This window comes from Boleophthalmus pectinirostris, unplaced genomic scaffold (genome assembly GCF_026225935.1).
Source record: "Boleophthalmus pectinirostris isolate CB_2022bp ecotype Guang Dong unplaced genomic scaffold, ASM2622593v1 HiC_scaffold_9, whole genome shotgun sequence".
NCBI lineage: Eukaryota > Metazoa > Chordata > Actinopteri > Gobiiformes > Gobiidae > Boleophthalmus > Boleophthalmus pectinirostris.
This window is the reverse complement of record NW_026571541.1, coordinates 22,560,806-22,632,894: the sequence shown is the minus strand read 5'-3', so window position 1 is coordinate 22,632,894 and position 72,089 is coordinate 22,560,806. Positions and strand designations below refer to the sequence as shown.

The 72,089-nt window shown below is 38.4% G+C and overlaps 4 protein-coding genes and 1 long non-coding RNA gene across 5 annotated transcripts; 3 read left to right on the top strand and 2 right to left on the bottom strand.

Annotated features, from left to right (window-relative positions):
* The first annotated feature begins 1,329 nt into the window (after positions 1-1,329).
* On the top strand, positions 1,330-14,900 carry si:ch211-136a13.1 (HHIP-like protein 1). The gene is made up of 14 exons (XM_055147941.1): positions 1,330-2,053; positions 6,196-6,460; positions 6,964-7,243; positions 7,330-7,455; positions 7,849-7,992; positions 8,290-8,402; positions 8,940-9,080; positions 9,637-9,711; positions 10,258-10,384; positions 10,483-10,628; positions 11,747-11,828; positions 11,913-11,995; positions 12,501-12,860; positions 13,885-14,900. Exons 1-14 carry the CDS (start codon positions 1,784-1,786, stop codon positions 14,478-14,480), a joined length of 2,808 nt encoding a protein of 935 aa, XP_055003916.1. The 5' UTR covers positions 1,330-1,783; the 3' UTR covers positions 14,481-14,900.
* Positions 14,901-37,411: 22,511 nt separating this feature from the next.
* On the bottom strand, positions 37,412-39,922 carry bloc1s3 (biogenesis of lysosomal organelles complex-1, subunit 3). The gene is made up of 5 exons (XM_020940492.2): positions 39,856-39,922; positions 39,647-39,759; positions 39,374-39,560; positions 39,019-39,119; positions 37,412-38,951 (listed from the first exon to the last, which is right to left on the bottom strand). Exons 2-5 carry the CDS (start codon positions 39,755-39,757, stop codon positions 38,766-38,768), a joined length of 585 nt encoding a protein of 194 aa, XP_020796151.1. The 5' UTR covers positions 39,758-39,759; positions 39,856-39,922; the 3' UTR covers positions 37,412-38,765.
* Positions 39,923-39,959: 37 nt separating this feature from the next.
* trappc6bl (trafficking protein particle complex subunit 6B, like) lies at positions 39,960-41,967 on the top strand. The gene is made up of 7 exons (XM_020940477.2): positions 39,960-40,041; positions 40,294-40,391; positions 40,536-40,603; positions 40,696-40,813; positions 40,893-40,976; positions 41,071-41,164; positions 41,245-41,967. Exons 2-7 carry the CDS (start codon positions 40,296-40,298, stop codon positions 41,274-41,276), a joined length of 492 nt encoding a protein of 163 aa, XP_020796136.1. The 5' UTR covers positions 39,960-40,041; positions 40,294-40,295; the 3' UTR covers positions 41,277-41,967.
* Positions 41,968-47,108: 5,141 nt separating this feature from the next.
* Positions 47,109-50,328, bottom strand: zgc:114130 (uncharacterized protein LOC570332 homolog). The gene is made up of 2 exons (XM_020940438.2): positions 50,161-50,328; positions 47,109-49,387 (listed from the first exon to the last, which is right to left on the bottom strand). The coding sequence occupies exons 1-2, from the start codon at positions 50,212-50,214 to the stop codon at positions 48,218-48,220; spliced, it is 1,224 nt and encodes a 407-aa protein (XP_020796097.2). The 5' UTR covers positions 50,215-50,328; the 3' UTR covers positions 47,109-48,217.
* A 67-nt stretch (positions 50,329-50,395) lies between these two features.
* LOC129407284 (uncharacterized) lies at positions 50,396-65,295 on the top strand. The gene is made up of 6 exons (XR_008631478.1): positions 50,396-50,490; positions 51,856-51,957; positions 52,578-52,640; positions 55,968-56,019; positions 61,943-62,033; positions 65,170-65,295. It is a non-coding gene; the product is annotated as an uncharacterized LOC129407284 (long non-coding RNA).
* The last annotated feature ends 6,794 nt before the right edge of the window (positions 65,296-72,089 follow it).

Genomic DNA, 72,089 nt, shown 5'->3' with positions numbered 1-72,089 from the left:
GCACTGAAATGGAGCAAAGGATCATGGTCTATGTAGTTTCTTCTGTCTTTTTTTTTTTAGCTATTGCTGCATCATAATAAATTTAAGCAAAATGACTTGTACTGTGATATATTGTGATGGTCTACGATATTATTGTGAGAACTTTGACGATACAATATCACAATATTTTGGTTATTGTTACACTCCTAATAATATTGCATAATTTTAAGTGATGAGAAAAATACTTAAGTCAAAAAATACTACATAATCATTTTAAATTATATAGTATTTTGTAACATATTATGATACATGATGCAATCTGTATTCTGAATATTTTATAGCCTAATTACAGAGTAAAAACATATGATTAAAAGCAGCTTTATGCCTATATGTGTTTCACTGTTTGTTTGTTTGTTTCATTGGAGAAGGAAAAAATCCCACATGCACACACCGCAAGAGCAGTGTTGTCTATTTTTCTCACTAATTCTATGTACTTTGAAGCCTAAATTGCAAATTGCAAATACCACAAAGTATTCCTCTGGTTTTATAAAAGTAACTGCACTCTGAATACCACCAAATGTAACTGTACTGGAATACAATTACTCAAAATTAATATTGTATGTATGTATTTTCATACATGCATTGGTGGTATTGGAAGCCCGATTTTCCTATTAATTACATTGTCCTCTGAAATGTCCAAAAGGTAATGTCACAAATATGGTACTTAACCATTTCTATTAGTAACTTGGCCCTAGTACTGATTATATACAACATTTTATTTTTAGCAGCCCCTTGTCTGTATAAAATAATATAGGCCTATAAAATGTTGTGATATCATCTGAAACCCTGCAATTCAGTTACTTCCAAACACTGACCATTTAACATTCTAACATACAGTATTTGGTATATTTTGGAGGACTTTCAGCTTCATAGCATCCCACCATAAACATCAGCCATTAGCACTGTTTACCATGCAATGTTGTGCCTGGAGAATCCATTGGTGTCTGCCTCCAGCACACGTCTCGATCCATCTGACCACACAGCTCCTCACATAAAGAGAGAGAGCAAGAGAGTGTCTGGGAGCTCTGCAGACATGAGGAGGAGGAGGTCTGAGAATGCTACGGGGGAGAGCGAGACGGAGCACACTGAGAGAGAGGCTAGCTGGAAACTTGCTACTTCAGGGTAATGTAGACCGCATGCTATGGAAAGGAATGCCTGTGTCTTTGTAGGCACATGGAAGAGTAAATGAGGAAGAGGAGGAGGAGAAGGCGGTGGTAGGAGGGATCTAAAGCAGCTTGCAGCGTGGCTCTGTCTCAATGAAAGCTCTCTACTCTTCTGCCTTGGCTACTGCAGTAAGTGAGCACATGTTCCACTCAAGCTAGGAGTAAACATTGGATTTTTGAATTCAGTTGAAGATTTTGAGCTCTAGGGAGTCTTCGAAGACCTTGGGGCGATATATTTTGGCTCTGAACTGAAGCTGGCCAACATTATCCTCACTGGACTGCTATCACATGACTTTTGTTGACACATAGTTCTACTGTGATGTGAGGAGGTTTTTGGAGTCGCGGGCAGGTGTGATGCTGGGTCACTCCTCTTGAAAGACAAACAGTTAAGAGCCTTAAAAACTAGAAAACACACCAAATGGGGTCATCAACTTCTCATCAGGGCTAGCTTCCTGTGTCACACCTGTACTTCAAAACACTGTGTAAAATGTGAATGCTTTCTTTCACTGACGTTACTTCTCGAACTTTTCTTGGCAAGGTGGATTTTTCACTGATCTGTGAGAACTTTTCCTCCTCCAGTCATGAGCTTTGAGGTTTACAATGTGCTCCTGACTGTCCAGCTCTTGCTCCTCCACACCTGGCATGGGAGCTGTCATCCTCAGTGTTTAGACTACAAGCCTCCATTTGGGCCCCGGCAGCCCCTGGTCTTCTGTAAGGAGTACTCCAAGTTTGGATGCTGTGACCTGGAGAAAGATGAAGCCATATCGCTCAAGTTCCAGAATATCATGGCAAGCTTTGACCATTCAGGCTTTGTCACCTGTGGCAAGTACATACGCAGCATCCTCTGTCAGGTATGATATGCCAATTGTATGTGGATGTCCTCCCCATAAGAATGTACAGTAATAATGAAGATTTTCAACAGGGCTAAAACAATAGCTGTAGCTTTAAAGACAATTTAACAGATGCAAATTTTTCAAATGATTTTTGTAAAGGTGTATGAAGTTTAAAAACACAGTGGAGCACTTCCTGTATTATCACTTAATGACATCAGAAGGTGGAACAGAGTGTTTTCAGTTTGAGAGAAGAATAGCTAAATATGCAGGATGTGTGTGTTAAACATGTGTGAATGAAACAAAACACAACTTGAGGTATGCTTTTGATGAGAAAACAATATTATAAAAACTACATAATATAGGCCCTTTAAAGTACACATGACACATACTACTCAAAGTTACTAGTTACTACCTAATGTTCCTAGTTACACAATTGTAGCATTTTAGGTAATTCTTTTACACAAAACACTTTAAAGCTGAATTAAGTGTTATTTAAGCCTACAACTTCTTGAGTAATGTTTGAGTCACTCATGCCTTAGTAGATGCTGACTTGGCACAGCTTATGTGCAGACTGCCAATGAAAGGACGCAGTAGGGGTTTGGTTCTGAGAATGAAATAACCCATGCTAAAATCTCTGAAAACTTCACCCAAAACTCCCTGAAAGGTTGCGTCATGCTCCATAAAAAGGTGCTGACAAATCCTTTGACCTTAAAGTGTAGGTTTCTCTCATTATAATTACAGAGCTGAAAATCTTTTCTCTTTTCTGAATGCTGGAAAGAGCATGCTGCAGTGCACGTAGGACTGGGCACACTTTGTGTTTTGGTGTAAAAAGTAGCAGAAAGCATCAATTATAGTAAAATAATCTTTTAAATTATGCATCTATACTCATAAAACTTTGGATCAGTTGGAGCGCTGCTTTTGATGCTTATTTCCTTTATTATTAGATGCATAATGTAGCAGTCTCATTTTATCATAAATACAATATGCTTTGGGAGAACTCAAAATGTGCTCATTTCCCAAAAAAAGTTGAGCACTCCAGCTGTAAGAATGATTCAGTCTTTGTAATACCCTATCCCTAACTCCTAACCCTTTCATTAAATAAGCACTAAGCTTGAATCATTCTTAAATCTAAGTTCTAAGTCGTAATGTGTATTTATTACAAAATAATGAATACTATATTTCTTGGTAAAATAATGTGCGCAGTCTAGTACAGTAGATTATATAAGTCAGTTCAAAGCTATTCAGTTGGAGCCTTACTCATGCTGCTCACAGTGGTATAGAGGTTAAAGAGGCCCAGGAGGTGGTCAGGTTTCCCCGCTGCCAGGGCACTTATCAAGGGTAAACTCTTCAGACTGAGCCCCTCTGTACTCAGAGCCCCGCTGGAGCTTCCTGGCCCACTCTACTATCACTGAAACAGCAGAGACGGACAGAGAGAGAGGAGAAAAGATGGAGAGAGCAAAGAGAGGAGAGAGGGTTTTCTTCATCCCAGAGCTTAACTGAGCAAACAAACAACCATTTCCTCCATGGACTGGAGACAGGATATATTCAGTTCCTACCACTGAGAGACACTCACACACTTCACTTATTATATAAGAATCAAATCTGTGTCAGGTGGTCAGGTGCATTTAGTAATTAAAGAATGCTAATTTGTATTACTTTACACATATATCCAAATAAAACATATTGTGTTACTTTGGTTGGGTTTGGTTAAACAACACTGATACTGAGGTCTGCAGTATTTACTGTACAGTGTTTTGGCTTATTTGTAGAAGGTTGTGCAGGTAGTTTAACAAAGAAGTAATGTTGTTAAAAATATATTTCTGTTATATGTGGCAGAATTTACAGGCTTATCCAGGTGAGCATCAATTGGTGATAATAGTGCACCACTAAAATGAATGGTACACTATGTAACTTTTCTGGTACAGGGTCCATCACCTGCATGACTGTGGGAATGTTATTGCTTTGTCTAGAATATTCCACAGCATGGCATCAAACATATCTATCAAGGACCAAATTACAGGTCAGAAGTGGCGAGGCAAGTCCACTCACAATTTTTTGCAATAATGCACTGAATGCGAGATGGGTTTAGTGTCAAACATTCATCAAAGCAATAACATCTTTACATATTGTACATTTAAGTCAAATTGAACTTAAATTTAACTGTATATGTCACACAATTTTCATTTTCAGTTTTTCATTTTCAGTTTTTCTGACCTTACATAATAGTTTTATGTGAAGGCATCATTCACAAGTAGATAATGTTTCCACTTCCAACACTTGATGATTAATTTCTTAAGTGGCAAATAAGAGCCATGCACTATTTTGGAAAAACGAGTTAAATCTATTTTCTTTTAAGGCCAGATCCAGGTACAGAAGAACATCCATCATGTGTTTAACATGAGTCCACTCTAAACTAAATCAGATCCACATGAACAGTGAGAACAAACTTAGTAATTTTGCTGAATGTAGCTTTGGTCTCTGTTAAACTGCTGAGTAAGTCATAACAGCATTGTTCACAACAGCTGTTAATAGTTACATTTTCTCATTGGACATGTTTAGATAATTTCCATTTCCCAAATTTAAGACAGAAATCCAAATGTACAGAGTCATCTACTCTATGTATCAGGCATCCATCTGGGGCTGGAAATGTGCTGGCCAAAGCTGGAGCAGAACAGACCATTGTTTGCCCTGTAAAGCTAAAGCTGTTTCGCAGACCCCTGATGTCTGTCCAATAGACTTTCATGTTGGTTAATTAACAAAGCCTGCTCATGTTCAGTCTAATGCGGTAATGCTGAAGAAATTTTGTAATGACAGTCTGGATTTGTAAAAAGTATTTGTCTTCAAGGTCGTAGAGCTATAATAGGCTAAAATAACTTTGCTGTTTATTTCAGCAAAATATTTAAATGTGTTTAAGACTGTCCCCCTCTGCAGAACTGAAACTGTCCATTTCCACTAGTTTACATCAGAGACCATTTATTCACTATGACGTATCTTCTTAGCAACTTTAAAGCTAGCTGCTATTATTCTGAGTCTCTAACTGTGTGACATCAGAAGGCTCTGGGAGTCAATGCGACCACTGCTGGCAACAGTGGGAATAAATTTAAATGATGACTGGTATTGTTCCATGGATAAATATTCAAAGACTTTTTCGTGTTCTAATTGACACATACATATAATCTACCGCATAATATAAAATTATATGTATAAAAAAACAAAAAAACAATATCCTGTCAAATTCAACCCAAGTTTACTTTGCAGTTTTCCACTACATAAAGTCTGACTGGAGGCTTTGTAGACCTTTTTTTCTAAGCTAGTAGTTATGGTTCAGTCTAGTTCACCCAAAGTTACCTCAGTTCTAACTCACCTCCTACGTAAAGACAAGGCTGTGGTCAGTGAGACAGTTCAAAGCTTGGTCCACATGATGAACTGTCCTGGATACTCTGTGGGCTGCTCTGGGTGTGGACAGTGTGGTCAAGCCTTAATAACTGACTTACTTTCCAAGTATCCCTTTATATAAGGGACACTAAATGTATACGCGACTGACAGTTGTAAGGGGAGTAGAGCTTCTATGAGAAATACATATCATAGAAAGGAATATACTTTCTTTATTCACAAGAAGAAGAAGTCATGTCCTGACAGGGGTCACTAACCACATTTCCACATGCTCCTCCCTCTACCAAATGTAGCCTCTCTTATGTAACAAGCAGTTTTGTTGAGCAATCATCCATTTTGTCTGTGATTTGTTAGAGGTGTTTGTTTACCGGCACAACAGCCACAAGCACATTTAGCTGCAGTATACTGTATTTATAGCAATAGGCGATAGTGACACTTAAAGGCCCAGTAACGTTTTAGCCAAAAAATAGACTAAAATAAATGCTTTCTTTATTACACGAAAAAAATTGCAAAAACATCCTTCCTACTGTGAGCAGACTTGCATTTCCACAATTATGGCCTTTGGCTAAAATATTCCACAGTGTGGCTTATCTCTTCAGAATGTTTTGAAGTATGGTTTTAATTTTTTATGTCTACGGAATCATGCAAGTGACGTGCTGCCTCCAGAAAGTTACACATTGTTAAAAAAAAAAATAAAATCTGTCATACAATCTTCAAAGTGTCTGTGTCTGTCAAGTCATTAAAAAGTACTTTGTATGTGATTGCAGGAGTGCTCTCCCTATGCAGCCCACCTGTTTGATGCAGAAGATGCCAACACACCCATGCGTCTGCTGCCTGGCCTGTGTAAGGACTATTGCCTGAACTATTGGAACCAGTGCCGTTACACCCTAAGCCTGCTGCTGGAGGACCAGGGCAGCCCATATCTGCACTACAACATGACGTCTATGTTAGAGGAGGACAGCAAACTCTTCTGTGACTTCCTGGTGCTCAAAGACCGCCAGTACTGCTACCCCAATGTCCTGAGCAATGAAGGTATGAGCAGGAAAGCACCATATGAAATCCTATTTCTGCTGTTTATTTGATTGTAACCCTAAGTAGTAGTAGACTAAGCACGTTTTGTTTTTTGCTTAATAAAAAAGGAAGTAAAGATTTGCCAGAAAATTGCTGCAATCCTGAATCAAGTGCAGTGCCAAACAGAGGCTGGCTTCCATTTTTCAAACATATGAGCAATGGACTATTTCTGATTGCTTAAGTGAACACTAAAAGTTACATAATGTGTGACGCTGATGGGTTTCAGATGATATACCGGCATTTCATAAGCCAATAATATTAATACAGATGCTATGTTAACATGCAGACTTTTAATATAGAAAGTTCTAATTAAAATGATCAGGTTCAACATTTGTAAATTTACCTTTTAGATATTTCTGATTAAATTACCATGTAATCAATATGGAAAACTGCCTCTTGCGTCCGATCTTTGAGTATTACATCACATTCTAGCTTCTGAAAATCACTATGCTTATTTCCCCCAGAGCTGAATGCTAACCTGGGGTCTGTGCGAGAGGACCCTAAAGGCTGTCTGGAGCTGTGTTTGGAGGAGGTTGCTAACGGACTGCGTAACCCTGTAGCTATGATCCACGCTGATGACGGCTCTCATCGCTTCTTTGTGGCCGAACAGCTGGGGTACGTATGGGTCTACCTGCACAACGGCTCCAGGATTGACAGACCTTTCCTCAACCTCACCCAGGCTGTGCTCACCTCACCCTGGACTGGAGATGAGAGGGGGTTCCTCTGCATCGCCCTGCACCCACGGTTTGTGATATTATCAGATATGGTCCAATAACATTTACTATGTTCTCTTTTTGTTATCATTTGCTTGTTGTTATTGTGCGCTTCAGGTTTAGCACGGTGAAGAAAGCCTATGTTTACTACTCTGTGTCAGTGAAGAAGAAGGAGAAAATAAGAATCAGCGAGTTCACACTTTCAGCGCATGATGACAACCAGCTCGACCACTCCTCTGAAAGGTGAGACATTCTCAAACAGGGCAGTGGACAGGGGGAACAAAGGGGTCTGCTGTCTCAGGGCACAGGGTTTAGGGGCCCAAAATTTGACCCTCTTCCTATTACTTAATATTAGAAGGAGGTCCATGTGAGACTTTGTGTCCCAAGCTCCCAAAATTCTATCCTGGAATACGAAACTACATACAAAATACAACACTTTAAACACAATATTTCGTCTTATTAGGATTTGTAGAGGTGTATTATCTAAAACACATAACTCAACTGCTCAATGTGTCAAAATGATCATGTTTGTAAGTGCCATTTGGAGTACTTTTCAACATGCAAAAGATAGATTGTTTAGAATTGTTAATTGCTATGGCATATAATAATAATAATCCTCAATCTGTTTTTGTTTAGGACCATCCTTGAGGTAGATGAGCCAGCGTCCAATCACAATGGCGGCCAGCTTCTGTTTGGTCATGATGGTTATCTGTACATCTTCATTGGTGATGGGGGGCGTGCTGGTGACCCTTTTGGAAAGTTTGGCAATTCACAAAACAAGTAAGAATCAATTTTCAACACTATAAATAATTCTAGTTCACTTAATGCAATCATATACAATTTGTCAGAATCAGTTGCAAGTAGTTCCTTGAAAGATCTGATTTAGTTGTCCCCAGACACTGTCACTTGTATATGGCGGGTGTTGACATGGTGCATTAGTCATTCTGGGAAAGTTGGGGGATACACCCAGCCAAGTCTAATATTGACTCTACACATTGCGGGCAGCCACACACTGCTACAGGCTGCACTGGGGAAAACGTGCTGAAGGTAAAAATTATCTGTCTGTCTGTGCTTAAGGTCCACTCTTCTGGGCAAAGCGTTGAGGATCGATGTGGACAATAACGATGATCGAGAGCCTTACAGCATCCCATCTGACAACCCTTTTGTGGGGGAGAAGGAATCTAAACCAGGTATGTTTATGGTGGTCCAGATTTCTTACAAAAATATGCATAATCACATATTAAGTGTATGGTGTATAATGTATATATAAAGACATCTCATGCATAAAATGTAATAAAACAGCAAAATGACACTGAAAATGTTTAACTTGAATCACAATTTACTCCATATATGACCCAGTACATATAGGACACGACATTGCCTGATCTTGTCTGGGTCTGGTTAGCATTTTGGAGTCCACTGGAAAAATCAGGTGCCACAGAGGAGCATCAATTGTCTAGTCTGAATGTGGTTGTCTGAGGGACAAGGTTGGCAATGTTTGCAGTCTATGCCAGGGCAGCTGTGACTACAATAGTTTTTTGTCACCATCGATTATGGAATGAAAAAATAATACATACAACTATAAAGCAACTTTGAGAGTCTGGAAATGACTGGAAAATACTGAACTCAAATAATAGGACTGTTACTGATAATAATATTGCTCAAGTCAAATGGTATATGTTATATAGTTTCTTCGGCTGATGGTTAATAATCTGCTGTGTTCATAGAAATATATGCCTATGGAGTCCGTAACATGTGGCGCTGCTCCATTGACCGTGGTGACCCAGTGACGGGCAGCGGCAGAGGCAGGATGTTCTGTGGAGACGTGGGACAGAACAAATTTGAGGAAGTGGACATCATAGAGAAAGGTATGAAACAATCTCTGTTAATTATTGTAATTATAGTAGATTTGGATGATTTCAGTCCTGGAATTGCTGGCCTCTACTGAACAAAAGGTAAAAGGTAGCTATGGATGCACTGATATTGATACTGGTATCGAATATTGGCGCTGATCCAGGAATATTTGCTGGATCGAGTAATGGCTCCATGATATCCTTTCAGTTGATATCCTGGTTGTGCCTTTAAGTGGATGTAATAAGACTATTATACTGACTGATGTCAGCCCAGAAAGTCTCATAATGTTTGAACTTTTATTCATACAAAGCTGTTCAGTAGTTACTTGAAGGATAAATAATAGGATAACAGTTAGATAACACAATTGGATAAATCCCTATACTGGTATTGGTTAATATTGGATATCGACAAATACATAAAGCCACAGTATCAGTATTGGTATCAGAACTGCAAAAGCTGGATCACTGATTCTAACATGGCTTAAAGCTCTTAAGAATCTAGTTTATGTAATATGGGACATTTGAATAATTTGTATTTACTGTGCATTAAAGTGGCTCATATGTTTGACAGGAGGGAACTATGGCTGGAGAGCAAAAGAGGGCTTCAGCTGCTATGACCGGAAACTCTGTCAGAACTCGTCTCTGGGTGAGTCCAGCACTGGGGCCCTTTCACTGATGTTCACTTTAAAGTCAGATTTATCACTGCTCTTAAAGAGAGCTGAGTACAGATGTGCACTTGAGCCTTTAACATATGCTCTGAGAAGTAGGGGATGGATGCAGTCTGTAGCCAGTACTGATCTTTACTCTTTTTAGTCAGAAAAAAATCTGACACTTCTGTGTTAAGTTTTAAGGGAGGGCCCAATACGGATTTCTTTTTTCAGCCAAAAACAATATCCCATATTGGTCTTTATGTTGCACCTAATATTTACTGATATTAATGTTTTTAAATCTACGTATCTAGTTATAAGGCCCACAAACTTTAGCAAAGTAAATTTCAGAAATACAAATTAATGATTTATTTTTCCCTATTTACATTTTTATTCTCTAGTTTATTTAAAAAGACACCTCTGATGCTAATAAGGACAAAGATTCTGCTAACTACCTCCCATAACAAAATATTGAAATAACGGCTTGATTTCAAAATAAGAAGGCTAATTTTGTGTCTTTCTTGCATTATCTTTTTTTTCTGCAGATGACATACTACCTATCTTTGCGTACCCTCACAAACTGGGCAAATCCGTGACGGGGGGGTACATCTACCGGGGCTGTCAGATGCCAAACCTCAATGGGCTCTACATTTTTGGAGACTTTATGAGCGGGTATGTGTTTCAATTTTTAACATTTATCTTTCAACATGGCAAGTACTTAACATTATGTAATTACTAGAATACATAATAACATGTCATTTTGTTTGTAGACGTCTGATGTCTCTGAAGGAAAATGCCCTGACAGGTGAATGGCAGTATAATGAGATCTGTATGGGGCGAGACCAAACCTGCCGCTTCCCCAAACTCATCAACAGCTACTATAAGTATATCATCTCCTTCGCTGAGGATGAGGCAGGTAAGGACCGCAAGTGGATGGAATTATCCTCATTATAGCTATGATCACTTGTTTTTCATTATGTTGTCAAATTTTGAACCCTACAAGAATCCTGAGTGTTCCAATTTGAAAACACATTTTTTTTAAAAATAGTCTTAAGTCTGAAAATAAGCCACAAATCAGCTATACGTTTTCAGAATGGTGATATGACTGTTCAGTAGCTTTAAATCTTCCTTTCATTACCTTCATTAGATACAGTTGTATTAGGCCTACAGAGTGGTTTGATTCTACAATTTTCTATAGGACAATAATATTTAATGGAGTTAGGAGAGAGGTGAAATTGATAATGTTACTGTAATATCCTTTTGCTTAAAGTGGGACTAAACACCTGAACTCTTCCCACACCCACATTTTAAATAGAGCTGCTAACTTGGGCAGTCCCTGGAGGACTAAAAGGTGATTGGTCAGATCTATACTTTAAAATTCGCCCCTCCAGCCAGGTGTTTGTGATTAGGATCACCTGACTGCAATCTGGACAATCCTGCGTGATGTCACATAGTACTTGAAACTGCACTGTCCATTGGAAGCAGCACACACTGCCACTTTATACTGTTTTTGAACAAAAAGCTGCAGCTTTATCTTGTCTACACTAAAATAGCCAAAAAGTGACATGGAACAGACAATGATAACATCATATTCTGTAAGTTCATTTGCAAAAAAAGTGTATTTAGTGTTTAGTTTGACTTTAAAAATACTGTAGTGAGTTCATGCATGCATCCGGGAGTATGACATTGTCACAATACAACAAATATATAATGCAAAGACCACTCTGGCATAAGGCATCATTAAAGAAGTTAGACTTATAATTGTGTGAAATGAAGCTAAATTGTAAGTGGACAAGAGCAGGTTATGAGAGACAAAAACACTTCTTTCTTGCATAAAACCCCCCCAAAACTTTAGTCTTCCCATTTTCAAAGCAACAAACAGTAGTAATTTTAGCTTCCCAGTCTCTTCCAATTGAAGAAGACAGCACTAATTACTGGGCACTTTGTCTGTTTCAAACACATGATTTGACTTAATGAGCATCCTTTCTTTGTTCAAACTTTCCCTTACAAATGTTTTTTAAAATCTGTTTTCAGGGGAATTGTACTTCTTGGCTACAGGCTCTCCCAGCGCTACAGCCAGAGCAGGAGTCATATATAAAATAGTGGACCCATCTAGGTAACTAGTCAGTTGTGTGTGTACTATGATGGGATCATCTAATGATAAGAGATGCCTGTATTCATTCATTTGTTTTCTTTCTAGGCGTGCACCTCCAGGAAAGTGCAGTGTAAAGCCTTCCCCTGTCAAGATAAAAGGAAAACTCATTCATTTTCATCCTAAGGAAGGTAAGAATATACCAGTGTTTAGATTTGACTTTTTTCTGCTACTGTAAGCACTACATTTAGCCAACCCCCAAAGGGTTACCTGCATAATACATTGTGATACAGACCTAAAATACATGTTCCAAAGTTTATTAAAGCTCTGGAATTTTTGTGTTAAATATATCCATGTGAATGACTTACTGTGGCCCTTGTCTGCAAACATTTGCAGCAATCTGTGGATATGTTTGGACAAAAACATACAAAAATCCTGCTATACAAAAGAGCAGATTTGGTTCGCTGTTAGGGCAAGGGAGAGATGCTGCACTGACTTTGTTTTTAGAGAAAACATTGCCATCTACTGGACTCACAAATTTACTACAGATTTTTATTTTTAGACTCACATCTTGAGGTTTATCTGTGTAGCTGTAGACGGACTATAGGCTAAAAATATGAAAAATATAAGTTTGCGCTACATAATAAACTCAAATGTATCTCTCATTCATAGATTTTTTATCTCTTCTACTTTCAGAGTTTGTAATTGACAAGAAGCCCACCACAACTCCTGTCCCCACCACAACGAAAAGCACAACAACCACCACAAGAAGACCCCCACCCCCCTTGAAACCCCCCGTCTTTAAACCCACACCCCCGCGCCGGAAGCCCAAAACAACAACTGTCCCAACTACGACCAGGGCTCCGACCAAGAGTCCAACCCAAAAACCTACCACCATCACCACCACCACATTACCTCCGACCACTGAGACCAAAGCTGCCCCCAGCACAGCCACTGGTAGACCCCACTCTCCCCTTGATCTCCCCGCTCCCCCCACTCTCAAGTCCACCGTTCATGCCTCAGACAGGGCAGGCCCCACCATGACACGGGGCGGAGGTGAGAGCCTTAAGCCAGAGAGAATCCTGCTCCTCTCTGCAATCATTTGTGTTTTTATTTACAGATTTTAGAACAAAGGTTTCTTACTCTGTAATCAAAGTGTAAGTAGAACCAGGTAGTGGCTAGTCAATTTTGCAAGGCAGCTGAATTTGTAGATATACTGTAGATTTAAAGGGAGGCATTTTTGTTTTCCCATTATTTAATTGCAATTGTTAATTGTTAATTAATTTGTGACCATTTTAATACTTTATCTCTTTCGTTTTCATTGTTCTTTGTAAAACCCCCTAATTCGTCAAACAAACAATGTTATATGACTACCTACACATAGACTTTGTAACAGGAGGTTAGAGAAAGCAAAGAAGGCAGGAAGTGGGTGTGGCAGCTTATTGACAGCAGAACTTGAAAGACAACAGCACTTTTTCTGTTTTAGGATCACTAGTGGAGAGAAGATGAGTACTTACAGTACTGAACACATTTTGATCAGGCACTTTTAACAAATACAGCTTATCAGCAGAATCCACTGAAAGGGCTGGAGGTGGTAAGCACTTATTACACATTCATGAATAGGTTTTCTCTGTGGTACTAATTACTTTAAGATTTACAATTATTTTATTATTACTGCACTTAAAAGTCTAAAAAAACCAAGACAGTTTTGAAATGCAAGACAATATTGTAAAACTCAGGTACAGTGGAATTACCATCTGTCAGTGATCCTTAACTGTTTACTCGATGGCTGGCCCACAGAAAAATAATTAATGTGCTTTTTATGTAAGTTGATTGCACTACATTATTTAAATTAGGTATCAAATTTATTTAAATATTAAATAAATCTTTCTACTTCAGTTTTTGCTTGGACATTGTTTTTTGTGTCTGTGTCTAAATTTTTTAATATAGGGGATGATGATTTATTTGTAAATATTAAGAAAAAATACCTTGGCAAAAGATATATAACAGATAATATCAGATATATAACATTTGAACATGCAGTTCATTCAAGTTAAGAGTGGTTCTGTGTGTCCCTCAGGTGTGCTGACCACAGCTTCACCTAGGACTAGCCCCCGCACCTCTACACCACCTGTGTCTGGGACAACCCCCCGGCCGCCATATTGGAACCCAAAACCTACATCAGCTTTGCACAAAACTACCAGAACTTCACCTGACAGCACCCAAATATCAACCAAAGAGGACAAGGTACGACTTGGAGAGAAGCTGGCTGATACTCGCGAGGGCAATCAGATCTACAAAAAGCCCCGGCGCAGAGGACACAGGAGGGGTAAGAAGCTGCGGGCGGGCTCTGTACGCCTCATCAGTGCAGATGGTCTACCGGACAGGGGCAGAGTGGAGATCTACATCCGCGGAGAGTGGGGGTCAGTGTGTGATGACCTCTTCACTAGAGCGGCTGGTACTGTGGTGTGCAGACAGCTGGGGTACAGCAGTGCTAGAGCAGTCATGAAAAGAGCCATTCTGGGAGCAGCTGAGGACGATGTTAAAATACAACTGGACAATGTTGAGTGTATGGGAACTGAGGGTTCACTACTGGAGTGCAAGAGGTCCAAAGTAGGAGTACATAACTGCTCACACAAGGAGGACGTGGGGGTCATCTGTGGCTATGAGGCTTAGTTCAAATTGGTTCTATAATGTTTAGTTGGCCTTGTTAGACTTAGAGCACGTGCATCAAATTGTTGCCCTTAGTTTAAATCATGTGCCCTATAAATATAAAGTTAAAATGGCCATTGTAAGCAGCATAACTGTAGCTGGGTTACCAGTGGCTTCAAGGGGCATGATAATTAAGACAATAGTAATTGCTGAAACAAAATTAACCTGTTTTTGCATTATCGATAAATCTGGCTTGCAAAAATTGCACATTTTTTCATATTTGGGGTTTTATATGAAATGTAAATGTTTTACTATGGAAATATTTTTATGAATGTATTTTTAAAAGAAAAACACATAAATGCTGAGCATTGTGCACAATGAATGTAAAAGTTTAGCAGACACCAATTTGTAGTAAAATGAATAAAGCAGACTCAATGACTGAATATATCCTCCTTTTAATTATTCATGAGTGAAGTGTCTCAAAACAGTCCTTACGTTTGTCCATTAAACAAATATGTGAGGACAGTCCACTAGAGTAATTGAAATACATGTTCAAAACTACATAAAAGTCTGTTAGTGTCTTTAGTGCCCAAGCGATGATCCAACAAGCATCATACTTTATGAAACATAATGGAGCCCAGTTTTGGAGACGTGGTCAAATCCAAGAATGTAAAAGTGAAGTAGAATGTGTTTTGAGGTGAGGATGTCCAGCTGTGGACCTGATTGACAGGACTGTGAGCTCTCACACATATTGTGAACAGACTAAGAGACTTAAGTTGCATGAATCAAAGAGACATACAGCGGCCAGATGCACACTGCAGAATTAAGCCAGCAATGAAGAGTGTGCTGAGCTTAAACAGTCATCATACAAAAGACTGCTCTCGGCCTGGAATGATTTAAAGGAGGGAGAAGATGTTGCATTATTGAATCTTAACGTTGCACAACAATGGACAAAAATGACAAAAATGCTGCTTGACACTACTAAATGTAGTTTTTGACTGTATTCTGTGCTTCCCAAAACATTTCCCCCCGCTCAGCATATAGGTTATAAAAACTGTAATGCAAAATAAAAACACAAGGTGGAGCCATAATCCTGGGCTGGGTTGAGTTGTTAATGGTCTGTTTTAAAGGGTAGCTAGTCATCATCAGTGTTAATGACTAGTGTGATTGAAAGAAATTTATTTGGATATTATAATAACAATATATTATTATTATAACTTAATGTAGTATTCAAATGTGTATATTATGTCCATTTTGAATAATAAATATGCCACATATGCAAAGGATAATTTGTACAAGATTTTACCCATACACTATGTTATATTATTCCATTGCAACAACAGCATATTTTAAAGAGAAAATGCTGAGAAATTGCTATAGCCCTGGATTTGATGGGATTCAGGAAAGAGACTCCCACAAGAATAAGGAGCTGCATGCATGAATTAGCACGTACGCTAGCTCACACAAACACAGACACATTCCTCCAGTGCCCCGGCCTTTATTCCTTATTTAGCTCCTGCCTCGTCCCATCTCTGCCCTGTCACACATGGACTATAGCTTTGACTACAACGTGAGGGAAAGAAAGGTCAACTATAAGCACAACTCAGTATGTTTCTGAAATGAATGTTATCTTAACTTTAAAAGCATTATGGTTTAGTTTTACTTGATTGCATTAACCTTCTAAAGAACAGCAGATTTAGTCTGAGCTCCTCCCCGACTAGTCCATATCACTATCCGCTCTTTATTGTATTGTCCACTGGGCACAGGATACTAATTTAAATCACTTAAATACAAGAGAGTATTGGCTTATGACTATGTACCATGCAATGTTATCTTAGGATTCAAACCCACAACCTCCTGACTATAATGGTGACCAGTTGACCAAATATTACTTTTCTTATGTGTAACGCAGGAGATTTTTTTAAAATACATGCCTAGATTGGCCACTGCATTTAAGTTCTCCTGGAAACAACAACAGTGCCAGGGGTCATCGATTCTGCTCTGTTTCCTAATGGAATCTTTTATGGGTCAGTTTGGTGCCAGCTTTGGAATAAGATTGCTTTCTTTGTGTATTTACTGCAAAGACTGAAGATGCATGCAGTTTGAAATATGCTGTGCCATAAAAAAAGCTATTCAATTGACTCCTGGTGGATAAGACCTAAAGTTAAATCAGAAAAACAATTATGATCAATGTGTGCAGTGTTTTTTCTTTTTTTTTGTGTGTGGAGGAATTCAATATAGTCACTAGAAAATGTGTGTTATGAGGCAGAGAATAGAGACGCCTGCATTGCATCGCAGCTAAATGTAGAGTTGTTTTTTTCTTTCTCCCTGTGGCCTGCATTGTCAAGCTAATGATAAATAAACCAGTGCCGTTTCCCAAAGTCTTACCATACTATTTTATAAACCAGATGTACAATAGGCTTTTAGTCAGTACTGGTAGATGTATACACCTATCAACAACAGTTAAAGGTGCACTGTGAACTTTCTTAATGGGGTATGATCTGTAACTTGGGTGTCATCTGTTTGTCTCCATGGAGATAGATGGGGCCTATGTTTTACTATCCCAGGGAAAGCAACAACATCTCCATGGAGACAATCATGAAGGATTTAAGTGGCAGTAGTATGAAACTAGCCAGGCTGGTGCCACCTAGTGCCTTTGCTTAATTTCATTTCTCTCCAGCGACTAGGTCAGGAATTGGAACACACTAGACGGTTTGCAAGTTGTAGACTGCGCACCGGCCAATCAGTAAAGAGCTGTGAAGCCGTGTCTGGGTCCATTTTGTGGTACAGCACAACAGTAAACAAATCAGTCGAGATGGATGGAGATGAAGCCATACATTCTGTGTTGTGTCCTGAGATTAAGGATTTAAAGCTGGAACAAAGAGAATGTTTGGTGAATTTTATCAAGGGAAAAGACGTTATTGCCCTTCTTCCTACAGGATTTGGCATATTATGTATGTCACGACCAAATAGCAGAGATTGATTAAATAAAAAAAGTACCCGCCTACCATCAAGCGAATAAAGTGAAACCGGCTGCTGAATCAGGCTTGCATGAAACTTGATATTAGTATAAGTTTAATTTATGCAGAATCTTCAGTGATAAATACGGAATATCCCTCTCGACATCTGTTTCCATGTTGATCCTTTATGGTTTCCCACTACTCCTGGTAGGTTTCTGCATTAACTTTGAAGGATCAAAGCCAAAACACATGGGGACTAGTCTGTTAAGTCAATACAGTCCTAAAACCCACAAGATCTATCCTCAGCATTCATTCACTTCTGTTATGTAAAAACCTCATGCAAATATAATAGCATTTAGAATCATATTTCTTACATATTTTGTGATTTCAATGTGTTGAATCCCATTACTCAGAACTCTACCTAACGATGTTCTATACTGTAACACTCTCATTATACATACGCTTGAGTATGCAGTGGAGGCAAAGTGCTTTCTTAACAGCAGTAAATGCGTCCATCATAGGATTACGTTGAACTGGCTTGATGTTGACTGAATGTGGCGAGTGACCATAGAGTGTGATGCAAGGCGCGCACATGCAGGCTATAGAGACCAATACGGTGGTACACCACGGCGCTCCTCTAACCACACAGCATGTTTGATTAAGATCACTGAATATGGCCCACTTCCCATCTATGACTTCTCTTCCATCTTGGTCCGAGTCATATGGTGAGCCACGCCGAGTGATGAGAACGCTAGTGACAAGCGTGCACAAAGACATGAACTTTTCCCCCGGTACAGTATATAAGAAATGTATCAGCCCACTCATCCGGCCTACTGTACAGAAGGCACATAGTGTAAATATTGAATTCACTATCAATTTACTGTTGTCTAAACTGCAGAATGGCCACGGAATGCATATTTTATACACTGATGTGAAAGGACAAACTGGATGTAAATGTCGTGGTATGTCCATTATTCTCACTTACTGAATATTTCAACAAAGTCAAGATGAAAGTGTATTCGTTTGTGTGTACTTTGAGCATATATTCACAGTAGGGTCATTCCTAAGCACACTAGAAGCATTTGAGAGTGGTTAAATACACCAAGGGATAGACCTAAGATACAGTAGTTCAAGGCTCAGACTCAAACTGGGCATGCTTATATCTCTAACCTCTCTAACAGTAAAATCAGTAAAAAGCATACATTAGGGTTCACATTTTTGACCTGTCAGGAGCAGGAGGTATTGTTGTAGGTAGAATCTCTGACAGATCATTTGGTAGGCTGTGAGGTAAACCAGAGCGCCCAGAGGAAACCCACCCAGACTAAGAAAGATCTTACAAGTCACAGACAGGTGCCATAATCTACAATAAACCCTGGACAATAAGTCAGCTAGTAAACAATTATGCAACTACTATCAGATTTTACTAAAAATATAGATCTAAATCATCCTATATTACACAAAATGTACTCTTGTGAGGTGTGTGAAGTTGAAAAACACAGTGGAGCACGTCCTGTATTGCCACATGACATCACAAGGTGGAACAAAGTGTTTTCTGTTTGAGAAAAAAAAACTCATATGCAGGGTTTATGTGTTACATGTATGAATGAAACAAAACACACTCTGTGTAATATGGGCAACAAAATTCCTCTGGGTTTACATTGACATTTCATGACAATTTGATAACAGGTTTCAGCAATTACTTTGATGGATGATGTTTTTACTCAATATATTGTTGTAAATAAATGTCATGAAAGGCAGTTACCAAATTGAATTAGAAAGCAGCTGATGCAATTCTAACTTTTTCTGGTGTAGGCTTTGTCATCTGTAAGGATTTTATTGCTTTGTCTACATGCTCCACAGTATGACTTTTTTTTTTTTTTTTTTTAACAAATCTGCAGAAGGGTCTGCCACCTATTGCTTTGCCTTGAATGTTCCACATTATGACATTAAACTAATCTAATTTTTTTGCTAGAATAAAAAAAAACCCTGCTTGGTTCCACAGAGATAGATCCATGTCATAATCCAAAAACATTAATTTTGTGTTCTTTTATACATTAACTTATATTATTTTTTAACAACAATACATTAGGGCATGTATTTAACTTGTTGACATGTTTCGGCTGCTAGATATATCTTCAGGATTGTCACTGGTGTTTGGTGATGGCGCGACGTATATCAGCTGTTGTTACTTCATGTAGTCATGGTCGCCTGATGGACCTGGCAGGTCGCTCAGACAGAGCACGCCCACCTGATCCAGCTTTGAACTACAGCGTATGGATTGTGACGGGGCACGGGTCATTGGATCAGAGAACAAGTTCAAACAACCTGCCAGGTCCATCAGGCGACCATGACTACAGGAAGTAACAACAGATGATGTATGACCTGTTGTAGTTTCAGCTAACTGAGCTCTTTCTGGTCAAATTGTGTTAAAATAAAGCACAGATTAAAGTTTAATGAAGCTTTAGACAAAGCAGAGCTTAGTTAGCATCACATCCCCAGGGAATGTCAATGACAGCAGCCTCTAAGTATCAATTGTACATTTTTCAGAATATTTAATTACAAAATTGAATATCAAAGAAAATAATTACAGCAAACTATCAAAATGTATCAATAGTTGCTTCATTAATTATCCTATCTTTAAATGTGTAAATGTTCAGGATACAGAAATGTAAAAAGTCGGTTTTGCATATAAATCTATTTATGTCCATTGAAAGCGGTCTGTTAAATATGTGAACAAAAGAAGACAAAATGAACATTTTTGGTAATTAAATCCATCTCCATGGAAACAAGCAGATATTTTTTCTAGCAATAAAAAACACATGCAGTCGAAGAATGTGGAACATTCAAGGCAAAGCAATAGCAGGTTCCAGACCCTTCAGCAGATTTGTTACACAGTGCCTCTTTAATCATTTTGACTACAACAAGTCCCTTCACTCACTCTTCCCATATGGCTGACTGCACAGATGACAGCAATGGGAGATGCTAGGGGCCAAAAGGACAATTCCAACACTTCAGTTTGGCCCTCTTCACACATCTATAATGGTTCTGATGTTTCATTTATACGGTCAATGATTTACGTTACCATTTGTCAAGCCGGATTGCCATTTTTGTCCCTTAGCAGCATCTCTTCATTTCCAGTACCACAAGCGTTCATATATGGTGCACTATAGTGTTCAATGTTTCATTGATTTTTGCTGCTCGCCTCTCACTCCTCCTTCATTATCGATGCTTTGTGTGTGTGTGCGTTGTGATTTAGTCCCAGCATTACTCAGGTAACCAGTGCTCCTGCGTATGTATCTGACACACACACACACACGTTACTATGTCTTTATGCCCGGTACATACCACTACTGCATTATTCATGTAATGTCTGGGTTACCAATGGTGTTAACATACCCTCCGAGCATTCCCTTTTGCTTGCTACAGGCTGTCCACTGCCCGTGTTCTAGAAGCTTCTTTTAGCAAATGCAGGATGGAAGAAAAAACAAAAATGAGGAGAGAGGGGAAGAAAGCATCGGGAAAGGAGGAGGGAGAGGCCTAATATGGAGAGAATAAGGCAATAAACTGACTGTGTTTCAAGGGCGGGTGGGGGCTGCAGTTTGGTGATTGCAAAAGGCAGCTAGTGAGAGAGACATAGGGAGGCAGAGAACTGATGACAGAGGTAAAATTTGAACTGAAGGCAAAGCAATGGAATTTGAACACCCTATTACAAGAATGCTTTAGTATAAATAGGTTACATACCTGTCATCAACACTACTGAGAGGACATGTCAGAAGCATTACAAGTTCAAAGCTGTGCAACAATGGATAGGTCCAGTCTGGAGTACCATCTGGAGTAGCAGGAATATCTCATGTTTAGGTTCAGTTTTGTGACAATTTGCTTTCTCTCTGGATTCAAATTTAATGCTGCTCACTGTCCTGTGAAAAACCCTATCGGCCTAAAATATGAAAAAGAAAAGGGACAAATGTACCCCTTGGTTAAGTTTTAATAATAATAATACCTTGCACTTGTAACTCACTTTACTACAGGCAGGCCAAAGCCTCTCAAAGGAGCTGCAACAATTTCCACCACCACTCACTCACACATGCAGACTAAGGTGAGCAAAGTGTCTTGCCAAAGGACACCATGATAGAACTTGTTAGAGCAGGAATTGAAGCTGCAGATTGTTATTTGTATTGTATGTATTTTACTTTTTTTTTTAAAGTTTGATCCAAAGTCTGACCTTTTTTTTTGAGAACCAAGCCTCAAAAGCAGAGGCCACATGGGAATCCTATGGGAAATACAGTCACTCTAACATGCATGAATCAATCAGTCAATCAAAATACAACTCTGGGTTAAGAATGATGAAGGAAACACTGTTATAACATGGCTTAAAGCTCATGAAAGTTATTTTACATAGTATGTCTCCTTTAATCACAAGTTAAATGAGAAATGTTATTGTGAGAAGTCTAGCAATGAGCCTGGTTGGAGTGTCCTCTGCATGTAAACAAACTGAATGAGTTTTCTTTCACTACACTGACTTGTCACACCATTCATCCATAAATCAACATCACACATCCATCCATCCATCTTCTTCCGTGATGTCCTCCACCCCTCCTCCCCACCACATCCAACAATCTCTCCATTCCACCCACCCACACACACTCTTCCCTCCCCATCCTCACGGCTGTCACTTCAACACAACCTGGGGGCATCATTTCTTTTCCGTCTCCTCAGCTATTTTTCTCCACTTATGTACTTATGTTATCTTTGGGGTAATATCTTGAACAGAGTCTGGAGTGGCTGAAGACGCTCTCTCGAAGACACCTGGAATGAAAAGACAATCGCCAAGAAAAGGACACCAACAGACATTCCTCCAACAGTCGCACCACGATGTACCCGTTTGGAGAGATCGGTGAGACAAAGAGGAGACAATAGGATCCCGTCAACATTTGCCAGCTTCTGGGGAGGGAGCAGAAGGGAGGAGAGAGTATGAGTCAGAGCGCTGCAACAAGGATACAGTGCATTCTGCAGACAAGAGCGGGGGTATGGGGGAGAGGATAGACAGGGCAGGAGTCAGCGTAGAGATGAGGGCACAAGACAATGCTGCGCTGAGTGTGATATGGGCCAAGTGAATCAGCACGGACTTACTGTTGCTTAAGGGTGCATACAAGTGAAGGACAGAAGGGCAAGCCATAATGAAAGAGCTAACGAAAGAGAATAGTCTGACTGTAGGACTGTAGAGGAGGATCAAAGTGGGGGTGTAGGAGAGGGGTCAGGGGAAGAGAGCAGCGAATCGGGTGAGAGGGCAAAGTAAGCAAGGATAGGAAGAAGCAAGAAGCAGAAAGGGTGCATTGTCTGACGCTGGAGACTTGGACTGTGACAGCAACACAGCAAGAAGGTTCCTGTTAAATATTGATGCTGACAGGCCACTCTGGGAAGCTGCTTGCACCACGCAGGAGAGAAAAGAGGAGGGGGCACAGCTCACACACACTTTGGATTTTTTCAATTCAAGAGTTTCAAAGGGCGATGAAGACAAACAATTCAGCAGGTCTCGTCTAAACAGAAGTGCTGGAGCAGTGTATCAACAGTAAGGATGATTACTTTAACTTAGATGAGAGCGATGCCATTTTTGCTGATTCATGTCTTGGACCAACCAACCTGTTTTAGCATCACTGACCAACATAACATCTGTCATCACCAAGTGCTCCTTCTATCTCTGGACTAAAAAGTAGCTCTGAAATGGCCTCATTAGAGCAACTTGGTCGCTGAAGGACTGCCATGGCTTGAGGAAATAAAAGTGACGATGTGCATCAGCGGATCCTTTAGCAGGAGGCGTGCATAATTCATTTTGGTCTCGATGACTTAATAAGTCACGATGGGTGATTCTTTAACGCAGACGCTCCCAATGACACCATAGAGACGTTCCTTTGCAGTAGCAGCAGAAAAGACAACGCCACAGTCTCCAGCCCAGACCAGCTGTGCTTGTGTGCGGTGCTGTGCGGCACTGTGCGGGGGTGCAGGCTCTCTCGAGGAGTGCAGCTGCATTTGCAGGATCTGAAGACGGCTGTGTGTCAAAGTGACAACCGTCAAAGCATCGCCAGGAGCAGTGTGCACGTGCTGCGTGCTACATGTGTGCGTACATCGCCTGGATTCCCCCCATCAGTGACAGAGCTGGACCTGGACCGCAGCACTGAGAGGGGGGACAGGGAGGGGGAGAAGGTGAAGAACGGCAGCGAGACAGAGGCAAGGAGGAACAGCCAGCCAGAAACATGCTCCAATAAAGCCAAGAAGAAGAGTCTCTGGCTGCCCCCCTGGTGCAATGCGTGGTGAGTATTTACACGTGTGGCATGCATCCGTGTGGAGTCTGAGAGTGGACGTGCTGTGAGCAGATGAAGCGTTTCTCTAGCTGGACATCACATCCCCACAGGAGTTGACTCAAGGTTAGGGGTTAAGGGTCAATTAGAGGACGCTCTCATCTGGGGGATACTACACTTTGGGTTATTGGATGTGCACTGTCAGCTCACATGATGTATGGATCCACTGGGGGCTGTTATGTTCCACAAATTTAATACAGGTCACATGACACACATGCCCATTTGGTCACATGACAGTCAAGACCAGGTCATGTGAGTACAAGATTTTTTTATTGGCCACTTAAAATATATTGATCTCTTTCTGTAGAAATAGAATTTTAAAAAACATAGGCATAAACAAATTAGCCTACATATAGTACATGGCAAATGCTTTCAGTTAGAATGTTGCCAGGCAAATGCTTTCAATTAGAATAAAAAATTCTGATTGAATTTGATGTTAATTCTTGACTAATTGTTCAAACAGGACTGCCACACTATATAAACTTGCTCAGTCAAATAAAACACTTAATGCCATACTTCCTACTGTTTTTTGTTTATATTACTCAAGGGTGACACAAACCAAATGCATAATTAAAACTAGTTCAATTGAACATACATGATTTAGCCTCATTCATAAACCATTGCTTCCATATTTAGAAGATTCCCCCACCCTCTTAAATTTTAAATTCTATTACAAATTCAATACATTTCATTCTGTCTTTCGCTTTTTTCCTACAGCACTCTTCCTTTCCCGCATAATGCAAGCTTGAATGTATGCGCCATCAGTGTTCCCAAAAGTGTAATTCCCATTCATCCCCCTCGCACATGCACACGCACACAGACACATGGGGCTGAGGAGATGTGACAGCGGCTTCATGGCTGCTGGCTTCGTTTTCCAGCAGCTCTGTCCAGCCGCACTCGTAATGAGGCTGTGGAACGTTCTAGTGTCACAGCGACCGCGCCATTGCTCTCTGCTCCAGCTCACCTCCTAATGGTGTGGATATATGCACACAGCCATACAATGTCATGCCTTCCACTACATACTTGTGCTTCCTCTACAGCGTGTGTTGGTCTCGAGGGTGAATAATAGAATGCTATCATTTTCATAATGTGATGCAAATACACAGTGCATGTGTGCTGTAAACATTATTGTGTTTTCTGTATTCCCAAACAAACCACTGTTCCCTTACAAGCAGTTACAATAACATATTAAAATGCCTAATATGCAAACCAAAATGTCTAACATAAAAACAAAAACAACTACCCAAATCTGTTTTCAAGCATGGTGCTCTCTGCTTTGGCTTCAGAGCTGTTTTCTGGCACAGGCCGAGTGTGCAAATGCACTGAGCACAGCCACTAGGGGGCCCCCAAAAGTTGAATACCTACTGCTTTGCCCTAAATTTTTACAGTACATTAGCATAATGTGAAAATGAATGTGCTCCTTAACTTTCCTTAATCTTTTTTCTTTTTAATTTGTATGCATTTTTATACTGATTAATGCTGAACCAACACAAGAAGCATTACAGGAGCAGAGTAAGCAACACGTCCACCTTCAGTTTGAACCACTTTAAACAAATCATAGCCTTGGTTATTTCTCTCTACTCTTTGAAATGAATGGATCCAAAAGACTCACATCCTATAAAAGAGCTGAAAGTACCATCACTAGTGCCAGTGCTTTGTTTTATCTTGGTGATAGATACATTATGATGCTATGCAAACTCTAGGCATATATATTACCAATAAAATGCATAATGTCTTGATAATGGCTTTTCACATCCACTTGTTGTAAGCTACATAAAGTAGAGGTCTTATTAAGTTATGTTTGTTTTAAAATACAATAATACAAAAATACTACAATATTTAATTGTATCGTAGATACTGGTGAAACAGAATAGCATGGATATGGGTGCAATAAGCAAACTTGCTAGGGCCCTCTAGAAGCCTCTTGACAGGGCCCCCATGAGGCTAGTAACGGCACTGTTTGGCTTTACAAATGGCTCCTTATTCCCCTTTCTACTGCATTGAGAATCACACTTCTAAAAATTGTATCACTAACAATCAAATGTATGCATTAAAAGCAATAGAAACTGGGGTTCTTAGACTGAGTAGCCTCATACATACAACACATCTTAAGAAGACACTTTGATGTAATCAAGTGAAAGTTGTAAATTCTTTTGTCTTTAGCTGCTTTTAACGTGTGCCATTGATCTTGTTGCAAATGCGACACAAAATGCCTGTAGTGTGGCAAGCACGCAAGCTGTACGGGCATTGATTGAGACATTGTGTGGAGTCGATAACACTGCCAGTCAATGAACCTGGTCAATACCTGCAATTTCTCTCCCTGATCACTATTGAGTACAGGGCTATACCGGGCGGACATGCTACCGCGCACAGCAAGCCCACTCAATTTGTTATATTGTATTTGACATCATTTGCATTTAACAGTCTCAAGGCGCTCAGGTGAAAAGATAGAGACCAGAGTAAAAAGTTTGTTCACAAGATTAGCATTAATCATGACATTATAAAAAACATGCAAGCTAATTGGTATCTTATTTCTCCTTGATTTCAACACATTAGCAACTGGTTAAAACACAGTATAAATTTCCAACCTTATTATGGAATTTCTTTAATATTCTTGATAAATGTCAGCAAGCAACACTGGTGCATACAACTGCATCAGTTAGTTTACCGTAATTTGTTGCATGTATGAGCCTAATAGAAACGACTGTTGTCATTTAATTAAACTGCAGCACATAGCTTGAAGCACGGCCACACTTAGGGACCTATAGCTTGCACATTCAAGAAGCAATGTGTAATTTTATTTACGACTGGGACCTCCGACTGCAATCGTTTCATGGTTTGCATGTAGCAATACACCACTCGTAATCAAAGTGCAGAAGATAATATGAGAGATACAAAAGCAAATAAACAATCCTCCTTTGCGGCCCAAAATAGCAGTGTTAGCAGACCTACATTTCTAAATATCAGATGAATCACACCCTGAACCGACTGCACAGCGTGTAGTTTAAATCACACATCCTAGCCACTGTTTTATGTTAACTCAACCCTTTTGGAACTTCTGCTACAAAACTGATCTAAAGATTTCTAACATTATGATCTCATAAGTATTGCAGAAATGTAAATAACCTTCATCATACAGCTAAATAAAATGGGTAGTAGCCTATGTTTACATTGCTTTTATCATGCGTAATTGAATTCTTGAGTTCTGTGTAAGAGATAACATTTTAAGCAGAGTAAATTGAAACCTACACATGGGCCTATAAACTGATAAATTACACAGTAGCCAATAATGTATTTTTATCCCCCATAAGATTACTGTGAGCGCGTGTAGAAACCCCATTATGATACATGGTGTGCCACAAATGGACCACCCATGGGGATTTGATATCACACATGTAAATTAATTTCACAGGGAAACAGTTAGAATAGCTACTTTCATGCTCAGTTACAATAAATATAATGTATGAGACACTTTCACGCTTTGAATCAGAAAAGAAACCAATGGAAAATTCCTAGTGCTGTTGATGTCAATGCACAATACATTTCAATACAAAACTATACTGGCCATCTGTGTATTAACTGGTGAATGTTTATTATTATCGTACTGATAAAACATTTATCCTATGGCAACAAGCATTTAAAAGTTAAAAGGTTCAGCCCCTGACGCAACTTGTTTGCATAATATTAGTAATTTAACAAGATTAAGGCTTGAAGTATGTTTTGGTGTCACATTAAAGCAATTGGGCCATATAATACTGCTATAAATGCAAGTATTTCATTGCCATTGCTAATAAGGTGTGCTGTTATTATAGTAGTAATATTTGCCCCCTTGTCACTGTGTAGTAAGCTTGCATTTCTCTTTTATCAGCAGTTGTGACCTGACCAGCCTATGGAACATAAAATCCAAGATGATGAAATTAAATATGTGCATTGATTTAACATAAAATATTTTGAGTGTATAAGGGCACAAGCCAACACTGAAATTGACATTGATTTAAAATATGAATTGCCATAAAGTTTACTGTGACAGTCCAAGGATGTGCTCAGTTTTACCCCATAATGAGATAAGGTCTAGACTGGACTGGACACTAAATCCAATAAATCAAGTTAATCAGATATTCTGCGGGACAATTCCGTGCTCGAAATGGAATTAATTCACAACTCAGCGCACTCATAGCTTTCCACTGATAAGAATATGATTAATTATTATTCATTGTAGTTCTTGCATTATGAAACATAGAGAGCGGATATTGGGCATGTATTTCAATTGCACATTTACACCGACATTGTATTAACCTCTAGTTTAACCTTTTCACTCCACAAGCAGACCTCAGCTGGTTCTTTGGTGTGATAAATGACCATATGTGTATGAATTGTGTGAATGTTTGACTATCGGAGGATGGTAGGGCAGGCTGTAAGGCAGAGCACTGACTCACCCCATGTTGGACTGAAACAGAATGAACGTAATCATCCATAACTCTGCACACATAATGATAACGCCTGGATGGAGCCACCAGGAAAAGCAGCAGGTGAAACTAGTGGAAATAATGCATTACGATCTATAATGCCTCCTATCATTAGTTTACACAAAGGGTCAAGGCTAAACTGTAGCAACCATATAAGATCATGAAACAAATTACATACTGTTTTGGCTGTGTTTATGTACCAGTTATGCTATACCCAATTATTATATGAGAGGAATCCTATTTTCTCCGATGTTAAAGGTGCGCTGGGCAACTTTTCTGCTGGAGAGTTCATCACCTGCTTGTCTCCATGGAGATATCTAGCATGTATCCATTATGGGTGTTTCTATAGCTCATAATAATGCAATTATTCTCTCTGTGAATATGCTTGCCTCTTCACAGATCTGACCTACAATGTAGCCTACAGTTATGTCCTTTGAGATAGATTTAATATCTACTGTGGAACATTCTAGACAAAGCAATAACATCTACATGGAGACAAGCAAGTGACTGACCCTCCACTAGAAAAGTTGCTCAATGCACCTTTAAACTTCCATATTTTACGTAAGATAGCAACATTACTATGCATGTTTTAATAATTTCCGTTGTGCACTTTTGAGGTGTGCCATGGACTCTTTCTTAATTGGGTTGGAAATAATCATATTACACTGTCGAATGCCTAAGCTGCATCAAAAGACAGTGCCATGTTCTTACTTGCATACACAGAGTTAAACACACACCATCACACACAGCCACACAGCGGCCTCCCACAGCTGCTGGACCCAGGACACCAACACAATGACAAATGACAACAAGTGGAGAGAAAGCAGAGAGGAGATATTCAAAACATAAAGCAGATTTGGAGGTCTAAGATTTATATACTGCCTTAGCATGTTGATTACACATAATAACTAAAAATACTGTTAACTTTTACTGACAGTGTGGAAAAAAACGTCAGTAGCACAAAGTCATTTGTCAAAATCCCCTTTCTACATTAGTACTTTTGAAAATTGCTGTGGAGGTATCTTTTTTTTTTGTATTTTATATTTTGTTATGACCACTACTCCCATAAAAGTTTAATGAAATCAACTTCTTTTGTTGGAATGAAGTCAGCAGATGAATTAAACAAACCTTCAGCAACAAGTTTGTGAGAACAAACCTCATTAACATGTAGTGTGTTTCTCTCTCTCCTTTGTGTAGGCGTCACGCCCTGTGGGGGGTGGGGTTCTGTGATGGTAACCATGGTACCCGGCAGTCGCTATGTCTGCAGCACTCATGCCCAGGAGGACGAGTCCAATGACCGCGAGGAGAGGATTTTAGCTGTGCTGGGAATCATCGGAACTGTGCTCAACCTGCTAGTGGTCATCTTTGTCTACATCTACACCTCTGTCACTTAAGAATAGGGAGCTAAGACACAAAGGGCACTTGCACCTGTGGACTTCCTCTTTAACAATTCATTCACCTTGAGTGGTCGACACTGTCACATCTGAGTATTAGCCATAATATTTATGCCTGACTCTAGGTGAAACACAGGGCTATTTGTAGGTGAAAGTAAACCTAGACTTGGAGACTTTGCACCCAGTGCACACTGTAAACTCAACTGCCAGGAACATCACAACACTGAAATGATCATGGGAGACATGAAGTGAGTGTCTAACGTTCACTAACACCTATTCTGATATAAATTGAAAACATTTCTTCCCCTTTGAAGCTTTACAAAAACCGTTTACATGGAACTAACGTGTTCATACCTGAGCACCCCGGAGGAGCGCTTCCTGGCTGTGCTGGGGGTGATTGGGATAGTGCTGAACCTCCTTCTGTTACTGTTTGTGTATGTGTACACCTCCATCTGACACATGTAGCAGAACAAGCCTTAGCCATTGTGGTTCTTACCACACTTGCCACTCTAGTCTTTGATAATTGTGACTATAGAAAAGTTTGCGGATTCAAAATGAGGATGAAAACTGGACTGAAAACATAGATTGCGACATATTTGCTAACATTTAACATGGAGCAAGATGCTATAGATATGCCTCTTGTAACAGCTCGGCACAACAGCTCCAGGCTCTCTGTGGAATGTTCCTGTGCCAGAATTGTTATTTGTGTTTTAGTGTCGCTTTTGGGTGAGCCGTGCAAGCCAAAGTGGGACCATTGTGCAAAACCGAGACAATGCTTAGTGAAGAGACACAGCATCCAATCTGTTTCACTGGGACATCAAAACTGGGAGAGTTCCACTCTAAACATGAGGCTGAATGCCAAACATGCTCTACAAGGAGGCACTGCCAGGCCCAAAAGCAACATCAAACCAGACGTCTCCCTGGGATTGAGTTACGCTGATTTGATGGAAGAGACATGTCGCTGTAGATGCGATGTGAAGTCTAAGCTGTACCGTTCAGACAATGGAGCTACAGTAATATACTCTGACATGAAAACATCAGGAGCCCGTCCAAACCTTCATTTTTTCATGGCAATCCTCCTCTCCACCAACAAGCTGACACCTGAAAAAACATAAGGGGAGCTTCCAACATAAAGATTATTTATGATTTTATGTTTGTGCACCTAGCCAAATGAACACAATAATAACAAAGACTTAACTTTTTTTTTTCCTCAAAGACTATTAACTGCTCACTGGCTGTAATTTTCTTGCAACTATTTCCATGATAATTGTAGTGTAATCATTCAAGTTAAATTATATAGGATGTTCCTTATTGTTCTAGTATGACTGTTTTGTTTCTTTTGGAGTGACATGGATTCTGTACAAATACAAGAAAGTGTAGCAAGTGCAAAACATATGTACATGGAAGTGTGAGCACAGTCTATTTTTATAAACCGAAAGACATTTTGTTCCTATGCATATGTACATGCTTTGTAAAGATATCAACATGCCTGCCATATACAAAAGGATTACTATTATCTTATACACGCCAATGGATTTTGTATTCACATTATAGTGCACTTACTCTAGTTTGATTTGCAAGTATAGCAGCTATAGCTTATCTATGGACCTAGTATATATTCTTCCAGTGGTTTGACGAACCGCTAACATTAAGGCAGCTTCCCACTTCCCAAAATGTATTTCATTATATTGTATCACAGCTTTTTATTTAGAAATGCCCCAAACTCTTACTTTGTAGAGCACAAGAGAAAGTGTATCTCTTTTCATAAGGTTATTATTATACTGCTTATTCAACTAAATCCAGCCCTGGGCAACCACACGTTCACTGTCACATCCACTAACTGTACGCAATTTGTTGAGCTAAATTTTTCAGCATGCTACAAAGTGCTACTGCGCAACCCACGTTTCATTTGCCAGATGTGAAACGCCATACCGGCTTTCCATAAAAGACTTCCAATGTCTGTCTAGTCCTCAAGGTTCTGCCATACTGCCATCCAAAGTGTCTTCTGTGTGTTGTGCGTACAAGGTATCTCATTCACTTGGTCTTCCACTGGCTAAACTTTGCTGACTTCTCCTAACTATTCATGGGTTTAAACTTAGTGCTACTGGGCGGCATTTTGAGGACTTCACCATGCAAAAGAAATAATGTTTTGTTTTGATGTTTATCTGTATGGCAACAGTGCTAACTATTCATAATTTTGAAACCCGTGGATAGCCGAAGCCTTCATTGTGCTAAAGTTGATTAAGGAAATACCATGATGTATACAGACCAAAATAAAACATACTGCCCAATGACTATTTATAAAACATAACACATATAACAGTTAAGATGGACATAATATTTTTGACTTTTCTCTTCAGAGCTTGTTCTCTAGTGTTTACATTATGATTTGGTATTATGTCAGATGCCCTGCCAGTCACAAAAACAGCATTTTTCATTAGTGTGCAATTATTTTTAGTACATTGAAGAAATCTAACTCTCTTGTACCAATGTATTACACATTAAAGGTCAGAGCTAGAAGTCTGGCCTTCAAAGAATTCAAAATAGCCAGTCAACATCTCAGTCTAGACACTCCCCATACACACATATTGTTAGTTAAAACCGGATGAGCCATAGGACACACACCTGGGACTGCAGAATCAAGTTTCTCTCCAGGTCCCAGATGTTACATAACTTCCCAAACACATGCCAACCCAATGTTTATTCCACTGGAAATTAGACTTATTCAAAGTCTTGTTGTCTGCCAAAACTAAATGAATTTGCTTTACGGTGCATGAGTTTGTTTTTTAGCTTGGGAGCACATGGCCATAGTCCGTGTGAGAAAAACAAGACAAAACGACTATTTGTCATTTATAAAGATTTAGAGTTCCAAGCTAAATTTATTCTGCTAATAATTTTGTAAAATATATTTAAACATTTTCTGAATTATCACTATGGAAGATTAGTCACTGGTGGTGCCTTTTATAGAGGAAATTACTGTATGTTAAAGGCCTATGTGAGAGTTCCAGTATTCTGACTAACATTCCAGATAGGGTTAAGCAAGTAAAAATACAAATCTAATAAAATGCTTGCTTTGCTTCCGATCTTGGTGCAATGGCTTCAAATGAAATACAAGGCAGTGCAGACAGTGCGATGCAAACCTTGAGAGGTATTAATGAACTAATGCTGTGAAATCTGGTGTATTTTCATGTAATGTTTATATAAATATACTTTATGTAAAGATGTAATGCCAATAAAATGAATTAACTTCTCCTTTGAAATGTGTTTGTATATAAAGTAACTTCACCGCCAACCAATCACAACCTGCTCCCTTATCTGACAACCAATTCATTCATATTCCCTGCTTTTAACAAACATTAAGTCCATCACAGCAGCAGAACCTTCAGCCATTTTAAAGGTGCTCTGTGTAACATTTCCGGTGGCCACCTGGTTGTTACCATGACAATGTTATTGTTTTAACTGGGATGTTCCTTTATATGGCATTAAATATCAATCTCCATCATAGCAGTTAGCTCAACCACGCCGAGTTACAAGTCAGATATGTAGAAAGGCACAGTAACAGGACTTGTTGTACAATTAAAATACCTGTATTTAAATAAACACAAGGTAGAATGTTCAATATTACAATGATGAACATTACATCTCCCAGGAGACAAGCAGATGGCAGGAAGAGATACATACTGCATCCTTATTTTACCATAGCTATCTATCTATCTATATCTATATCTATATTCTCTCTCTCTTTCTCCATATATATATATATATATATATATATATATATATATATATATATATATATATATATATATATATATATGGCTTGGACACAGCAATTCTTAGCAATGGGGAAATTAAATCATAAATCATTAGAGATGGTAATTACACATAGTTGTTGTTCCATTCTCTTTTAAATATGCTCAGTAAACAATAATGGTAATTTGTTCGGGCACTGAACTAGAGTATCACTGGCCCATTTAAAGACACGTTTGTGAGAGTTTTTTTGCAGTCTACAATCATTATCCTCCCTTGCATTGTTGAGAATATTTCTGTCTTGTGTATTCAAAAGTACTTGTGAAATGTGGGTATTTTTATGCAAAGCGAGTGAGAGAACTTCTGAGAGTGCCTTGGTTTAGGAGAGCCTATGAAATGACTTGGAATAACTAAATCAGGGTGTTGTGCAGTGTGCTTGTGTGTGCACTCACTTTTTATCAGCACAGGGAGACTTGTGGAGCCGTTCCTCTGGGCTTTTTCCATCCCTGGTTTCTTCTTCCAGATGTCGGTGGGCTGCATCCTAATTGTGTGTTCCTCCTGAGTGCACTGCGGTGGTATGAGAACAAGGTTATCACCCAGAGGAAATTTAAAGGTGCATTATGTAACTTTTGCGGTTGAGGGCCCACCAGTTGCTTGTTTCCATGGAGACATTTTTGCTTTGCCTGCAGTGTTCCAAAGTATGGCATTAAATGTATACATTTTCATAGAGACAAGCAGGAAACGCCACCAGGCCAATTTACTGGTGAGATCTGTGAAGAGGCGACACCACTCCCAGTAAGAATGCATGTTTTTTAAAGGTATTTTAGAGAAACAAAAACACCCAGAATTGAATAAATACATCTTCTCTAAGTTTAAGACCATATTGTGGAACATTACAGGCGAGGCAATAGCATTTCCATGGTAGCGAACCCCCAACCTGAAAAACTGCGCAGTGCACCTTTAGCACAGTGTAGTCAGAAGCAGAGAGCAGTCAAATATAAGACAGATAATGTGTGATAGGATGCTCAGTAAAATCACTGTACAGATTGTGATTGTCAGGGGAATTTATTCAAATTCATAATCTAGCACAAGGATGTAAGAAATTCATTGTTCTAAATATACAGTTCTATATAAAGAAGAAGTGCATGAACTTTAAATGAATGTTATGTGTTGTTATATTTTTGCACAATGAAACTTTTCAGGCTGAGGGTCTACCATCAGCTTGTCTCCATGAAAATGTTAGTGCTCTGCCTGGAATGTTCTACAATATGGCATTAAACAAATCTATCTTGCATTTATTCAATTATGGCTGTTTTTATTGCTAAAAATACCTGCAAAAAATACGTTCTTACTGAGTAGTTATGCCTCTCCACAGACCTGACATGTACCTTGGCCTGGTGGCTTCATCTGCTTGTCTCCATACTGTGAAGCATCCCAGGTAAAGCAATAACATCTACATGGGAACAAACAGGGGATAGACCTTCCACAAGAAAACCTTACATGTTGCATCTTTTCTACTGAACCAATTGCAAAAGGTACCTGTTAACTTGAAAATGAACACTTAATGACATCACAAAGTGGAACAGAGCATTTTGAGCTTTGCAAATGTAGACACCAATACTGTAGGATTACTCAAACATGTGTGAATGAAACAAAATGCAACTCCAGGCATGTTTTTGAGAAGGTAACAATATTATAACACAATGTAAAGTTCACAAAAATCCATTTGTGTAATATAGGATCTTTAATGTTTCCATTACTTTTTTGACGATTGTTATTCTATTCTATCTGGATCTCATTCCCCACAAGATTACAGATGAAATTGTTTTTAGATATGCTTACAGAGTGCTGGGCCTGTGCCTTGTCTGAAACTATACGAGTGGACATTTGCAGTAGTTCCCCCCTGTGGTTAGACCGTGGCTATAGCAGACCTGCGCCGCTGTGTTCAGCCTTGTTCATCCAGCCAGATAAACTAACAGCATGTCCTCCAGCGCTCCCTGCCCACGACCACTGACCTGCACTACCCCATATAACAACCCAAAGACCACTACATAATGAGGCATGCTCGAATAATGCAATAACTTAAGTCCACAGTACGAAAATCCTGCCCCTCTTTTAATGCTTAGGTCTATTATCTTTGCTGTTCCTATTTTAGTCTTTAGTTAGTTGGTCAACTCAAGCGTGAGCCCAATTGCTATAGCACTGAGCCTGGAGCCACTGTCATCGGAAAGAGGAAAGATGTTTTATGTAAACACTAATAAAATGTCCTACTTGCCTGTTGAGTGTACTCAAGGACAGTTAGTCAAGCTTGTAGGGAAAGAGCCTGAGCCACACGTGTATGCACATATGTACTGTCTCCATATGCACAAACCATACCAATGCAAAAAGAACTATTCACAATGCATTATTTCTCACAGATAGAATGAATAGGGGTGACTCAGATTGTATAGTGCACATCCAGGAAACAAAGCCTGATATCTAGTTGTTGTGTTCACCCATATTATAACATATATTTGAATTAGTGAAAATGACTGATGAAGTGAAGAATTTATATTTTATGTATTCTTGTTTTTGTGTGGAATTTGCTACAGTGCATCTGTGTATTTCAGTATTTATTACATTGCACAGAAAATATCTTAAATTAGTAGTTTTTGTTCAGATTAATCAAACTCACCAGTGAAATGAGTTGGCTGAATGTCTCTCCCCATGTCCATACACCAGGTATTGTAACATTAAAAGCAAAAACAATCTCTAAAGCATAATGGGACTAAATGTTTGGGTTAACAATATCAAGAAAAAAGATTAATTAGAATTAGACACAGACATTTCCCACATGTGATTTCATTTATTTTGCAAAATGTTAATTAAAATCTCACTCTCCAACCATCACGGTTCATCATTTGCCAGTGTCCTAAATGTTTTCAGGCTTCATTCCAAATTACTCAGCTGCTTAACCCACATACAAACAGACACAGATGCACAGGAGATAGAGTGACATACCAGTGGTGATTTCTTAGTAATGCAAAGTCTGAAAAACTTTGAAGTAAATTTGAAATCTCAAAGGGCTCATTATAAATGCATTAGTGTCCCATGGGAGTGAACCTGTTGGTGATTATGTAGCCAGAGTGACGGTAATCATAATAAGTTAAAAAGTAAATAAAGGCTGAAAAAGAGAAATATTGTGACTAAAGGCTTCAGTTTTTTTTTTTTTTTATAATTAAAATAGTGTATTATTGAAATCCAAATTTAGTTTTGATTAAATAATACTGCTGTCTTAAATAAGGTCTTTTGGCATATGGTTTAGACTCTGTATAGTCAAACTACCTGATACGATTAACACATTAAGATTATTTTCATAATCAACTATTCATGATTATTCTGATTACTTGTTGCATCCCTGGTTAAAACATACTTAAACATGGTTTCAGAGGATGGGGAATGAATAAAAGAGCTGGAGTAACAGCATAGTAAAAAATTCTCATAAACATAAGAGACTTACATGATCAAGAAACATTGTTGAAAAATGTCTTATACCATATAAATAAGTCATCATTTAATATTGGTAAAATGTTTACCATTAACCTTGTAGCAATTTCTGCAACAAGGCCACAGATCATTTAGCTTTTAGCTGTATGCACTTTCTGACCTAAATTAACATTTCACCTTCGACCCATTGAGTTCTGTAACAAAGCCTCATAGGACCTCTCTTCAAACCAAATGTGATTGATGGGAATGTGCCACTGCCCACTGTCTATTGTTCTTACGCTATAATTTTATTTTCTGCCAAATTATGATTATTTTTTACTTCTTTTGCAATAGTTTTTCAGTGAATGCAGTATGTACTTAGTAGTAGTGTGTGGCCATCGCAAATCCATACAAATAGGAAGATAATCTTAAAGTCAATAGGACCTCCCATCGCCCCCAAAAAAGGGGTGTGTCATTAATATTTGAGGAGTCTTGAGTTTATATTGTTCGCTTGAGACAATGCAAAGCAACCAAGACAACAGTTCATTTCAAAGTGCGGAGACATTTGTAGCAATGGAGACGTTTTATTACTAATGCCTAATTTTTGACCATACAATTCAGAGAAAATAACAAATAATTCAAAATAACACTATTTGTCCTTAAACATTTTTGTTTTGTGCAAATGTTTAACTTCACCAAATATGGACTTGGATAGAAGAAATAAAAAAGAAACTAGCAACAACGAGGTAAGGAACTGTTTACTATATTTTTTATGGTACGTGTTTTGAGTTGGTGTGTCTATAATTACTTTAACATACGTAAAATTCAAGCCACATAAAGTAAAGCCCGTTTTGGAGGATGGGATGATCAAAAGGTACAAGCTAGTCTCCATCTAGTGGCAGAGGCTGGTATAACATACTTTATTAGACAAGGCAATGATTAATGCATAACTATATTGTATTATTATAATATGCAATTTTATAACATTTATAATATTTGATAAATGCCCAGCAATAAATATGTTTATAAATAAATACATATTAATAATAAAAGTGTAAATCTGTTTAAAGAAATATATGTTTATACTGTGAATGCATTGATATGTCCTACACTAAACAATATAATAATAACAACACATACACTATATGCATGTGTTATTTCCCCAGGAGGATGGTCCATCTGTCTGCTGCGGGGTGGACACTGACCACATGTTTGGCCTGGTGGGCATCATAGCCACAGTTCTGAACCTGCTGGTGGTGGTGTTCATCTATCTCTACACACCAGACTGACAATGTGCACTTACGCTAGATTATGACCAGCTGTATGCAAAAATCTGTCTCTTGTAATCTAGCCCAGTGCTTCAAATGTCAGTTTAAGGTTTACTGTTTGTAAATGTTTAATATTTTTAAAAAGAATAGACTACTTGCTTGGCATTCAGTAAGAAATCTACAGTACTCTTTTGGATCATGTTTAAATATTAACTGAAATTACAGGCTCCATATGTTATTGAAAATATGACTAAGAAGATTAATGTGTCAAACATTTTTAAATTTTTGTAGTGTATGTTGTGATGATAAGATGACATGAGGCTCTTGGAATTTTAATAAATGGCTAACAGACAACTTCAAATAATATATTCTTTTTAAAGGAGGAAATATTAATTTGCCTTTTAGTATATTTAGGTATCAAATAATTTATTATCATAAATCAACGCGTGTCATGGACACAGTTATAATTCCCAATATTGTTATTCCTAACTAATTATACTCATAGATATATCAACTTTTTTTCAAATGTGATCCTGGGTAGTAATGTATTATTTTTATGTATTTACTTTTTAAAATCTTACATAATAAAAAAATGTACCTACTATATGTACCTAATATGATTGTTATAATATAGTCATATTTTAACTGGATCAGGATATCGGAGACCTTGCACATTCTGTTTGCCTCACGTTGAGGTCGGGCAGGATTTGGCAGCTGGTGATGATGTCGATTTTCTCTGATACAGCCTTGAGGTCGTCCAGAATCAGGCGGATACTGTGGGACGCGTTGATGATGGCACTCTGAGATGCATTTAGCTGGGTAGTTGCAGTGCGAATCTTGTAAACATAATACAATTAATTTCAATTGATTAACAGCACACTCATTCGATGAGGATCTGCTTACCTCCCTACTGGCATTTCCATAAACATGACGAAGGGCTTGACCCACATCATTGTACAAATGGAGGTTAGACTCCTGCAGCTTCTGTTGCAGCAGTGTGTCACCTAAAATAAAATAATTTAACGCTTTAAGACTATTCCTACTTCACTGAATAAACAAATTACAGAAAAATATGTAATAATGTGTATAAACAAAGTATGTTAATATTTAGTCTCAAACCACAATCTTGATATTTTTTCATCCAAACTGTGAAGAGAGCACCACTGTTCAGCTGATCCAATCCATCTGTACAATTTCTGGTAGCAACAGGACAGGTTGCTACTGCTACTGCGTGCATACAATACAGTGGGTAGCTCACCATGTCGTTGGTGTGTGGGGCTGGGTCTGTCTTCCACCACTGACTGTATATCAGGGTGGTCTCTGACTACAATTAGAGGAGGCAGGTCTCTCTTGAAGATCTGAGCACTCTCATGACTCACTGCAGCGCCCTCAGGTGGCTGCTCCTGCTCGCCCTCGCTGTCTGTTTCTGATGCCTCCCCTGGAACCTGTGCAGAGGTACGGGGAAATGATTGAAGGTCTAATAACCACATAACGCTATAATAAAACAAATGCATATAATATGAGGATGAACCTTGGCTCCCGCTGTGGCAAGTTGAGGTGGAGGCAGAGATGTGATGTACACTTCATCATCCGAATCTGTTTCAGAGGCTTCCCCCTGCACAACTATCGGGTACCTAGACATAACTGCATCACAACATAAAAAAATGAACAAACCTTGCGCTATATATTAATGCTATCAGAATGATAAAGTCATAGAAAACGAGGATATAAAAGTCAAACCTTTAGTACGACGTTACAAATAAGAATCACGTGAGCCTTCAGGAAGTCTATTTTAACAGCCAATCCGATGGCGCGCTTCTGTGTCACGTGTCTTTCGACGTGTGCAGCTATTGGTCGAAGGAAGAGTTCCCGGAAGCAGAGCTGTTGTGGTTGTTGTGTTGCGATAATTTCAGAGATATTTTACAGGTATGTTCATCTAAATCTTTTATCTGAACATATAATGACGTAGATGCCAATTACATGTAAAAAAAGATACACGCTGATGAATCACATCCCATGCACGACTTTTAAAGCAAACCACGCGAAATCAGGCAAGCACCATGCTAGCGTATGCTAGCCAGTTAAAGGGTTATTATTAGGCTGTATGGCAATAACATGTTACTGTTTTAGTATGTTATTTATTAAATTGTAATGTTTCATATCGATGTGTAATTTCAGAAATGGCCGATGAAGTTCTGTTTGAATTTCTCCACATGGAGATCGTTTCACACGTTTACAAGGAGCAGCAAGCCAATAAAGGGGAGATGGACAGCAAGGTGGGCTTGTCTTTAATTAAATAAAACATCTGTGCGTGAGTTTAGAAGACAAAAGACATTCACTGGTGCATTATAACAATAGTTATTTTAATCTTCCTGTGTCAAATAAAGATGACTTTCTGCCCTACTGTACATATGTTGTAGGAAAGAGGTCAGTGTATATCTATTCTGGAGAACATGGGCTTCAGAGTTGGACAAGGAATTATTGAACGGTGCGTGTTACTTCCATATTAATTATGTACATCTATGTTGAATTCTCCTTAATTGCTTGTGGAGGCTATTGCATTATGTTTGTACTGCACAGGCTGACCCGAGACTCTCCTAGCTTTAAAGACGAGCTTGATATCATGAAGTTTATCTGTAAAGACTTCTGGACAAAGGTGTTCAGGAGGCAGGTTGACAACCTCAGAACAAACCACCAGGTAAATGTCCTGACTGAGAGTGATTGTTTGCAATAATGGATAAATGGTTTCATGTGACTGTTCATGTCTGTTTCCAAAGGGCACTTATGTACTTCAGGACAACAAATTTTCTTTATTGACTCAGTTATCCAGTGGGAAGCAGTATCTCGACCAGGCACCAAAGGTTCAATTAAACATTTGAATGAAATATTATACACATACTACTAGTCTAATTTAAAATATTAATGTTAATTTCACCTTTTGTTTGTTTCCATCAGTACCTAGCTTTTTCATGTGGAATAGTGAGAGGAGCTCTGTCTAACCTTGGATTGGAAAGTGTTGTAACAGCTGAAGTGTCTATAATGCCATCATGTAAGTAAGGTTGATAATGAACTAAACACATCACCCCCATTAAACTTCAATGACACTACTGTATTCTTATTCTTCTTCAGGTAAATTCCAGGTTGTGATCCAGAAGTTATGATTTTTTTTTTTTTTTATTTTCTGTTGTGTTTTTTTTTTTAAATCATACTGTATAACAGAATGCATTTTGTTGTGCATTTGGTTTGTTTCAAGAACAGAAGAAAAATGTATTTATCAAATCCATATAACTACATACACTATAATATATAGTGAAAAACATGGTGCATTCCCTGACGTTTACATGTTCACTTTTTAAGATTGTTATTTGACACCAGTTCAAAGAAATGAGAACTAATCCAAATTATGTAGTGGTTACATGTTCTCAAAACACCCTACACCTATCCCTAGTTTGTGTTAAGAAGTAGAATTATTATGTATATTTCATAATGCTTTTAAAATCCCAATCAGATTACATGTGGCCAGTCATGAAGATTAATGTGTGAAATATTTATTAAAGTCAATTAAAAGAGCACAAATGCAATGGTTGTTGTATTTGGTGCATTGTTCACATTATGTAGATACTTTATAGCACCACTAGAGGGACACATGTTACAGTCTGATGCATTTCCTGCTCTGCCTTGGTGCATCTAATATTTGTTCTGGAGTTAAAAATGTCTACGAAAGGGAATACAGTTGAGGTTTAAAATGCTTGTAAACCCCCCATTTTATTTGTTATTTAAGGTGCTATCCAGTTTTGTTAATGCTTTTCAATTTCCTCAAATAATGAAAGTACTCAAAATTAAATCTTTAAATTCTTGACCTCATCAGTTAAATATGATCATACAGTCACATGGTCCTATCTTCCTTTAAACTTGATATGTGTTGAAATAAAAAAAATAAAAAACTCTTGTATTTTCGTCATTGCTATTCCAACTATTTAGTAAACATCTAAACAAAGAATATGTCTTAATATATGCTCAAAAAATTCTAAGCATACATTTTATAGAAAAAAGGACGTAACATAATTGCATCTGACTATCCTTGATTGCCTTGTTTCTTGCAACTCATTAAACACTTTACTCAAATCCTCTCTTGGAGAGAGGGAGAAGAAAAATAGAAATAGGGATTAGCACGGAAAAGTCTTAGGAAGGGGGGTGTGGGGGTGTGGGCTGAACTGCTGGCCTATTGGAAGACTGGAAGAGAAGAGATTTGAAAAAACGAACAAGGGTAAAATGAGGAGAAGAATGAAGAGCTACTACAGGAGGCTCTGAGGGAATGAAAGAACTTTATTAAAGGGGAGGGGACGGGGGGGGGGGGGGGTTCCAGCTGGAAGTAATACATTATATATGTATATACATTACATACATACATTATATATGTATATTTCAAATACTGTAATTTTTACTTGCAATATTTTATTGATGATACACAGTTAAGTACTGGTAAACCGCATCTTCAAGTTCATAAGTAAAAAAGCACCCTCAGAACTTTATTCTTTCTTTCGTGGTCTATGTATAATTGCAATAAAATAATTAGCCAACTATTAAAACATTTGGTCGACTAAGATGCAATGAGCTGGGTAACTGACTAAAAGGCTAAAAAACTACAGCCTTAGAAAGTGGATTATATCATGCAAATGAATAAGATAAAAATTTGCATTGTTCCACTTACTCTGGGCATGACAGATTATGCCTCTGAGATTTTTTTGCGTGTTATGTTTATTAGAGGTCCCATATAACACAAAATCAACTCTTGTGAGCTGTTAGTCATGTTAGAAGGCTGTTACCTCATCAAAAACATACTAGGTGCTGTGTGGTTCATTCACACGTTTGAGTAATCTTTTATTGTTAGACTGACTATTTCTCCAAAATTCAGAATGCTCTGTTCCACCTTATGATGTGTATGAAGTGGTAGTTTTCAAGTTAGCAGCTCCTTTTTTCTTTAGCTCACTAGAGATCGGCAATTCCAGGGCTGAAATTATCCAAATGATTCTAGTGAAGGTGTATGGAGTTTAAAAACATAGTGGAGCACTTCCTGTATTGCCACATAACATCACAAGGTGGAACAGTGTTTTCTGTTTAAGAGAAAAATGTTGCCTAAATATGCAGGATGTATGTTTTGATGAGGATTCAACATCATAACATAGATCAGAAAAAAGCATAATATCGGCCCTCTTTACTCTACCAACCTTTGTAATTAAGATAGGAAGTAATTCTACTAGGCCTGCAATCAACAATTACTTTAGTAAGTAGTCAGCAACTATATTTTAAAATTATCAGCTAAATAAAGGTGGAAATTAACTTCTGATTAAAATAAAATAAAATAAAAAAGACATTTTGATTTAATAATGTTGCTTTGTTATAAAATGTCTTTTGACGTGTGTTTTAGAGTCTGTATATGATACGATTATTATTAAACTAGTCATATTCCAAGTAATGGTGGCAGCCATAGTCTCCACTGCTGCATATATCTGCCTCTTACTGTCACCTTACAGAAACAGGAGAGGACCATGGCCCAGCTGGTTGGATGCTCCACACCAGGAACCAGCGCTGAAATCCGGGGAAACAGCTGTTGATTCCTGCCCACTGTGCTGCACTGATCCTCTCCCCTGGCCTGCATCACAATGTCAAGCCTCACAGTCAACAAAGGAGGAGGCCCGCTGAATGGAGAGGGGAGGGGGACGACCAACTGTGGGGGGAGCGTTTCTGGACCTGAAGAAAGAAGAAGAAGAAGAAGAAAGGAGGTGCAGGTGGAGTTCAACCCAGTATTCATTCTCTCAAATTGATGACTTGCTACAATTCCATAACACTGTCCACATAGACTAGCTGAGGTCTTTTGTATGTGATGGACTGTGGACACTGATGTATTATTGATCTATAGGCTAATACAAGTTATCCTCAAGGGGTCATCTTTACTCTTAATGGGTCATATAGTAATACCTAGGCCAGTCATGACAACAAATTTCTAAAGATATATTACTTTGGAAAATGTTCTTCAGTTGTCAAGAGCTGACACTGACACAATTTTCATATCAAACAAAAAAATCCTTTCCCAAAAGTACTTAAAGTGAACAGTGATAAATGAAATGCCCAATCCAATCAAATATTCTTTGTAGAAACATCTCTCTCTTAATAACTGTCCTGTGCAAAGACAAAGTCAAGAGTCTAGTATTATTTATTGGAAATGAAAGTTAAAACAAAGTTTGACACATCTACTAAACCAAACTAGCTCAGACTCCATGTTGTTTAACTACAAGCTTATGAGCTGAAAATTCTACTCAGTAAAACAAAACATAAAAAAACAACAACTTTGATGTAGCTTGTTGTTCATGAAGAGTTTATTTAATTACAGCTAGGAAAATGTATTAGTTTGTTGACTTTGGGCACAAGAGGTCTCAAGCCTTTCACAAGAGTTGTAAATCTGCATTAACCTAACCCAGGTGCAGGCACCTCACATTGTGTGTGTTCAACATATGTACTGGTTCTCAAAACTATCAAACCAAATTGCAGTTAACAATATTTGGTCTCTATTGTGCTAATTAGATAATTAAAACCTGCTAAAGAAATGCACTATACTGTCAGGGCACTATGATGTTTACAAACACAGGATTATACACTCCCCTCTCTGTTTTATGAATAAATATTAACTTTGGCCATACCCTATTTTTAAGCCTTCTGCCCTTATTTGTAGAAGTTGTGAGTCAACTGTGTGAAACAGAGAGGATTTAATTAGGTGCAAATCAATACACTTTATTACCCTATTGTATAGGACTCTAAAAAGATCTGAGTCTGTTTTCCCAGTGTGCGCTTTAACATGCACAATCCCACAGTCTGACACCCACTTTCATCCACACCCAATTGTCTTTATCTCCTGCTTCTTTTCTCTCTCTCTCTACCCCCGCTTATTACCTTTTCCTTCCCTCAACCGCCCATTCAGCTCTCCGCCACTCATGCATAGTAAAAGTGCGAATCCCCTTTTGCGCGCACACAAACACTAACTTTGTCTCTCCAGGCCATATGTTGACCCGCAGTGGACCTGAATGCGGCCATCTGCCTTGCCTCTCCTCTGTCCCACAGGGCAGAGTGTGGGAGAATGCCTATCAGACACAATAAAGCATGCAGCGCACATAGCTCCAAAGACCCTAACAGCCACTAATCACAGGCAGACATCCAGCCCAGCTCGTATTAACTGTAACAAGATGATACCTGTTGTGTGCAATGGCCTTGGGGAAAACTGTCAGGGCAAGTAACTTTCAACTTTGACAACAACCAAATAATATGTAAATATACTTTTGTTATTACTCCAAACATGACTTATCAATAGTGCAGCCATTGTCTCTTTGTCATATTCATGGGTGACTGATATGGTATCTTTTGAATGGTAAAAAGTCCTCAAAATGTCACCTATAGCAGGATGCTGAAACTCATAGAAAAAAACCCCAAAAAACCTGGCCAGCAGATGTGGAGGAAATACCGCAAGATATAACAAAATTAAGAAATACAATAGATTTCACTCTTGCCAAGAAAATAGACCTAAGATATCTTAATAATGCAGCAAACATAAACAGAAAATTCTGAATTAGAGCTGCGTGTAGAAGTAGTAGTATTAGTACACAAAGTAAAATAGGTGTGGTAGTAGCTGTGATTGTCTTGGTTACAACAATAGCAGTAGCAAATACTGGCAGTGACAATACCAAGAAAGCACTGAAACAAAACATAGAGTTGTTGTAATATAGTAACTAATATTAAATTTTTGTTTATAGACATTTTCAATAGTTAGTAATACTTTATAACTCATTACTCTAAATGGGATTACTACAGTCTAACTTTTGTTTGAATCACTCTAGATTTAGGCCACAGTGAGTCAGCAGATCAGACCTGGCGGCTGGGAGGTGAGTGCATGTAATTGGAGAAAAGCAGAGGATAAAGTGAAAGCGCAGGATAAAGGCAGCGGAGGGTAGAGAGAAGGACAGTTGGATAGAGGACGGAAGGGAGGGAGGAGGAGTGGGGGGGGGGGGGGCAGGACCGGGGGGGGGGGGTGGGGGACACGGGTGGGAGTCTTGAGATTGGTAAGATTAAACCCCAAACAAAAGAGTGCTTATCTCCACATGAAATCTCGCTGGCATGACTACACACACATGCATTTTAACCAGCTGTCCTCCCACTGTTCACAGTATTCTGTAAAAAATCTTGGAATATGTAAAGTATCATAAAGATTTTAAGGCACTTCATAAATATGGCATCTTTAGAGCCAACTCTGAATAGTCCAAAAGCAGAAGAAAGAATTGAAAGGGAACTCTAGCACAAGTAGATTTAAACATTTAAGTATTAAGAGTACCACAGCACAGTTATAGGTTTGTTTTAGTATGGCTCTTTGTAAATTGCAGCAGAAATAACTGCCACATACTCACAACAGACTTAGCATCTGGTACAGATTTGCATAGATTTGGCTAGATATGGGTGGGTCCCCAGTACTGCTATTCAGATAGGAGCTTTGAAGTGAACTGACATTTATTGAGACTATGGAACTGTTATTTAAGTACATTTTTAGAATAGAAAAAAGTAATTATTGTATTTTGGGCCAATAAAAGTGTGTGCTAAAAAACAAACCAAATGAGGTACTGTCTTGGACATTTGATAGCTGTTTCATTCACAACTATTTGGGAACTTCTAAAGTGGTTGACTTGTTTTACTTCAGAGAAACTGTGATCTGAACTCAATTTCATCAAGGCAGCATTGTATGACACAGTATAAATGTTTTATTTTGACTGGCTTTGGGTGCAGATCAAGAGCCATGAAAATGGACAAATTCTCAAATTCAGCAAGTCCATAAAACAATGTAAGTGAGATTCAGTGGTGATTTAAGAGAATTCGTTCACAAAATATCAGATACTGCACCATCAATGTCAAATACCCCGATGTAAAGGTGATTACAAAACAAAATAAAACTCATGAACATTAAAAAAACAAAAACTTTATTTCCAGTACAAAAGAGCAAATGAAACCCAAATATATTAAACTTGATACAAGCATTAACAACTCAAAAGTCTTCTATAAATATGTTAAAATAAATTAAAGAAATTAATTTACTAAAGATTATCACAAACAGCCAGGTAACATTCTAAAACTCTAGGCTAACACTACAGTATGCTGGACCCACACCTGGCTTAACAGGCTGTGACCAGGATGCTAACATTCAAAAAAAGGGGAAAAAAAAAAAAAAAGACAAAATGGGTTGGAGTGAAGAGTCACAAAACATGAATAATTACAGAAATAAAAGTTGAACACCAAAGTTGTGTCCATGCTTATGGAGAAAATGGTCATCAACTCCCAATCCCAGGAATGTCTGTGCTTCACAGTGCATACAATTTATGTAGCACCAAGTTTAGAGGTCAATAAATAGTTGTTTAAATCTTTGCAAGAGAGACATTGGGATTAACAGTTGCAGTCAATAATGCACTTTTTGCAATAGCTTAACTAATTTTAGCTTCATCAACCCGCCCCACTTCACAAACAAATCTACAACTTAAGAATTCAACAATGTAACATGTCCTGCTCTATAACCCAACAGGCACTTCAATTGTATTTAAAAACATTCAGGCACTGAGGCAGAGATGGAAACAGAGCCTCTAACCCCACTGTGTGGAAACAATCTCTCCAATGTTTAAACAATACTGTGTACAGTCAACAGGAAAACACTTCTAAACGCAGGCCATTATCAAACGCTACAAACAGATGTCTTTGGCTTGGTCATATATTAGATCATTCAGTTGATAGAAAAATAGAAATAAAAATACTGGTGTGGTTGGACTCAACAACAGACCGCACTGTGGCCAATCACACTGTGATTACAATAACTCTGTTGCAATTTGCTGTGTCAGAACACTGATGTGATGAAGCATAAACAACTTAACCACATGTTATAAAAGTGTCCATATTATTTTGACATTACACCGATCCTGTTTACATGAAATGGTCAGTCCAGTCTCTGGTAAGGGTGAGTACTGAAGTAGAGTCACTCATGATATCCTTCAATACACTGCATGTGTGAGGCACAGTGCAGCTAAATAAAGAAGGCCGCAGGATCGTCAGGAACAGAGAGCTGACTGAACACAGCCAAGCGTCTGCCACTGGCTTCATTAAGGCCACAGCAGGGCTCCGAGCCACTCAGAGAGCTGCTGGAGCTCCCTCCATCCTGGTCCTGGTCTGACAGAGATGTGTAGGACAGAGATCTGGTGCCCAGGGGTCCAAAGGCTCCTGGGGCCCCTGGGCTCTGCCTCAATGTGGGGGATGAACAGCCTGAATCTGGAGAGGGGAGGAATGGAGAGCGTGGGTCACCTGCAGAAGTCTGGCTTTGTGGGGGCTGGTACTGCTGATGAGCTGGGGAAGCCTCAAAGGCAAAGTCCAGCTCCAGGAAGGCCTGGGACAGCAGGTCAGTGATGTCAGCGCAGGCTGGAGGAGAGGCAGAGGGAGCACGTGTGAATGCTGAACCCGGGTGAGCAGACTGCAGACCCTGAGGAGCTGAGGGAAAACCAGCAAAGCTGAAGCTGTGTCTGATCAGGGGAGGTCTGTTGGAACGCGTGGAGGGGGTCTGGTTTGGAACACCAGTGGATGAGGAAGATGGTGAGGATGAGGAGCGAGTGATGGACTGATTCCTCTCCTCTTCATTGTTGTGCACAAAGTGGCAGCGGATGCCATAAGGACAGAAGCCGATGGTGTGGAAAGTGCGGCATGGCAATGTCTTGTACTTGGGGTGTCTGTTGAGGTCACGCAGTTCATCCATTCCATGTGCAAACTGGCACTTACTTCCATACTTGCAGAGGCCATTTTCAGTGAAAGAACGGCACAGTTCAGTCTTATAACGAGATGAAGTGGAAGATGAGGAGACTGAGGAGGCAGACAGAGAGGAGCTGCTCAAAGCTGCAGTGCTGAGGTCACTTCCAGGCCAGCAGAGACTTGCAGCAGCCATGCTGTTGGTCTCCACCATACTGATAGATCTTTGGGTCAGGAAGCCTGTCTTTCCCCATTGGGTGGAGTTGGGAAGCTGAGGGGACAGAGGACTTTCTGGAGACTGTCTCCATTGGCTGGGAGATGGGAATATGTCTGAAGACTCAGAAGGGCACAGTGAGGAGAGGGAAAAGGATGAGTTGCTCCGCTGACCAATGTAGCCCGGGGTTTTCATGGCCATGGAAAGAGGCCCGTTCTGCTCCCTCAGGTCAAGGCCCAGCAGCTGCTGTAAAATGGAGACAACAACATTAAATCAGCTTAAATTCTTTTTTTTTTTTTAAATTGTAACTTCAAATAAAATATAAATTGAATGAATAAATAAAATAGAAAATCTTAAATTGTACTATGTTTAAGACCGAATTTGTAATGGCCTATTTGGAACATAAATTGAACGCCTACCAACGATTATTGTGAAAACTGAATTCACTAAACACTGTAAACCTTTTTTAGAGTCTGCGTGACAGCTACCTCTACAAGTGAAACTTAAAACCATAACAACACTGCAAAAGAATAACAGTATTGTAGTTGCCCGTCTACAAGACAGCATTTGGCATTAGTCTAGTTCAACTGAGTTTCACACTTGTTTCCGACTTGGACCATCTACTGCAAAACATTTGTCCACATTTACAGCTTTGACCATCTGCTCACAGTTCTGTTACCGTTATCGTTCATATAATAATAATCATAATCCGTTAACAAAGTGTCAACTGAGTACAACAGCGCTTTCTGAATTCTTCACTATTTAACAATGGTGCTACTACACGGCTCAAAATTAAAACAAATCGGACTTTTCTTTCCTCTAAAACCTCAAACTTATATGCAAATAATAATAACCACACTAAAAGTAAGTCACACACAGTTTATATCCCCGATCCAGCACAAAAAGTTACAGAAGAAAACAACAAAGTTAGCAGCGCGGCTAAGCTAACATTGACGCAGCCTGACGTACACAGTTAGCCAACTTGCTCCGCTAAACTTTTCTGCGCTACTTTTCTTTACCTTGCACATCATTTCCTCCAGATCAGTGAACTGGTTGAGAGAGTACGATGGCATTGTGCTGAGTTTTCGAGCTCTTCTTGGCGTGATCCCGTGTGCCAAGCGGCGATGGACCCGTCGGCATGGGTCGATCAGAAGTTTGTGGTTGTGGACGTGCTAATGAAGCCGCGGAGAGGACCACGTGTGGATTTAAAACCTACAGTGCAGCTGGCCCCGCCCACAGCGCTGCCCCCACTTGTTTTTTTGACCAAAGGACCACCAAAACCTCCACGTATAAAGATAATCACCACCAAAACCTCCTAGTCTTAAATGACAAAGTCTCCACATCCATCAGTAAGTAAAGACGCTAGGGTCAAACATGATAAACGTATCTTCCTGATTAGGAAAAAATAGCTTTGGGGGGAAAAGTTGAACAAAATCGTGTTCATAATGTAGCTAACAGTTGCTAATTTAACTAGGGTGACAAGACGTCCCTATTTATTTGCCCAGGACAGTCCCAGATTTGAGCCCCGTGTCCCCTGTCCCAGCAAATTTATACAAAACCATTGATTTGTCCCAGTTTTATTCAAGAGATGTCCCAGGTGTCCCTATTTTTCACCAGTCTGAAGAAAGGCATAAATTGTCATTTGTTTTGCTAAAATACAGAAAAGCTGCTAAAAATGACCAAAACACAAAGAAAGTGTGACTCTACTGAGTCACATTAGTCCCGAGTGCATAACAATTTTCACAATTTTATTATTATCAACCAACCCAAACCGGGGATGTCCCAGTTTTTGATTTTGAAAATCAGGTCACCCTATGCTTGCCAATGCACTTTTTAATCTGAAATGCTCAAGATGATTGGGCATCTATTAATTAGGGGGATTATAGTTTAAGAATAATGAATTAAATATTACATTAGATTAGATTGCGCTTCTAAGCGAAATAATGAAATTGAGTTTATTGATTTTCAAAGGTAAGTATAGTTAAATGTGTGAAAAATACCCCTGCAGTCTCCATCAGATTATACCCTAGTTATCTCTCATGCCATGCCCTATTCAAAACAACAACACAACCCCAGAGAAAGAGTCTGTAAGGGCCAACCACAACAACTATCACTGTCTGACATTTGGCTGTAACCTAAACAGAACGAGAAGAAAACACATGTACTGCTCACACAGGCAAGGGCTGAAGTTTACAGATTTGGAAGACAGGACTCGCACTTCTCTGACTGTAATTAGGATTGTGGCAGTAGTAGCCAGACTGGTCAGTAAACAGAAAAGGTGGCAGTCTGATAGCCTGTCCTTGCACTTTGTTCCAGTTGTTTGAAAAAAAAATAAAATAAAATGAAAAGATACAATGGGATTGAAATGCACAAGTTATTGCAAATTTATGGCCATATCACTACAAGTCAGAAATATTGTCAGATTTAACATTTTTTTCTACAAAAAGATACCAAAGTTTTAACTGTAAAGATTTGATGATAAAGCATAGTTTAAACTTAATTGCTTAAGATTTGGTTTTAACATACAGCTAATTATCTTCTTAATTTTGACCAATGCCATTGATGTCTTGCTATCATTAATATAGCAGATTACGTAGTTTTTTCTTTTTCTTGTTTTACTTTACGGCCAACTGATATGCAAATTGAGCTCAGATCCTGAAATGTTATTGTTAAAATTTATGTTCTAAACAGAGCTCCTCCCTCTTTTTCTCTAGAGCCAAAGTTGCCTGAAAGCAACACAGGGCTAAGAAGGATGAGTTGAACTGAGAACAAAGCCTGGCTAAAAGCTTTGTTTTGCTCCAGCCAAGTGGTCACCAGTAAGTGTATGTTTGTGTGCGTATACATGCAAGTCAGTGCTCGCACAGTCCACACAGACTCTTGCCCCCTAACCCTCATGGGCATTGTCATGATGTAATGCTATCAAGTCTCTGCTTATATCATCAGCTATTGTTCACAACAGAACCATGCATGGCTTTGTGCTTCAACAAGTTGTGGGTTTTAAGTGTTGAGGCTAGAGTGTACTCAAGTAGTAGTGGTCGTGGTGGAAATAGTAGTACTAGACAAGTAAATAGTGCCTTAACTAATAGAACTGATAATAGCAATTAGGGCTGGGCAATATGTAGAGTTATTCTATTATTCTTAGGTTAAGTTAATTTATTTTGAAATAATATAAATAATAAATACTGACAGCCAGAACAAAAATGTGATCATGCTTTTTGATAAATCTACTTGACGCATGCAATTACATTTTAGATGTTAAGTTATCATCTGGAACTTCTTCCCAAATGTTTCTGTTTGTACCATCCCACCAGCGCAGCTAATTGCATTACCAGGTTAAGAATGGTGCTGGTGATATGAATTCCAACACACAAACATCACCCAATTAGTGCATGGTCTTAAGACGGTTGGACTTTGTATGTTTGTTTTTTAACCGTAGATGAAGACCACCGCTGTGAGAGACAAGCTATTAGCAAGACGTCAACAACATAAGTGCCTGGAGGTAAGCATTACCCTCTTGTTCATTTGGTTAGGCACACAAATGTTATCAGTAAACAGGGTAAGTTAAGTTTACTCCTATAAACAAATCTTTACTGGGGGGTGAGTTTGAGGATTACTGAAAGTGGAGAGGGTCTTGGTGAAAACTGAGGTGGTAGTGGTGGGGGAGGGGGCAGAGAGAGAGAGAAGGGTTGAATGAATGAGAGTTTCTTGCTTCTTGCAAAGTCCAGCTGGGCAGAGGGGCCACTGGAGCACAATAAGCTCAACCAACTAACAAACTAATGGCCTGCCCCCATCCCAAAGCACAAGACACACACACACACACACACAGGGAATATTACAGGGCCTGTGAATGGAGGGAGCTTGTTAGAAGGAGAGGAGAGAGAAGGATGGAGGGGCAAGCTTTGGGGCTGTTCAGAAGTAGAAAAAAAACAGAGGAAATGAGAGCAAGTGGGATAAAAGCCTGGTGGAGAGTGGAGGAATATAGCAAAGAGGAGATTTGGACCCCCAACCAGTTTGATGCCTGGACTGATCGGATTGATCTTAGATGTTTTCTTGTTAGTATCAGGCACAGAGTGAAGTGGGTGAAGATATTTACTGACCAAATTTGACCCTGCAGGGCTGCAGTGGCTATTTAGGTTAAAGGTACCTTATGTAACTTTTCCGGCAGAGGGTCTGTCACTGTTTGTTTCAACTAAGATGTTATTGTATGTGTGTGTTTTTGAGCAATGCAATATAAATAAAAGTATAATGTCATTTTGTGGCGTATTAAAATGGCTAAGTAGTATTATAAAAACTCATGACATAGTAGAAATAAATATTGTAGATTAATTTACCAAAATAATCATTTGTTGGAGGTCTACATTACTAACATTATTGGTAGTAAATAGTTGCATTAAAAATGAGTTTTCAGCTTTGGACTTATAATATTATCACTGACATCAAAAACGCCTTTATAGATGCTGTATTATCATGTACTGATACTAAAAGTTTACTGTACCTTGTAAAAATGTGTTCACTACTACAGCTACTTCTGGCTAATGTTTTATAGGAGGCGCTAAACAGTAATTTGATGTAAATGTGTGCAACCAATTTGATGTAAATGTGTGCAACCGTTTGAGTCTCTGGTAATGTTACCCGTACCTATTAGTTACCTGGAGAGCCTGCAGGCACATTTGTGATGTTTGGTGAGTACACATGTGTTGTGTGTTAGCAGAGCTTTAGAGACACCCCTGTACTACTGTAGGCTAATGGGACCCGTCTGGCACCAGGCAAACTTTGATTCCAATGTAAACACAGTGAAAAAGGAAGTTTCATGGCATTAAATCAGCAAAAAACAAACAATTTCAATCAGTTGTATTTATTCATTTCAGTTGTAATCTAAAACAACAAATTAGAAATGCCAAACTCCACTTACACTTTAGCTTTGGGTTATAATAGCAATATATAGTGGTTTATCATACTGAAAGCCATTAACTGATAAGAATAAGTTCACAGAGCCAGCTTACATGTATATGTTGATAAAGTTGATGACATGCTGCTTAGTGATATTGGGCCATAGCCATACTTTCTGTGTTTATTTAGGGCGTGATAACATTTATATTATTTGAGCAAAGTTTAGTTCTGATGTAGCCTTGGTTTAGTCTTGTCCAGGTTCATTTCTGAGTTTGGTGTCAATTGTGAATGAACATGTTGAAATTTTAGAGTAATTTAGTAACATTGTCCCATAACCAAATGTGTTTATGGGTGTCAGCTTCCAATAACATGCAACATTTCTTCTTCTCCCCTTATTATATAGTTTTTTTGTTTTAAATAAATAATCAATATGCCACAATTCTTTTTATAATTCTGAAGCCAGTAGATACATACACATTGATAATTTACACTCATGGCTTTTGTGTCTGATATTGGAAGCATACATGCGCTAATTAAACTGGCTAAAGATATAATTATTATCAAGTATTTCAACATTGTTTTTCATTTGAATATATTTTTGACCATGGATGGTGGAAAAACAATAGCAGGAACAATACTTTTCCACATTTAAAATAAGTATTAAGACTGTAACTTATGTGTTCCATGTTAACTTTAATATCAGATGCCTTACATAAAAACACAGAAGTTGACGGTTCAGTGCATTTATGTCAGTTGGCAGAAGTTGAGACATCAGAATAACAAGAAAAAAACGTTTGTCTGATGTTGCAGAGATAGTGCCGGTTCCCATTTGGTTTTAACTGAATGCAACTGTATCTATGAGTATGCCACGCCACAAGAACTGTACAGAGGAGGGGCTGTGTGTCGCAGGGCTTTTATCATGCTGGGAGGACATGACTGTTTTTCTCACTGTTGTCATATTACACTCTGAATGAATGAACTAGAGCAGACATAACCCAGGGCTGAGCCAAACACTTGTTAAGCTCATGGAATTAACTGAAGCATTAGAGCACATGTTGCTAGCACTGGGAATTTTGCGCTATAGGGCTGCACAATGTATTGCATTTGGATAAAAAATTCTATTTGAGTTTGCACAGTATCTAATGTTCCAATTATTAAGATAGTCTTGTCTTTTTTATGTGCTAGAAAAATATTGTTGTACCAGTTTAGACTTAAACATGTTCTGGCTTTTGAAACAAATTGCAAAACTATTCCTGTTTAGTGCAGAAATATCCAGATAGGTTTACGTACAATTTCAAATATGTACACAGTGACTGACTCAAACTGACTCAAATATTGATCTCATTCTAATTATTTTAAGCTAGATATTAATTACCTCCGCCAAGGAGGTTATGTTTTTGCTGGCGTTTGTCTGTTTGTTTGTTTGTTTGTTTGTTTGTTTTGTCTGTTAGCAACATAACTCAAAAAGTTATGGACCGATTTTGATGAAATTTTCAGGATTTGTTGGAAATGTGAAAAGGAAGAACTGATTTCATTTTGGGGGTGATCCGAAGAAATCCTGGATTCTGGATCACTTTGAAATTTTAGTTAACATTGTGGTAAATGGGGCCAAAAATTTTGTTTCTCAATATCTCGGTTAATTATTGACCAAACCCCATGAAATTTGACTCAGGGATGGACAATGGGATCCTCTTTCATATTCCAAAGGCTGATCCGGATCTGATCCAGAAGACTGATTTTATCGCAATTTATATAAAAAATGGGGGTAGTCCTTGGCGGAGGTCTGCGCTCTCTGAGTGCTTTTCTAGTTTGTAATAGAATAGAAGTATCATCTCACAAGTCACAATCCTGATAATAACTATGTTCAGAAGTATTCAGTAAAATCTGCATATCCTCGATGTCTGATTTCTGACATTCTGATTTTTATTTTCCACAGTGAGTATTCCCACAACACTGGCTCCTTGGGTTGGCTGCACCTGCATCCAGGGGTAAGGTTACGAATGACAGAACAGTACTGTAACAGTTGTTATACAAACTTATAAACACAGTGCTGATTTAGCGACTGTGTAAGTTTGATTCCACTAAAGAAAAGCCAAAAGCTGGTAGTATTTCACTTGAGCCATCTGTAATCCTAACATAAAAAATCAAAGGAGCATCTGGTTTAAATTATTTTTACTGCACAAAACATACTAGAAATATTACTGTTATTTCTGCCATATTGCACTTTTTCTGATCTGTGTTATTACATAAATAGATAGGTAATAGTTTATTGATCCCGAAGGAAATTAGTTTTTTGGCAGCAACAATGGAATGGGGTTGTGTTTTGTTTGATTCACCCATGTTTAACACGCAAACCCTCCATATTTAGACTGAGTTCTTCTCTCAGACAGAAAATACTCTGTTCCACCTTGTGATGTCATGTAATACACCGTGTGTGATCATTTCAGCTCTGGAATTGTAAGTCTCTACTGCACACAAGGTAAAGTGTAGCTGTAAACTTGACAGCACAAGGTTGAACAGAGCATTTTGAGCTTGAAGATGTAGACAGACTAAAGATTACTCAAACATGTGTGAATGAACCAAAACACAACTCTATGTATGTTTTTGAGGAGGTAATAGCATTATACTATGCCGTAAAGAGTCAGTTTTGTACAATGTAGGACTTTCATTGTTACTTTAAAACTTTACATAACACTTACAAAGATTCTCACAGTTTCTAATGTGAAATCTGTACTCATTCTCACCAAACCGTGCAGACTTTCATCCACCCTTATGCCAGCTTGTGTATGTGAGCCTATTGAGAGTGTCATGATGAAGTGAAGTCATTCCAGCACAGCCCTTTACACACAGGCCTGTTCAGATAAGAGGCTACTATTACAAGTGAAATAAAGAGGCGAGGAGGGGGGCAGGGGAGGAGCGGGCTTCAGACCTGGAGAACATCTGCTCCTCTCTTCCTCCCCACCCTGCCCCCTCCCTCACAGTGAACAACAGCACAATGTACCCCCTACCCCATTTGCCCTGTGTGTGCATTTGTGCTTCCAGGCACAGGCAGCCAGCACACAGACACATTTGAGAATAGTTTTGTGAATGGAAGGTTCCTCTGTATGGGGAGAGAGTAGCATGGGAATTACATTAAATTAAACAGAAATCGACCACATTGTAAGTAGACGAGTGAGGACCACCGCTAAGGCATTGTAGTTCTAGTTAGATTGCAGTCTGCTAAATATACTGCGCATGAAATACTTTGAAATTATTCCTTAGACTGATTTTGGCCTTTTTAGAAAGTATATCACTGATCACTGAGTCCTTTCAGAACAACATTAACTCTTTCTTCATACATTTAAGAACCTTTATTTTAGACAAAAAATGCAAAGAAGAAATACAACATTAGAGATAGTTAATACTTGACTTGACAATGATTGTTTCTGAACTATAGCATATTATAGCAAATCCAAACTCTTGGCAATGTAGTTCTTGTAGTAATTCACCATAGTTGCCAAGTCTGCCTCTTTATAGTGACTTTGGGTTTATTTTTTAGGAAAGTCACATGCACAAGAGTGTCTTTGGGCTTGCTCTTTTGAATCATTTCCAGTTCTGTTTGATGTTAATAGACTCAATAATAACCATTTACAGTTTATGGTAATGACTGGAAAACAAGCTGTTAATGTTGTTATTGATGATAAATATGCAAATATAAAACATGCGCATCTCATTAGTGATTGTTTCATTGAGACACACAATGTTTAACTAGTTTCTCCTATTTGGGGCTTCTTTTTGTTGGGGTTGGGTGTGTTGAGGGCTTTCTTCCAAAGGCTTGGTCATTTGTTGCTCTTTAAAAATCTGGCAACCCTGATGAGTACTTAACGATCCCAGTTTACTTTTTTACTTATTTCTGAGATTTTAGTATATGTTCTGTGTGTGTATTTTTACTTTTACTAGCATTAACTTTTATTTGTTACTTTTTAAATCTAGAGAAACAAAAAATGTGTGATCAAAGACAACTAAGTATTAGCTTTTATAACAGCAAATTGTGCAACAGGAAGCAGGATGTTTCTTTTTGCGTCTTAATTACTGTTTAGGGCATTGTAGCTTTGCATAAGAAGCTACAGTCTTTTAAATACTGGGGTGAATAGGGTTGAGTCAGCCACATCTGTCACAAAGATACAAGGTGGTTTGAAATGCAGGTACTGAATGAGTCCTTTGACAGCCCAGTAGTTTTCAAGGACAAAAGTGCAGTTAAATCACAGATAATGCAGCTGTTAAATGCTTTACCTAACTGATATGACCACTAGTATGCTGTTGATTCAAAGGGTGAATCTTCTACTGAATGAAAGTTTGTAAAAAATTAAAAACCCATTAAACACATTTATCATTGTCTGTTTACAGATCTCTTGTGTTCGCAGCTATTGGTGATCAGTGGTGCATTAAAGGGCCCATATGACGCTATTTTCTTATCTGTGTTATAATGTTGTTTCCTCATTCCTCAAACATACCTGAAGTTATATTTTGTTTCACTGACACATGTTTAACTCTCAGATCCTGCATATTTAGGCTGAGTTCTTCTCTCAAACCGAAAACACTCTGTGATGTCACGTGGAAATACAGGAAATGCAAAATTTTTAAAACTCTATACACCTTCATTTGAACCATTTGGAAAATTTCAGACCTGGAATTGCCAATCTCTACTCAACTGAAGGTTAAAGGAGTTGTTAACTTGGAAAAATGCTGCCTCATAACAACACAAGGTGGAACAGAACAGCTTTTGAGCTTTGGAAATCTAGACTAATAATAAAGGATGTGTGAATGAAAGAAAACACAATTTTGGGTAGGTTTGTGAAGTTTTTTCTAGCAGGGCTTAAACCTCACAAGACTAAATTTTGTGGAATATAGGACCTTTAATTTATGTTTTTATTTGTTGCTGGGTCAAAGCAAAAACTAGGTCAACTAATCAAAATTTTTAAAATCTTTTATAATCTATAATCTCAAACAAATAATAAAAACAGAATAACAAACACTTATTGGATGGATGATATAGATAATGGACTTAAATTGTCCCTCTTAATTTGTTCATCTTAATTTAACCAAGACTTAATCAAGACCTGACAAACGATATATCTTAAAATTAGAAATAAAACAAGAATTCAGTACTTGATTTCCAAATATTAAATTTATTGCCAGAAAAGAATGGTACCACGATTTGAGAACCAATGGAAGGGCATTTGTGCCTGATCATTATGCTAATCCATGGTTAGTTAGTGAGTGAATAGACGTGATACCGGAGTGACTGTGCTGGAATGTCTGTATGCGCATAAATACATAACAACTATGACTCCGTGCTTTGGCTTCCTCACGTGCACTCAAAAGCCACTAGCATCTAGGAGCACTGCACAGTGGGGTTCTACATGCAGGGCAAAGGCCGTCACCCGACCTACGACCTTTGACTCCTCCCCCCTGCCCGCCCCTCATGCCCTACGCTCTCCTTCACTGGAATTCACTCCTGCAGATTCAATTAGAAATGCAAGACAGAGGAGAAAAGAAGTTGGCTTCAAAACAAGATAACAGTGACAAATGTCCTATAGCACATGGGAGTGGAAAAACAGACAATGATTTTGGTCATGCCACTGAGGAAGGCAGGAGAAGGCATCAGGAAGGCATTTGGGGATTGCATTGTGGAAGGGTAAAGTGGTAAACAAAAGTCAGCTGTGTGCGAGTGTGGAGGGAGGTTTAGCCATGAGGCCATTGTAATAGAACGGTATTGATAAATCCATACTCTGAATAAGGCCTGTCACGATAACATATTTTGAAGTGTGTTATATTGTGGCAGTAAATATAGTCAATAAACAATAATATTCAAACCAAACCATAAATCTGAATCATTCACAAAAATCTATATGTGATATTGTTGAGCTGCAACGAATACATAGCAGCAACACTTAAAGGTTCACTGTGTAACTTTTTGGTGGGGGTCTGCCACATGGGAAGTCTTCGCTGAGATGGTATTTCTCTGCATGCAATGTTTCACAATATGGCATTAAATCTATCTAACTAGCATTTATGAAATATAGGTTTTATAGGATTTTATTGCTAAAAAATTCCTGTGTGGGGTAGCCTTTCCACAGATCTGACAAGTAACATGGCCTGATGGTGTCATCTGCTTGTCTTTAGTTTATTGCTATTCTAGAGAAAGCAACAGCATCTCCTTAGAGACAAGTGATGGCGGACCCTCGACCAGAAAATTGCACAATGCACCTTTAAGTCATTTTATTGTACAGTTCAAGTTCATAATTCAACCTTCTACAGCTCAAATCTTACCATATTTCAGAAAAAATGACCGAAAACTCCCTATTAGTATAAAGAAAAAGTTCCACCTAACATATATTAAAGTCCATATAGTAATTATTTTGACAGGCGTACTTAGAATACTATAACTGGATAACAAAAATATAAAAAGGGCTTGTATTTGCATCACTTAGAATGGAATAATCTTGGGGATTAATGTAACATAATGGGAAGTCATCACATCATACAAATGTTCTCATATTATCAGTTGTTCAATTTGTTGCCCAGCATGTTTTAAACTCATGTTCTAAATGTTGACATCGGTATTTTCATAGACACTTGTTGATTCTTTCCTGTTCCCTCTATCTCTACGCTTCCCTCTGCTGGATCAAAAATGAATTGCAACATAGGCTAAATTGTACAATAATTACTTTAACATTTACTTGTATTTGAATAAACTGTGCTTCTAAACATACAGGGTTTTTATGCTTTAATAATCTTACAAATTCCAGTTGATGTCAACAGGTTTAAAGGTACAGTATGTAACTTTTGGGAAGTGTCGCTTGCCTGATTCCATGGAAATTTAAAAAAGAATTTAAAAACATACTTCTCCAATTCTCCATGGAGATAGATACATTTTATGCCATATTGTGTAAAGTTATAGCTAAAGGAACAATATTTCCATGGAAACAAGCAGGATGAGGACTTCCTCCAGGCCAAATAAGAGTCAGGTTTGTGAAGATGTAAGTCCACTCAGAGTAAGGACACAAGTTTTTCAGTGCAATAAACTAACTTTTCTTTTTTTGGCTAAAGGTTACATATTGGAGCTTTAAGCTGAGTTTATATATTTTTGTTCATAGTTTCTTAATAATGCAGTATACATATAGCCTGATACTTCAGTGCACTTTGTAATAATGCAAATTTATGGGTTTCAGTATTTTGGATGATAGGACATTTTGTTTTAAATTGCTATAGCAATGGTCCTTGTTTTTCATTGTTTAGAAATACATGGATAAATATGTCACCGCTAGTCTACAGCACCACAAGGAGGAGCTATTCTACCAATTTACTCTTCCTCTAGTACTGGCAGATTTGACTAACTTCCCCATTTACCACATAAGCAGGCAACACATTACTTTCATTATCTTTAACATATACAGGAAACAGGAGTAAAAGGATTTGCCTAGCATATGGTGGTACACTCCTTTTATGGAGCAGGTCCATATTATGTGTGTTAGGAAACAGTTCCTGGAGATCAGCGTTGCACCCAAAACAAACAAGCAGCTCTTTGTTTCAACAACAAAGACCTAGGTTATACTGAATAATGCTGATGCCATAGACCTACATGTGCTGCAGAGCTGAAGTAATGCTGTTAAATTATTATCTGTATTCTTAATGAACCCCCACACAATACCAATACAATTTGCCACTCAAGTAAAATGTTTACGATATTTAAGTTAAATTAAGTACACCACAACCAGGGTTACTTGTAGTATCACCAGTGCTAGCATTAGTGGTTAAATTTGTAGTAGCCATGGCAGCAGAGAAGAAGTAATAACAGTAGCAACAGCATAGTAATAATGATAATTTACAATCTACTATCATTAATCCCGTTTGTATTTCTCTATATAGACAATGAATTAGAAGAAGCATCTGCAAAGAGAAAGATGAGAAAGAGAAGAGAGAGGCGATTTCCATTTGAAAATTCCACTGTATACCAAAGGTAACATAGAGCTTGCAAGCAAAAAAAAGTCTCCTAATGTTTGGTCTTTTTTACTCTTTCATGTGGTCTGCCCTAGTTTTTCTGTGACTTAAGTTACTGACTGCTATTTTTGAAAACAGCACCACCTTGTGACAAAATGTTAACATGGCAATAGGTCTAATCACCAATAAACATTTAACAGGAAATCAGTTTCACCTGGTTATATAATATCATTTATTATGCCACCATGATAAACACGCTGTGACATCACTAGTCTGAATTCCAGGGAAATCTCAAAAGAGGCATGGTGAAATCGTGCTGACGTGACAGTCTGTTTAATCTGGCCCTGTGTTTATGTATACAGAACATTGCTGCGTGCATATTCCATCATTATCACTGACCCCATCCCCCATAACACTCACACAACAGCAAACAAGGTTATCACAAACTCCATTAGACCCAGAGTTCAGGTTTAAGGAGTTCTTCTGTATTCATTCTACTCCCTTTGCTTCAGCACTTTGGTATGTCATAACAATATTGCTAATAATGCAAAGGCCATTTATTTTATAATGTCTAGTTTCTTATGCAAGGTTTTGTAGTATAAGTGTAAACAGTAAGTTATGCATTAGTTGGTGGACTGTTCGACCACTGTACCAAACATGTTGGCTTGAGAATGTGAAGACCTATTGAAGACATTTTATCTGTCCTCCAAAAATCTTTCCTATACTTATACTATACTTATGCTTATACTAATACTAATACTTATACTTTTACTTTTACTTATACATGCCTAGTGTGTGCAAGTGTAAACACAGCCAATTAGGAAAATGGATTGTGTATTGAAAGAAGAGGGGCCTTATCTGGAAGACTTTGCCCATCTACATTGCCTTAAAACAAGCAGAAGTATAAAAGTATGTAAGCAGGTATGAATTAATACTAAAACTAGTATTGAAACTAGATACTCATTGGAGCAAGTACTGATACTAAAAAAAAATTGCATTCGCAGGACAGAAATGAACACGTATGAGAGCACATAGACTAGTATATGCCCATGGACCTCTATAGAACCTACCTGGACGACTGAGGAATTACCAAGATGTAAGGCTACATGGTAATATAAAAGAAAGTACTATGATTTCATGTTAAAAATCACATTCTGTTGTGAGTTTTTTCATTGTAATCGAATTTAGAATCAAAATCGAGTGAAATTTTAGTATTGTGACTAAGGATGCAATATCATATCGGATTTTGGCGCTGACACTGGTATCGGCTTCAGAGTGTTGGTTAAATCGATATTCTGTAATCAATGTAATAAGACTATTTACTGTTGTTAGTTGGTACAGAAAAATCACATAATGTTTGAACTTTTATTGACACAAAGTTGCTCCATAATACATTTGAACCAGTTGTGTCTTATTTTACTTTCCATTAAAGGAAATTAAATACAAATTGGCAGATGCTTGAAGCTATAGTATCGAAATCTATATCTGAAATGAAAAAACTGGATCGGTGCATCACTAACTAGCACATATATCACATCACGATTGGAACTATAGTGGAACTAAACCCGAAAACTAAACTAGAACATGACAATCAGGACTAAGCCAAGTCTACACCAGGACTAAACTAGAATCAAACAAGGAACGCACCGGAACTTGTGTAAACGCAAGAGAGAACTATCTTAGTGTTTTAAGATGATGTTACTTTTTATGCAACTTTAATTGGTCATAATTCATATTATGTCATTGTCATTGTCCTGTAGATAATGTATTCAGGGAGTGTTCACAGACAGAGTTAACTTCCTCTCAGTAGTTTTCAGTAGTTTCCATGTTTTGCACCAGTCTGCCAGTCCAATGCCACTGAATCATGGGAACGAGATTTGCGTGAATGCCAAAATGCTGAGTACACTGGGCTTTACTGGTACAAAGTGTAACCAGTATAATGCAAAGAGGTATTATTTTTAGAAATTCTCATAACACTATACAGTCAAATCAGGTAAGCCACAGCTGTCTGGATGTTTGCATGAGCCATCACTTTGGCGACATATGACATGAGTTGGGAAGTCACATTATACTACGCTTGTACTGTTATTTATATTCACATTCGGCAAAAAAGTTAAATATTATGTTGACTTGTAAATGTAGTGAAATTGTAAAATATGTAAAATAGTAATAATAATAATAATAATAATAATAATAATCAGTGAACTAATTTTAAGACAAAGTACATTATGTTTTCAATCTTCAATAGCCTAATTTTTGTGGCAGTTTTTTGTTTTTAAATGCAGCACTATAATACTATCATTCAATTGCATAACATGCATTTTATCTAAAACCTCAAAAATTCCTTATTGTTTCTATTTTTGTGGACAGTTTTGACTTATATCAAAATCAAATATTTACTAGATATGATGAACCTGGAAATGCATAATATTTCACTTTAAACCAGCTTTATGGTACATAGGCATATTTTTATGTTTTTAACTACTGGTATAGCTTCAAAAAAGAGGTGGTGTTTAGAATATTGTTAATTCATCAAAAACATGCCTGGAGTTGTGGTTTGTTTCATTCACACACATTTAACACTGCATTAATAGGCCAGGAGTCTTTAATGTAACAGCTACCTTTTACCTTTTTTTCAGTAGAGATTGACAATTCCAGAGGTGAGAGTATCCAAATGATTCTGGTGAAGGCATATGGAGTATATAGATACTGTGGAGCACTTTCTGTATTACCACATGACATCACAAGGTGGAACGGAGTGTTTTGAGAGAAGAACTTGTGTATTAAAAATGCCGAAATGAAACAAATGCAACTCTGGGTATGTTTTTTTTTTTTTTTTAAATGAAGAAACAACGTTCTAACATCTGGGAATATATAATAACAGGGGCCCTTTAAAGCAATAATACCATGATGGAAAGTTAGTGAACCAAATCCCAACAAAAATATTCAGCATATGTAAATTTTCAGTTTGGAAATTTCTTTCAACAATGGTAAATTACCTATTGTTATAAATCCCCAGTCCTTTATCTGACATGATGACATCAAACTGTACAATGTCCTGACTGCAACCTATTTGAATAGTAGTGTTTGAGGAGGATGAAGTCAGTGTTGTTATGTGTAAATGTCTCTAGGTGATGTGATTCTTTCTCTAACAGGCCCTCTCCTCTAATGTAAACATGATGTCATATGGCCCAGAGATTTTACATTCTCCAGAGAACAAACAGCACTGCAGTGGGGAGATGGCACAGCTCCGCTAACAACTACCACCTCTGAAATCCCCCATGCACTTCTGTCCCATAATAAAACCATGTCTTTTGTGGCAGACAAAATCATTAGCGTCATTGTATTCACTACTTCCTTGTTTTTGTTATGGGCACTTATACATGTAAACAACTCTAATAAATTAATCATTTCCTTAAATTTGAGGTTAGGCTCCTTCATAACAAGACAGAGTAACTTTCCACAGGTGCTTTTGACTGTTGGGCCAGTGAAAGTATATACATAAAAAGTTCTAATGTTAGAGAAAGCAAAAGACTAAACTAAACCATATTAGGAGTACAGATACATTAGCAGATATACTTTTTGTACATATTATTGCTTAACTTTAACACTATTAGTCCAGTATTTAAAGATTAAATAGAGATTAAATATCTTCAAAGATGCAGTACTGACATAGATTCCAGCTGGCTTTACTTGAACTGCAAGTATAATCACACACGGTGAAATTCATCCAAAGCAAAGCACTGGTAGTTTTTGTTGCCAGAAAATTACTTAAAAAACAAAACAAGACAAAACACATACACAAAAGTACAATTGTAAATATAATGATTAAAAAAATAAAATAAAATACAGAAAGTGGTAGCAGCTTGCTTAGCTACTGTATGCCAATGCATGTATACCATACTGTCAACTAAAAGTAAGAGATATATCAAAAAATATATAATGTTGTAAGTGCTGTCCTGGAGATATACAAAATTATAAAATCAAGTATACTGTCTATAAGAAACTGTTGAAACGGGTAGTAGAAAGCTGAAACTTGAAATGTACCGCATTATTCACTGCTGTTTTTGTTATGTTTGACCCCCATCCTTTTTCACATAACCCAAGAGGCCAAAGGGTCCCCATTTAGACTATTATTTATTATTACTACTCAGTCAAAATATTTTAATGTGGATATTCAGGAATGTTATCAAACCTTTTAAACGCCAGGCCTTCATCTTTCTTAAACTTCCTCTTCGTCACTTTTCCATGATGCTTATTTTGACAAGGCCCAAATTCTGCTGCCCTGTGCACTACTCTGGTGTCAGTCTGGTATGTATTCCTGGGAGGGCAGCCAAGGGTAAATACACACACTCCATACTCATGCCTTTCCTTTCAATAACCGACCACAGCATACACATACATACACGTACACACACGTACACACACACCTCTACTGCTTAAACTTCATTCTCTGCCCACCTGTTTAAACACTGCAGTATATGCATATGCCCGAGTAACAGAGGCCCTTTATACACCGGGCGGCTCCAAGTGTGCTGTGTCATGAATCGGTTCTGATTTTAGCCCTGAACTAAAACCGCTCGAGCTGAAATAACATGAACTAAAAGAAAACAGCTGAGTGACAATATAACGCCCTCTCAGTGCTGAAATCTTTGAGCTCGGAGTGGTGTAGATCCAGGTAAGGGTCTTGAAAGCAGAATGCATACAATAAATGTTATGCATTATAAATAAAAGACTGATTCTACTCATTAATTAATAAAAAAAATTAAATAATTGGAAAAATTTTCAGACTGCAGGAACAAAGTATTTCATTGTAGTGCATTTCACAGTAATGAAAACAAATACATACAATACATGGGATAGAGTAGGAACAAATAGATCCTAAATACAGTTGGAAAAAAGTTAGAAAAAAGGCAAGAATATAACTGTTGTGCAACCTCTCAAATAAGATCAATTAAAAAAAAAAAAAAGAAAGTGAGTTAGAAGCCTTATAAAACTGTTGTGGATTATTAATGGCACTTACAAATACAAAATAAAACTGTATTGTTGTTGTTGTTTATAACAGAACACAGGATTGTCTGCTGAGAATGGTTATGAAGAGAACACTCCACCCAGGAAGATCAAGACTTCGCCCATGGATAGGACCCACAACCCACTGAATGGCAGGTAAGAACACAAACAGTCCTGTTACCACACATAGAATAACATATAACCCACTGTGGCTGGTCTCATGTTTTGTTTAGACATTTTATGACATTTGATAACTCAAAACCAAACCTGGATCAACTATCTTCACTTCGTTTTTGTGGTAGCACATCCTCATTATTAGGCATTGGTTCATGACTTCAGCTGTTATTGCATTCCTTATTAAGTAAGAGGCCTTTGAAACGGGAAGTGTGGAGTGTAAAAGGAGAAGTGTGATCACGAAGCGGAAGCGTGCTGAGAACATGCGATGGGCCAGGCCTGTTGTGAAAGATCTGTTTAAGAATACAAACAGATGTGAAACTGTCTGAGGGAGTTTTTGCCGCTGCCCAGCGCAAACACATACACACGTACATACATGCATATACAGGCACCGCTCTGACACAACCACCTTCGTCAGCCATTTCAGCCACGACAGGGGTTGTCATGGTGATTGGTAAATAAATGTATCTTCATCCAGCCTTATCAATTTTTAGTTTGAAACATAGCATAAATATGGTATAGCTGCTTACATATATTTAAGGAAAAAAAAGTTTCTTGCAGCAAGACAAATGACTTCAGGTAACTGGATGGACTTTTAAAGGGCCCATATTAGTATTATGTTTTCAGATCTATGTTATAATCTTATTTACTAGAATTATTTGGATAATTTCAGCCCTGGATTTGCCAATCTCTACTGGAATAAATGCAAAAGGTTGCTGTTATCCTGGAAACTACCACTACATGAAATCGCAAGGTGGAACAGAGCATTTTGAGTTTTGGAGGTGTAGATAAACTAACTCAAACATGTGTGAATGGGACAAAACACGAGGAGGAGGAGGTTACAGCATTATAATATGGTTTAAAGCTCATATGATTCAATCTTGTGTAATATAGGACCTTTAACGGTAGTAATAAAAGAATCTGTCTCTCTCTGTGTCATCCCTTGGCCAAACTAACCACTGTCCATCCGGGCTACACCCAAGCTTTTTTGACCTGTGGTGGAAAATGTCAAATACATCAACATGTCAGAATAGAAATGTCTTATGTCTAACACAGGAAGCTATGTGACTATAGTGCTCTAAATAAAATGCCCAAGGTGTTGAAATTAACCATTGTCATTTCCTTTGACTTGATATAAGCACCTGAGTGGGGTCCTGAAATGACGTGTACGACCACATATATAGGGTATTGCCATATTTCACTTTCACACATCTTGCCCACATCCACAGCCCCCTCTGTCTCGTCCTTTTTGTGTTCCATGATTGCATTTATTCCAAGAAAGGACAAGAAGAATTCGGTCGTTGTCTTGGTCAGTAGAAATGTACTAAGGCAATAATAGTTGAGTCCAAGTATATATTTTGGTTCCAGACAACAGCTCACACATGGCAGTTCTGCTTCTCTGCTTTCACTTCTTGTTTTGGAAATGAGGAAGAACATCAACAATAGTTGATCCATTAGGAACACAATGTACAAAAATATGAACATAAGGCATCGAGTTTCCTCTTGATCACGTTAAAATCCGGAGAGGCCATTTTAATGAGCGTCGCTGTTTTGATTTCGCAAGTTCCAATATACCATAAGCCTATTATAAATTAGATATGAGGTACAGAGGAAGATTACAAATTGAATTTTTATTGTATTAAAAGCGTGAAAAACAGACTGCTACGGTCTAAACTTGCTAACATCATAATTATTCACTACAATGAGTTTATAAGCACTTCACAACTTCCAGAGGGCTGTTTTACTGTCATGGTAATGCTATAGGAACAACTTACAATATATCTGTATTGGGACACAAAAAATTCCTACTTGTTTTGATCTTTTACGTAAAAACTACAACAGCTCACAATATATTTATAATATGAAGCTAATAGAACAGTCAGTACAACAAAGTCTATTGCCATTTAAAGCTCTACTTTATAAATATCAGCATGAATAATAAATGACGCACATGCATTTTTGTACTTTTACTTTTAGATCCATGTTACAACCGTCATAGCTGAAAGTAAAAGTGGTGAAAAGCAGTGAAAGGAAAAGAGAAGTGCTCCACCGGCCTGCTGTTATTGTTGGTACAGGGCAGGGGCTTTATAGGGATTTTTTGCTACCTCTTAACTTCACCCTATGTCCCCTCCCCCGTTCCTTTGAGTGCGTCACACTTAGCAGCGTTTGGCGCAGGAGAAGTACAGCGGGAGGGAGAGCGAGGAGGAGGAGGCAGGCCCCACTGACTTCTGCCACCAAGGAATGCAGCGCAGAGAGAGAATATGGCTATAAAAGGCCCGCACTTCCACTCGGGCCGCTGTGATGTCACTGCACAAATATTTCCTCCTTCCTTCCCTTCCAGAGCTCTCTACTGACACGGCTGTTTCTTCCTAATTTCTCTCCTACACTAATCTAGGACAGAAGTAAAAGTTTGTGTTTTGGTGTGTGGGTGAAACTATGAAGTAGGCCAAGGATACTGTTACGTATGTAAACATTCAAACAGAGGCCTCATTGTACTTTATTCAGCCTTGCAACACTGTGCAGTCCTTAGGGGAATCTGCTGCCTATGCATTACTCTAAGCTGTGCACTTCCAACACTAAATAGTCAAGGTTTGATAAGAAACTGGTGAATTTTAACTGAATTGAGATTGTATCATTTCAAATTCTTAAAGGTGCATTGTGTAACTGGAGGGTCCGTCAAATGCTTTTCTCCATGGACATGTTATTTCTTTGTCTGGAATGTTCCACAGTATGGTATTAAACCTTTCTATTTTCATGGAGACGAAACCAGACCAAGTTACAGGCCAGATCTGTGGAGAGGCAACCCCGCTTACAATTAAAATGCCTGTTTTTGTAGGTGTTTTGAGCTATAAAACCACCTGTAATTTAAATATAAGATAGAGCTTTAATGTCATACTGTGAAACATTCCAGACAGGGTAGTGACATATCCATAGAAACAAGCAGATGATGAACCCCCAAACAAAAAGTTACACAGTGCACCTTTAATTACAAGTTTGAGGTTTTTTAGTCTGCAGTTAATCCTTTGTTAGTAAAAGCATGTGGTTTGGACCAGAGTTCAGATGCTGGGGGGAATAAATGAAGTTGAATGACACACATTAAATGTCTCTTGTGGTTCTGTTCATAAAATCAGTTTTAAAAGCCATTTTATTTATCTTTAAAATGTGAGGCTGAGCCATCCCTGTTAGCATTCCATGCTGTGCTGTGTCCTTGGGCAAAACACTTCACCCAGCTTGTCTGTATAAATGTGCACAGATTCCCCCTACTCCTCACCACTTACTTTTACATGATTTTGTTCCGTGTAGAGACACTGTGTGCATATATAGCATCATCTTGTCTTGAGCTCTTCATATCCTCCCACATGCAATAGTTTGGTTGTCTACTTGGTTTCCAAATATGTTCTTCCTGTCAAATAAATCTTGAAGATGACCTATAACGTCAATAACGGTTTGCTGGTTTAGCTCGCTATCACTAAGAAAAAATTTCTCACTGTGTTTCTTCCAGACCTCTTGCATACGTCATGTCCAAGCCTGTAACCCAGCTGTTTGTACTGTTTATGTGAATAGAACTAAATATTCTTTGGGGCTCTGAACCTAGCATACCAATGTGCACTATCCCATTGTTTATTGACTCCTTTCTCCAATGTTTCCTTGTGACCTAGTTAGCAGAGAAGAAGTTACATAAGGATTTCCGTCACTCCTCTAGTGCCTGACGAAGTTTTGGGGTTAAAAGATTACTCAACCTAATCTAATGCCTAATCTGCAAGTTGTGACAGACCCTGTGGGAAACCAGGAGGGAGAGAGGGAGACAGGAGTGTAAAGCTAGCTACTTTTGGTTGTACATTTTTAAGAAAATACCAAGCACCAAGGTGTATTGTTAGTCGTAACATAGAGGGCTACATGTTCAAAGAGTAATAGTAGGAAGAGTAGCAGTATGTAATTAATAACACAAAGTGAGAGTGATAGTAAGTAGGCCTTCCAGAAGTACTTTCAAATGGTGTGTTTGGTAAAAACCAACTTGTACTGGCTAGCTCTGTAGTAGCATGATAGTGATGATGATAGTTGTGTGGTGTAGTAGTCATAGTAGTAGTTTTAATGCTACTAGTATTTTTGTGCAGTTGAGATTAAAAAGTATTTGCTCTGGTGTAGCAAGTGTGTGCTATTCAAATAGGCGTGCACAAATGATTGAGACAGTTGTAGCAACAGTAGCACATTATCTTTACAGTTTCAGTAGAACAAAAAATCTGTCCTAAATATGTGTGGTCATGATATCATGTCATGTCAAGTCATTGTGGTAACAGCCTATTTTACATCTGAAGTAATATCAACTTCAACCGAAATCCTTTTAACTTCTAACAATATAATATAAAAAAAATAACTTTTCCTTCCATTTAAAAGGGTATAAACTGGGAGAAACTGCAGGAGAATGAGATGAGTGCAAACATGTTGAGGTTTGTTTCTGCTCCGGGCTAAAAAGAACAGGCCTGACTAGCTAATCCTTGGGCTGAGATTTGAACATTTTCTCATGATCCCCCACGTCTTGCTGGTTAAATCCTGTTCACATTAACTTGTGTTGACAATCATTAACTCCGGTGTACTGCTTTTTAACCCTAGCTTAGTCCGTGTATAATGATTTTACATTGACCACTCCCGTCGTTACCCTCTCCCTATCTCTGCATTTATGATATGCGACCCGACCTGTTCTGTCCTCTTAGCTATTGCTCAAGCCACTTTGGATAAGACTGCATTGTGTATGTATGTGTGTGTGTGTGTGTGTGTGTGTGTGTGTTTCAGTGCAATCATGTGACTCCAGGGAAAGGCAATAGCAGCTTTGTGGTTGATAATTAAAAGTTGCACATGGTGACCTCAGCTCTGGTCAGTCCAAGGGCAAGGG

What these genes read in the sequence shown, in the direction of transcription:
- si:ch211-136a13.1 (XM_055147941.1), top strand. Translation starts at nt 1,784, where the DNA reads ATGAGCTTTGAGGTTTACAATGTGCTCCTGACTGTCCAGCTCTTGCTC. An exon ending in TACGCAGCATCCTCTGTCAG is followed by an intron (nt 2,054 to 6,195) that starts GTATGATATGCC and finishes ATGTGATTGCAG; the next exon opens with GAGTGCTCTCCCTATGCAGC. An exon ending in CTTCGCTGAGGATGAGGCAG is followed by an intron (nt 10,629 to 11,746) that starts GTAAGGACCGCA and finishes ATCTGTTTTCAG; the next exon opens with GGGAATTGTACTTCTTGGCT.
- trappc6bl (XM_020940477.2), top strand. Translation starts at nt 40,296, where the DNA reads ATGGCCGATGAAGTTCTGTTTGAATTTCTCCACATGGAGATCGTTTCA. An exon ending in ACCTCAGAACAAACCACCAG is followed by an intron (nt 40,814 to 40,892) that starts GTAAATGTCCTG and finishes CTGTTTCCAAAG; the next exon opens with GGCACTTATGTACTTCAGGA. An exon ending in AGTGTCTATAATGCCATCAT is followed by an intron (nt 41,165 to 41,244) that starts GTAAGTAAGGTT and finishes ATTCTTCTTCAG; the next exon opens with GTAAATTCCAGGTTGTGATC.
- bloc1s3 (XM_020940492.2), bottom strand. Translation starts at nt 39,757, where the DNA reads ATGTCTAGGTACCCGATAGTTGTGCAGGGGGAAGCCTCTGAAACAGAT. An exon ending in TTGCCACAGCGGGAGCCAAG is followed by an intron (nt 39,561 to 39,646) that starts GTTCATCCTCAT and finishes ACCTCTGCACAG; the next exon opens with GTTCCAGGGGAGGCATCAGA. An exon ending in CCCCACACACCAACGACATG is followed by an intron (nt 39,120 to 39,373) that starts GTGAGCTACCCA and finishes ATTTTATTTTAG; the next exon opens with GTGACACACTGCTGCAACAG.
- zgc:114130 (XM_020940438.2), bottom strand. Translation starts at nt 50,214, where the DNA reads ATGCCATCGTACTCTCTCAACCAGTTCACTGATCTGGAGGAAATGATG. An exon ending in TGGAGGAAATGATGTGCAAG is followed by an intron (nt 49,388 to 50,160) that starts GTAAAGAAAAGT and finishes TCCATTTTACAG; the next exon opens with CAGCTGCTGGGCCTTGACCT.